Source organism: Panthera onca, chromosome F1 (genome assembly GCF_046562875.1).
Source record: "Panthera onca isolate mPanOnc1 chromosome F1, mPanOnc1 haplotype 2, whole genome shotgun sequence".
Lineage (NCBI taxonomy): Eukaryota > Metazoa > Chordata > Mammalia > Carnivora > Felidae > Panthera > Panthera onca.
Window position 1 is genome coordinate 15586510 of NC_138355.1, and position 71894 is coordinate 15658403.

Consider the following 71894-nt stretch of genomic DNA (forward strand, 5'->3'; position numbering starts at 1 on the left):
TCATATACTTATGAAGATATTGTTGAGTAAAACACTAGGGACAAATTAAGTAGGAGCCAGGATATCAGGTACACGAGAAGTATTGTGATGGGAGCACAACGCCATTTTCAAGGGCAAGTCTACGCGGAATTCTCATATATAAAAATTAAATTCAGCTCCTCTGGCCAATGAGAGGGTAGGGAGGCCAAGGCCCACTTGCTTGCCCATCTCATTGTGCTCGGTCCCTAATCCATAAAGAAGACCCATAACTCCTGATAAGGCAGATCTTTTTCACATTCCAACCCACATTTCTACTTCTTCTTTCAACTTGCCTTCCTACTGAAAGGAGAAAAAAGGGTTGAGAACTGAAATATGAGGACGTCAACCTGAGACTTCATCGTATTTCTGAACTCTTTAAGTATGATCAAGAAAAGAGGTATACTTTTATTTTCTTTTATTAATACTTATCTAATTTTTTTGGTTAAGGAAAATGTGCGAAGATTAATTTGCCTGGATAGTGTTCTTTGCACTTTTACCCATCCAAAGTCCTATTGAAATATTAGATTATGGAAATTATGTGAAATCAAGCTTAATTATATTTTAAAGGAGAGTGTGATAAGAAGTTGAGTGTTTTATAACTTACATTATTATATTTATTATATTATATTTTATTATAATGTTATATATAACATGTTATAAAATATACATGTAATATAATGTATTATATATAATATATTTTAAGAATAGATAATATAATAAATACACAATAATACAATTATATATAATATATAATTTATATGTACTATGTACAATTTATGTGTAATGTTTTATAATTTTATAGTTTATAATTTCATCAACTAACATGAGGGAAATGAGAAAAGTACAAACACACACACATACATGCACATATACACACACCAAACAGATGCTTTAGGCCGGGACATTATTCCCTTCATTAGAGATGTGAATATATATATTTTTAATTTAAATGCTGGGGAATCAAACCCCCTAATGAGAACTAGGCAGCCCAACTGATTTCTCTCCTCCTCAGTAAGACGGGAAGAGGTCCTTCAAGGGCTGCTCCAGCCTTCCCGTCTGTTGAATTGAATGACTTCACCTGAACATTATGGGCTTAAATATTTCTTCAGCTGCAAAGGGTCATTTGCCTCAAGCCCCATTTTCATTTAATAGTGAACGTGAAGTTGAAACCTGACTGCTAACATTGAATCTGATGGCTTTGTATACCTAACACACAGCCTTTCTGTTTTCTATGAGGCTCTACAGTGGGTGAAAGTAGTCATCTAAATCTCCTCTTGGGCCATATATTCCAATCACATATCAGGTAATGGGCTTTATCAATGACTTCTAAGTTATAATCAGGGGTGATTTTGATTGGGTGCCTCTTCCTTAAACAAAACAACATAAAGAAAGAGGCAGATACTCTAAGTACAAGGTAAATTGAGGCCTGGTGATCTGTTTGAGTTGCTCTTTTTTTGCACTATTTTTCATAGCGATGTCTCACCTAGCTTAAAGTCTATTTCCATGCCCATTTTAGCAGAAAGGCACATTGAGTTTATCAAGCAGAATTACTCATTCTGTATTCTCACCACTGATTTTCACTGAAACCTGTATACAAGAATATACATTGATGATTTTATCCTAAATTTAATTTCACTGATTTTGGCTTATCGTTTTAGCCTTAGTTAATTATATATATTATCATGTATATATATGATGATATATATCATATGATTTATGATATATGATAATATATATATAGTTAATCTTTCATTGAATGCCTATGAATGGTAAACTCAATCTTGGCCTGAAAATATCTTTATTTTATCCTCTTTGTTGAATTTTCACTTTAAAGTATAATGGAATCTTAATTTGATAGGTAGTTTACATTGAGTGCATTTTTCCAAGTATTTAACTTATCACACTACTGAATGAATATGTTCTCTATAGATTTTTTTTCCCTGTATCCTTTTTTTACTTCTGAGTCTCTCTTCCTGCTAATTTACTGTTTAACAGTGGTTTATTCCTCACCAAGTGATCCCTTGTGACAAGGCAAACCAATCTGAATAAACTTAAGAGTTCCCACCTTCTGTTGCTACTGTTGTATTTCTCTCCTCTACATTCATTGCTTTCCTTTCCTGCCTGGAAATTAGATGCCTGTGGTAGACTGGAGATCTATATCATAACCTCACTCACTCTGTGTGAATGTAAGTGAGTGCTGTGAGAGGGTAACAAACAGAACGTCTCAGCTGGGAGAGAAAAATTATTCGCATAAGGAAACAAACGCAACGAGCCAGAAACTGGTGCAAGCTATACCCGTATGAGAAATAGTCGCAAAATCTAAGACGACCCACAGAGATAAACAAAAGCTGACAAAAGCATTTTGTATAAACCAGTGAGCCTTTCCTCCCCACTCAGGAATACGGGTCTGCAGTATAGAGATCTGAGAGCATTTAATGATCCTTCTCCAAACATAAGTAATTCATGTCCATTTTAGAGCGAAAGAAATTAGTTCTGTAAAAACCGAGACACCTGCCAGTATCGACTGCCAGAGAATGGGGAGCAGTTGGAGTCAGTGGCTGCCAGTCTGTCTCCTGGGACCAAACATCCTGACTTTTTTCAGCCTAGGAGAGGTTGTCAAAACATTACGGATGTTGAGGTTAAGAATGTGCCTCCTGTTAGATGCATTGACAAATACAGGTAACACAAGAGGATCCTTTCGTTTTCCTCGGCCGCTGCTTAGTTTTCCCTCCAGCAATAGAAAATTCTGAAGGATAGATGAATGAGCTCTAATAGCACAGTTCATTTGGATGTCTTTTCTCTTCAACTTCGCAATGTGTCCAGTGAGAATAATCTCCTGCGTAGGTGGTGAAATTTCATGGGAAGGGACAGCGTCACACTGAAAACAACCCAAGAAGAGCCACAGGTACTAAGTATTTTCAGGACCTGTAATTTATCATCAGCCTTCTTCCAAAGATTGTAACGAGAATACCTACCACTTATTGAACATGGACTGTGTGCCAGGCACGTGGTGTTCTACTTGGAGTATCTTTAGTCCTCACGAAAATTATATGAGACATATACTATTATCATTATCTTCGTATTACAGAAGACGAAAGTGAGGCTCAGAGACCCAGAATTTGTCAAGGTTGCTCAGTATGTAAGTGGTGGAAATGAGTTTCTGACTTCATCAAATCTGTTTAAGTTAAGAGTCTTTCTTCTTGGGGTGCGTGGGTGGCTCAGCTGGTTAGGCCTTCAGCTTTGGCTCGGGTCGTGATCTCCCGGTTTGTGAGTTCAAGCCTCATGTCGGGCTCTGGGCTGACAGCTCAGAGGCTGGAGGCTGCTTCTGATTCTGTGTCTCCCTCTCTGCCCCTGCCCTGCTCACACTCTGTCTTTCTCTCTCAAAAATAAATAAACATGAAAAAGAAATTTGCTTTAAGTCTTTCTTCTTAACACCATGAAATGCTCCCGTGGTTTCCCTGTTCTGTTTGATATCAGCTGCTTTCTCTCCATCCTCATGAAAATTGAGTGTAAATAAAGCAGGATGGTATTTGTGTTAGATGAGACTCCGGGTGGCTAGCACAGAAAACCCAACCCGAGCTGAAATTAACAACAGATTTAGATAAATGTACCGTCTTCCAAATGAAAACTGGACCTGAGAGAACACCGTGTGTTGATTGGCTCAGGGCGGGATGACTTACCCCTTCATGAACCACACGCTGCAGCAAAGGAAATGGTAACCTGGATTACAGTTTGGGCAATTCCTGAAGCCAGGGATGGGGACACTTCCATCAAAATTGAATAGCTGCCCCTTGAGGTAGGGTGAGGAAAATGGGAAAATAGAAGCAGAGGAAAAGGAAGGAAAATAAGTCAGAGTCAAAGAAATAGAACCCTTACTTTCTTGGCCAGTAAGATTAACATGTCAATTAAACATAAAGAAGGATCATGACTAGGAATCTTCCACATCTTAGAAAACTTCCACTGATGATTTGTGAATTAGCTATCTATCGCTGCATTGAGACAAATTATTCCAAAATTTAGGTGCTTAAAAGATGAGACATTTATTTCTGTAGGCTGGTAACTTGGGTAGAGCTTAGCTGGCTCGGGGTCATTTATTAGGTTGGCTGGGGGAAGACCTTCCAAGCTCACTCAGGATTGTTGGTAGAATCTAGCTCCTCCTGTTGGACTCCAGGCCTGTGGCACTGAGACAGTTTCCTTGCCATGTGGGCCTCTCCACAGGACAGCTCACCACAGGCACTGGCTTCCCTCAGAGCAAACAAGCAACGGAGCAAAGGAAAATGTCCAAGACAGTCTTTTTCACAACCTAATCTTGGAAGCGATACCCTCTCGTGTCTGCCATATTTTATTCTTTAGAAGTGAGTCAGTAAGTCTACCCCACTTTCAGGAAAGAGGAAGACACAGATGTGTGACTATCAGGAAGGAGCAGGGGATCTTCGGCGGCCATCTTAGATGCTGCCTACCATAAAGCATAATGTGCGCGTCGGTGCATCTGTGTGTGCGCTTATGTTTGGGGTTGGTGGGTGGTCTGTGGTCCCACATGATATGGGTCCAATGGAGCACTGAGTTCTTATGGACTCTCCTGTTAGGAACATTAGAGGGATCAAAGGGTAGTCATGGTGCCTATAGGAAAGAGACAGCCTTCACAAGTTGAGAGTTTGAGCCGGTTTAATAAAGGGATTATTTATGGGGCTCTGGGGTGGCTCAGTCAGTTAAGCGTCTGACTTTGGCTCAGGACATGATCTCACGGTTGGTCAGTTCGAGCCCCACATCGGGCTCTGCTGTCAGCACAGAACCTGCTTCGCATCCTCTGCCCCCCTCGCTCTCTGCCCCTCCTCCACTTGTGTCCTCTCTCTCTCTCTAAAAAATAAATAATAAACATTAAAATAATTAAAAAGGGGGCACCAGGGTGGCTCAGTTGGTTAAGCATCTGACTTTGGCTCAGGTCATGATCTCTCATTCTTGGGTTTGAGCCCCGTTCCAGGTTCTACACTGACAGCTCGGAGCCTGGAGGCTGCTTTGGATTCTGTGTCTCCCTCTCTCTCTGCCCCTCGCCCGCTTGCGTTCTCTCTCTCTCTCTCTCTCTCTCTCTCTCTCAAAAATAGATAGACATTAACAAAAATTTTTAATTAAAAAATTAAAAAAAAATAAAGGGACTATTTAAAAAGGTAATAGGTAAGCATAGCAAAATTGCAAGGAATAGTGCATCACTCCCGGGCTTGTGACAGGATGGCACGTCACTACCCGGAGGGGTGAGGCAGTAAAGGAGGGAGCAGTTATGAGAAGTAGGACAGGATATCTGTATGAGAAGATGCCAGCCAGGAGCTATGACTTTCCACCAAAGGAAGAAGTCAGCCTATGGCATCTCCACAGGGAAGGTGCCAGGGGAATAAATACATCGGCTTATTCTCCTCCAGTCTCCTGCTGGCACCACCCATTGGCTGGACCCAACTAGAATCCAGAAGGCAAGAGAGTCCGCTGATCTCAATACAGGTCAGCCTCCAGGGTACAAAGTATGTGGGAAGGGTAAAGGGCCTATCAGAGGTACAGAAACTAAGTGAATACTTAGGAGGAAAACCATCCCCACGATAGACAGAGAGGAAGAAACAGGCTAACCTGATGAGGTGTTGTTTAGAGCAATCTAGAAGGAAAGATTTGCTGACAGAGGTGGGTAGCGAACATCAAAACAGGTTTTCATATAACTGCGTCTCTTGGAGAATCCTTAAAAGTGGGAAACCCATATCCGCCTCTACGAAACGATTTGGGCAAACTTGCACTGACTGATGAGAGGAGCCTGGGTGGCGAGGATGACTTTGAAGGGTCCTTGTAACTTGAGGATTCTGTGTTCCAGGGGGAGTGATGGAAATCAGGAAACAGGATCTCCTGCAAAATGTTCCCAGCGCTTTGAAATGGAAATTAGGCTAATTCCAATTTAGGAATCGAATTAGAGCAACCAGTCAGGGTGTTAGTGGGTTGTGCTCGTCCCTGTTTGAAGTTACAGACGGACGCTGCTTTTTCCTGGATGAAGCAGGATCCCACTCAGCCTGTTTTCATCTTTACTTAGCACCTGCTGGCTTGGAGCGGTGTCGCCCAAGCAATCAGACGGAGACATGCGCCAGGAGCTTGACCTCCTGTGTCTGCTGCCCCTCCCCCACGCCCCATGACAGCCTCTCCTGATATGGATGGACAGGGGCCGGTTTAAAATGACAGTCTCAAGTTCGTGTAGGAAGGGAAGGCTAATTCAAAGAAACGGCCAGGCAAGCTTCCTGCCTCTGTAGGAATAATTTTCATCCCCCTTCACCATGGCCCACCTGGGAGCCCATTTTGCCTTTCGATCCCGCTGGCAGAAGACCGACGACGAACTCTGTCGACATAGCATGTCCTTCATCCTTCACAGAGCCATTTGCAATGACTTCTTTCAGAGCTATCTCTACCTGCTGGAAAAAATTCCCCTGGGTAAGTGAGTCAGAGCTACTAGAGAAGGGACCAGAAAGGGGGGAACCGTGGCGAGGTCGCGCAAGAGGAGTTAGAACAAGGACTCTTTTCAGATAAAAAGAACCCATGACCAATGTCAGTGGGCTTAAATGTTTCAATGGCATTCTTTCTTGCAGGGCGCAAAGGCCGGGTGCTGCCTGGCAGGTCAGGCCTCCGCTTTGGGATTTCCACGCACCCTCAGCCACTGTGATTTGCTTCCCAGGGTGTTGGTTTGTTCACAGAAATTCAATTCCTGTGTTTTAGAGGACATTTTTAATATCTGCAAAAATCGAGACGGGGGGCAGGTTAGGTAACACAAAGGTGAGAGTATTAATGCAGTAGTATATCAACTAAGGGTCCAAAAAAAGAAAAAAACCTAAACCATAATAGAGCAAGGTGTGTGTGTGTGTGTGTGTGTGTGTGTGTGTGTGTGTGAGCCCACACTCCACACACAATCCTTTCTGGCTTCCCTGAGTCACAATAATAGAGAGCCGAAAAGGAGCAAAATTTTACTTTAGTCTTTGAATTTTAAGAAAAAAACTGGGGGCAGTGGTCTGTCTCCATTTTCGTTATTTCCTGTAGCTTTCAGGGAATTAGACAATGGGCAATAAAAAGCTTATCGGGTTTGTCTCCACTACTTTTCTCAGCCTCTGTGAAAGTGGTTACTTCAAGGAACTCTTAACAGCACTGAAGAGGAAATAACTGGCGATTAAAGAGTGAAGTGTCCCCCTTTGATTTATATTTTCCCCCAATGAAAGCAGAAACAGTATGTATCAGCCCCAGTCTGTTTTCTTAAGGCTGTCTCAAAGCCTCATTGTGCCCTTGATGTAGCCAGGCTTTCCAGACGTCGCAGGAACTAATAATTCTTTGTATTGCGTTCAAGAAACTAGATACCAGCAGCCCACGAAATTTTCTTTTCATAAATCCATTCCTGAAGGGATATTTAATTCTCGACATACAAATACATTCATCTCATACTTAGACAATGTTTCTTAAAATTTTTCCGTATTTGTAAGTTTATTTGATCCTCACAGCCATATTATGGGATAGAAAGGAAAGTAGCATTATTTTTTTCCTCCCACCTGTGCACCTCCGCTCCCCCTCTCCCCCCATCTTGTTTCTTCAAGCAGGGAAAAGAAAATCAGAGATGATGAGATCTAATCTAGACAGATCTCATCTAGATACCAAAGCAAGAACCCAAGACCAGGGTTCTTTCTGGTAGATCACACCGCCCACAAGTAATTCTTGTAGGATGTGTCATGCATCTCATTTGTATCCAACTGGAGAACACTAGAGCAGTCCATTTGGAAGGTGAGGATGTTCTGGTTGCTCCACACACCAGCAGAGCATTGCTTTTCCAGAACTAATTCTTGAGTATCTTGTGTGCACCCCATCTCGATAACGGTAGCCTGGTGGCCTTAGCTATCAAGAGAAAGATATCAGGAGAAAGATATCAATTACAATTACTAGGATACTCACTAAGGGCAGATGGCTGCCAGATTTTAAAAATAATTACTAGAGGGGCGCCTGGGTGGCTCAGTCAGTTGAGTGTCCGACTTCGGCTCAGGTCATGATCTCACTGTCCGTGGGTTCGAGCCCCGCGTCGGCTCTGTGCTCACAGCTCGGAGCCTGGAGCCTGCTTTGGATTCTGTGTCTCCCTCTCTCTCTCTGCCCCTGCCCTGCTCGTGCTCTGTCTCTCAAAAATAAATTAACATTTAAAAAAATTTAACCAAATTACTAGAGAGGAAAAGGAACACACCCCTGAAAGTAGCTGAAGGTGAATCGGAAAGGAATCTTTTCCGTATCATCTGAAAATCAGATGAAAATTGACTGGGACAAGTAGGCTATAATTTATATTTTGCCTATATCCCTTTTTTCACCCAATAGAGTCATTCTGATTTTACCTATTTTTCTCTTCTGTGAATGTGCTGATAGTCTATCAATGATTTCCAATCTCTTAGAAATTATTAATAAAAGACAAACATTTTGACAAAGTCTTCCATGCAAGCCCAAAGTTAAACAGGAAACAGTGTAAATTTTCTGCTTAGGGTTGGGGACAGGGTCTATTCTCTGCTCTATCTGCCTGGCCTCATCAGTGGCTCTAGCTCCCATGACAATAGAGACTCATTTACTTTTCCTCTTCTTTATCTATATAGTTAGCATTTACCATGGTTCTTGGCCCATAGAAAGAACTCGATCAATACCTGCTCGCAACAGATTAAGTGATCCCTTAGTAATAATCAGTTGCACATCGCTAAAGTCTTGAGTGCGACTTCTGGCACTGCTGCTGATAGAACAGTCACCAAAGTTAATGCAAATTCCTGAAGTCTCTGAACATCATTTTCCCTAAAACCACAGGGCAATCGGAAGGATTAAATGCAGTTACATATGTGAAAACAGTCAAGGCTCAATAAGGACTCGTTTTTTTTTTTTGTTTGTTTGTTTTTGTTTTTGTTTTTCCTTTTCCTTCCTCAGAACCAGGCCTCTTTTAATGTCACCATGTAGGTCTTCCTTAGAATAGGCGTCACCAAAGATGTTAAGCTCAGCTCGCTCTATGGGACTTCCCAAGCAGCCGCGGGTGTTAACGCTTTTTAGTCTGAACCCAAAACTAAGCCAGTAGTTCTCCCTCCCCAGCTCCACTCAGGTGTTTTAGAATTGGCTTCCCCTGCCTTTTGATGATTTCAAAACTTCACAGAAATGAAAATAAAGCCCTTAAAAAAAAAAGGTTAAGGAATGGCTACTGCAGGGTATACACAGAGAGTTTGTTGTTTAGGGTAATTATGGGAAGGATGTGGCTAACCAGACTCTTTGATTCCTTCTTTCCTTCCTCCCTCCTGCTAACTGCCTGCATTGGGTAGCCAGTCCCTTACAGCACGCTCTGCAGGGACATTCAGTCATGGGGACCTTTGCTCAAATATCCTCGGCTAGCTTCAGAAATTCATAGAAAAGCAAGAGCGTGCATCCTAAAAATCTCCAGTGAAGGCTCAGCTGTGCCACTGAATACATCCCCTCTTCAGGCAGGAGTTAAGTAACCTGCTGCGGGTCACGTGGCTTTGGGTGGTGGAGCGGGGTTCGACCCGGGCGGTCTGACTCCAAATCTGCCTTTTTTGAACCTCAAAATCCTGCTGCCTCCCAATGAAAATTGTCAAAGGTGGCTGTTTGTGCACAGATAGGAAGTAAACAGGAAAACAATTATATACATCTCCAGTTTATATACCAGGGCTCAAAGGGGCTCATGCAAGGCCTGATGGAGACGTTCGTGTAAGTTAACCAGTCAGTAATTCTTCCAGCACTATCCACGGTGTATTTCCAAGTACGCAGAAGTCAATGAATATTTATTAGTTATATATTGAGCAAGAGTCTAGCACTCCCGGACTTCGTTAAAGTCTTAGTCTAACTTCACCTTTAGAACAATGGTTCCACAGAGTTCAGCAGAATCGGGGTGGGGCGGGACCTGGCCATGACCCTTCGTTTCTGTGTGATATCAAGTTACTAAATCATTCTGCGTCACCCATCACTCATCTGCAAAATGATGCGCATAATCCCAGTTTTGAGTTCTCATGGTGAGGAGTAAAAGAGAAAATGTGAAGAGATGGTAAGAAAGTGTTTAGTACAATGCCCGGTGTACTGTTCCCACAAGTTCTTAGTACCCACCCTTTACTTGACTCTTTCTAGAAGAGTAAGTCTCTGAGGAGGAAATTGATAACAATGGTCACCTTTTTGCCATCACAATTAAAAGCCAGAGTTAATAAAAACACTTCCTGTAAGACACGTGGGACTGCCAAATAAAACTCAGTGTATAACCATTGGCATTTTTCAAATTGATTTCACCCCCGTGGCCGGTGTTGCTGTACAACTCCCTGAACAGTGATGCTTTGTTCAAATGTTTACTGTTCCCTTCGCAAAGCTGCAAGATTATTTTTCTCTTTAAAGAAATGGAGAACCAGATAACTCCCCTTTTTATTTAGCAGACTTTCAGATACACAGCATGAGACGGATGAGATACAGGTTTGGGATTTAAATAGACCTAGGTTTAGGGACGCCTGGGTGGCTTAGGTGGTTAAGCGTCCAACTTGGGCTCGGGTCATGATCTCGTGGTTCGGGAGTTTGAGCCCCGCGTCGTCGTGTTCTTGCTGCCTCGTGTTCTTCCATGGATAATACCATCTCTCACCTATTCAGTTAATATAAATGCTTAGCATAGGTAGGGCGTACATCCATGTGCGATCAATGATATTTACTATTTTCTTATTACATGGGTATGCCTAATTAGGAGGATAGATATCTTACAAACTATATGAAAACTGTAACTTGTGTCACTTATGTCAGCTTTTCCCTATAGCCACTCTCCATTTTGTTGAACCTGTATGTTACTCGAAGAACAAAACGCAAGACAATATTCATTTAGTCAGCGAATAGTCAAAGGACGTCTGCTATGGGTTAAGCATAATGGTAAGTCTTGGGGTGGCACAGACAAGTAAGATATCGCCTTCTCGTGAGGAATTCAGTGTAGGGAGACCCACACTGGCGGTTTTCATGGAAAGTGGAAACAGAGTGACAGAGACCCGCACACGATGCCGCACAGGTGCAGACGAGGCATGGCGACTTGCTGAATCAGCTTCTGACCCTTCCGATGATATTCTCACCAGAAATCTGTCCCCACTATCTCGGCCTGACTTCTGGCCTTCTAAAATTTGATAGTAGGTGAGGTAGGACGCTCAAGTAGAAATAGAGAGTTGGGAAGACGTCAGCCAAATGAGTAGGGGATGTGATGTGTGGTGGGAAAAGTGTGTTGTCCCTCCCGCCCTCCCTTTTGTTACCTCATTGGTGTTAAAGCCTGAAAAGAATTAGGAAACACCGAACTCGTCTTCAGCTGAAAAGGAAACATCCCTCTAAAACTTTTTTAGGGTAGGCAGTGCATTATTTTAGAGACAAGAAACACCAGATGGCTAAGGCATTCAGGGAGCAAATCAAACCTACAGGGCCCCTCAGGGCAATTCTGAGACTTGATAATGATAACTCTAGCATTCTGGCACACCAGACCTTTGGATTCCACCAGAAATATTGATAAAGTTCTACTCCCCAGCCCTGCTGGTGAAAAAAATGGATATGAGTTCAGTTTTTTTAAGATTTCACGTACAAGTGAGATCGTATGGTATTTGTCTTTCTGCGGTGATGGATTTCACTTAGCATGATACCCTCAGGGTCTATCCATGTATCCATGTTGTTTTAAATGGCAGGAATTCCTTCGTTTTTTTGGCTGAATAATATTCTATGGTACCTAGATCTTTCTCCCTCCCTCCCTCCCTCCTTTCCTTCCTTCCATTTTTATCATTAATTATTTAATAGCTAAATTGGGAAGGGCTCATCTGCAAATTTCTCTTATGGAAGGTCTTATCCTTCATAAGGGCATGTCCTAATTGGGCTTTTCTTTTTTAACTTTTCTTTTTTCTTTCTTTCTTTCTTTCTTTCTTTCTTTCTTTCTTTCTTTCGCTTATAAATAAAAGGTTAGCATGATCCAATATCCTATCACAAATCATTTCAAACTAAACGTCTAAACTTAGCCTACCCATCCTCTCAGATAAATTTTCAGTTGACAAACAGTTCTAACGTCTGGAATAAAGTCTAAACTAACTATAACCAACCATTTAGAAAAACAAAAAGGAATAGAAAGGAAATGAAAAGACAAGAAGATATTCAGCAGATGTAAGCACTTAGCTATTTACAACATTTTCCTCAGAGAGTTCATAGGATCTAGATTCTTCAGGGCAAATCAACTAGTATTCTACTTTCTTTTTTGTAACAAATAAACTATTGCAAGGTTCTTGGGAGGTCAGCCCATAAGGTAGGTCAAGAAATAAGCACCATATCATACCAAGAACGAATAGAACTATATCAAGAACTCCGTCTTAGACTACCCCAAGTTTCACAGAGATCTTGCAGTCCTACAAGAATGAGCGACAAGGTGTGTTTCTGTAGTAAAAAGGCACAGGCTGATGACTGATTACCTTATCTGAGTCAACTTGCACCATTGCAGGAGCTATCAGGAGGGGAGAACCTGGGGCTGGCCATGACACCTCATATATCGTTTTAGTGAAATGCTCCTGTCAATTAGGTGAAAATGAGAACTCAAGCCCATAACCATAAAAACCTACCTATTGAGACTGACCCCTGCTGGGCTTGGCATTCACTTGTGGTCTAAACGTTGCTGGCATAATGGACCATTCTCATTTCCAGATTAAGGTTTTTAATGGACTTCACCAACTAGTTGACTTAAGGTGATGATGAGTGTGGCTGCTTTGCTGCTTTGGTTGGATCAAGGAAACTCCTGGGCTGTGGCTCGCTTGTGATCCCGGGGAGCATGGAGCTCGGGGAAGACTATGAACTGTGATTTCCTAGCCTGGTTTTCTGAGACATACTGAAGAATTTGGAGCAGTCAAGCTATGGGGACAGTTATGCTTGATTTTTGTCATCCCTGTTGAATTTATTGAGCCACCTGCTGTTTACACAGCACTTTACCAAGTGCTAGAGAAGGGAGATTGGTGTAGGTGAGTGGTTCCCAATGTTCTCAACATGAAGACTCTCCTTTTAATGTTGTATTTCCCCAGTCGGTTGCTAATATGTGTATAAGATGGCAAAAAGCATCTATATATTTAATACTTTTAGAAGATATTTTAAAAACAATCAATGTATAATAGTATATATGGGAGATATAGTATATAATATTGTTAGTCTCTAGAAATGATGTAGATCGAACTGATTCTTATATCCCTTTCAGTAAGTTCATGACCATTAAAAGATCCAAACAGTGGCTCCAAAGTCTTTGAGTTGGAAAATACTGATGTAACTCCATAGATGGAATGTATTATGATGGAATATTTTAATATAAGTGGTGTTTGTTGGATTTTTAACTTCTAAAATCACAATTTGGGACTATGTCATTGTTATTTAATCCAGAGACAAATAGTACATTAGTCCAATTTCACAATCTTGGTGTTACCTGAAGAAAAATGATTTCTAGTGAACGTTAAATAGACTCTCTTTTCTCTCTTATTGTGTCTTTTCTTTCTACTGGCAATTATGTCTATTTTGGTTTGCTTTACATCCTGATCAGAACATATTGTACTGTTGTGTATTTTGCTTGGAGTTTCCACCTATCTTTTATTTGTGATGGTTGAGATTAAAAATATGTCTTCTTTAGAATATCACTAATGTCTCCTTGCTTCTTATCTACTCTATTGCCCAGAATCCAATTCATTCTACTTCTGGATGAACTTATGTTTCTGAGGCCTATAGTTTCTGTTGTAATAAAAACTTTCTAGATCAGATAAGTATCTGTCATTTGGGAATTTGTTTTCTTTGGATTCTTGGATTACTTTCATTGTCTTTTAACATGTATCTTCTCTTGATTTGAACGCTCATTGGGCTGGAATATTGCTTCAACAAACTTCTGAAGAATGAATCCATGGTAGGTAAATATTCTTTCACAGTTTGATGGGGTATTAAGTTTTAGCTTCAAAATACTTTTCCCTAAGAATGTTGATGGCATTGCTTCTTTGTTTTTAAAGATTTTATTTGTAAGTAATCTCTTCACCCAACATAGGACTTGAACTCGCAATCGTGAGATCAAGAGCCACATGATCTACTGACTGAGCCAGACAGGTGCCCCTGTTTTCTAGTGTTTCTAATGAGACTTGTGTTATAAGCCTGACTCTAGTCCTTTGAGTATAGAGTTACCAGATAAAATATAAAACTCCAAATAAATTTGAATTTCAAGTAATCAAAAAATAATCTTTAGTGTAAGTATGTCTCATGTGATATGCAACATTTCAAGTATATTTATACTATGAAATTGTTTGTTTAACTGAAATTAAAAGCTAATTGTGTGTCTCATATTTTTATTTGCTAAATCTGGCAACCCTTGAGGGTCAACCACCTTTTCCCCTCTAAATAACTTTAGAATCTTCTAATTCTTACTCTTTGCATTTTGAAATTTCCTAAGGATTTGTGTAAATGTGGCATTTATTTAATTATTATTATTTTTCTATATCCATGCTGCTCAGAACTTGTTCGATCCTACAATCACTTTTAGCTCTGGGAAATTTTCTTCTATTATTTCTTTGATAATTTTCTTCCTTCTGTTTCTCTGTTCTTAAAAATCCTAATTGGTTTGATGTTTGAGCCTCCTGAATTAAGTCTTTATGGCTCTAATCTTTTTACTTCTGTTTTCCACATCTGTCTTTTTGTTTCTGTCCTGACAAATTTACTCAAAGTTGTATTCCAAAGTTTTTGGTAATCAAAACTTTAATTTCTAAGAAGTCTTTATTATTCGTTGAATTATCGCTTTCTTGGCATCTTATCATTGATTTATGGATGCACCAGTTCTCATATCTCTCCAAGGATATGTGAATTTTCTGTTTAGTTTTGGTCCAAATTCTCATCCATTTCTTGAGTTAGTTCTATTTCCTTTGGGGTCATTTCTGATTGTTTATCTCTATTTTTTCTTTCAGACTGCCACTTTACCCCCATGTGTTTGGAAATCATTGTTCATCCACAGTTAGGAATAAAGAACAGGGTCAATGATTCTAGGTAATGGAGAATGTTTCTTCTGGTATATATGTCTTTAGTAGATCTTACTAAAGTCTCACCTGTGTGAGCAGATGTGATGCTTAGAGTCCTCTCTATGACAAAATAAGTGGTATTCCAGGATCCTATACTAACTGGTTTAGGTCTCCTTAGGCGATTAATTAAAAAAAATTTTTTTTTAAAGAGAAGATACTTCCCTGCCCAGGATTACAGTTGTGCTATCAGTTGCTTTTGGGAGGGTGCATTTGTCCTTTCACTGGTTTTTTTTTATTAACTCTTATTTCCTTTTGCAACTATCTGAGGCTGCAAATTTCTTAGCTTTGTTCCATCTGCTTTTTTGTCTTCCAGACATTTGTTGAAGTCATGAATCCATCAGTGGCCCCCCCTCTCATTTTCTTCAGTTATGTGTTGAGGTTATTAAAACAATTTGGGGGGAATATGGGGAAGGAGGAAAGACAAATGCATTCAGTTTACATTCTTGAGCGAGAAATTCCTTCCTTTCATTCACTCTCTACCATTTCCTCCTGAATGTCCTCTAATATGGCAACCCTTTTGTATTTTACACCTGAAGAGGTATAAAATGCTATTTTATACCTGAAGAGGTGTATTTTCATCTACAAAGATCACTTAAATGCATGCAAATTTGCCTCTCAGAAGTTGGAACATGTGTTTTTCAAAAAATAAATGTGTTAAAATAATACCTCATGCAGTGTCTAAAATAATGAAGTGACATAGTATATGAGAATGTGCCTAGCACACTGCCTGCTACGGAAGAGTTGCTCAATAAATATACATTTTAAAATAAACATAACATAAATAAATAAAATAATAAATAAAATTAATAAATAAAATAAATAAATAAAAATAAAATAAACATTTTTTAATTATTTTATTTTCAGAAGATAGAGCTTAAGCACATTTTCTGTAATGTTGATACAAAGAGATATTTCAGTGTGAGTTGCTTAAAAAAGAGGTGAAAAATAGCTACCCCAAATGTACTTTGTGATTAGAAGTAAAGATTAACAGTTAAATCCTCATAAAACACTTGGAGCTCAAAGATAAAACTCACTGTGAAACTTGTGACATGCTGTGGTTTTTTTTTAAGTTTATTTTGAGAGAGAGAGCACAGGAGGGGCAGAGAGAGAGGGAGAGTGAGAATCCCAAGCAGTCTCCACACTCCGCAAGGAGCCCATAGTGGGGCTTGAGCCCATGAACCATGACCTGAGATCATGACCTGAGCCAAAAATCAAGACTCGGAAGCTTAACCCACTGAGCCACCCAGGCGTCCTTGTGACATTCTTTATTCTACGATAATAAATACTGCCAAACTTAAAAAAAATATACAGTAATAAGCTACAGTTTCATTAAACTATAGGGTCATTAAGTCATGAAAATGCCACAGTGCATGAGCTACCCAAAGATCAGAGGGGTTAAGAAGTTTTCTCAAGGTTACATATCGAGTAAGTCACTGAGCCAGAACTCAGACCCAGATCTTCTGACTGTGCCCTTTCCTCCACATGACAAATGGGCAGGCTTCTGAGAAACAATTCCATGTGTGATAAGATTGAACTTGTTCTGTCATATACATATTGATAAATATTAATATTTCATTTGCAGTGAAATTGTATGCTTTAACAAGTCAAATCATCAATGGGGAGATGCAGTTCTATGCCAGAGCTAAACTTTTCTATCAAGAAGTACCAGCTACAGAAGAGGGTATGATGGGAAATTTCATTGAACTGTCCATCCCAGATATCCAGGCTTCTCGGGACTTTCTTCGGAAGTTTGTTGGGGTGAGTTATGCAACTGCAGCTTGATGAGGAAGCAAAGTCCTCACAAACATTGAGCTCACATGCTTCTGTGTGGTCATTTAAGTCGTATTAAAGCCATATGGCTCAGCCAAGAGTTGAGCCCGAAAGCCTCTTTTAAAATGTTCAGAAGGGATGGGTCGTATCAAACCACTGGCTTATCCCCCTTGGCCTTTCACCATCCTATAGCCTCAGCTAATCTCTCATGCTTCAGGGGAAAGGGAACTAGCAGTGCTAATACTACGATTGGGGGATTAAGAAGACATCTCTTTTATAGTCTTCCAGATGAAACCGTTCCCACCCAGATGACTGATGAGAGATCATGCCATTTGGGATCTTGGGGCGATTTACTGATTTCCTGCAATACAAATGCAATATAGTAAGGAAGTGCATGCCTATGTTTGGCTTGAAAATGAGAAGTACAGTAGAATCTCTTTATATTATTTAATACGTCGTTCAGACTTCGCCTTGAAAGCATGTGGTCTCTTTGTAGCCCCGGGGTTGGGTGAAACTGCTTCCTCACTTCCCTGTCAGATGGAGACAAGACAGTAGAGGGTAGGGACAATAATCTTCAGCTCTATAGTCATTAGGTTCTTCTATTTAATGTACAAGCAACCTTGGAATGGTTCCTTAAATGCTGTAAGCTTCAGTTTTCTCACCTGTGACTAGGGCATTAACCATCGAACCTACCTCAGAGGATAATACGAAGATCCAATGAGCCAATGTGCAAAGCAATGTGCTTGCTTTGTTGTGCATAATTATTACCCAATAAATCTAATTTATTGCTACTACTAATAATAACAGGCTTTGGGGTGCCTGGGTGGCTTAGTCAGTTAAGCGTCTGACTTCGGCTCAGGTCATGATCTCACGGTCCGTGAGTTCGAGCCCTGCATGGGGCTCTGTGCTGACGGCTCGGAGCCTGGAGACCGTTTCCGATTCTGTGTCTCCCTCTCTCTCTGCCCCTCCCCTGCTCATGCTCTGTCCCTATCTCTGTCTCTCTCTCAAAAAAAAATAAACATTAAAAAATTAAAAAAAGTAATAACAGGCTTTCATAAAATGCATCCATTAGAGTTTCAGGAACTTCATTTAGTTGCTAGAATAGATTTAATAAAGCTGCCGACACCACAAAGCTGTTGTTGGTCCTACTGAAGACAAAGTCCTAACTGGCAACCAGGTTTCGTTCCAATTCATTTGGAAGTCATCTGTTTGAAATTTGGAGCCCATTGTATCCTGATAAGGGAAGCATTATCAATATTATAAATATCTGAGTTAGGTTTTCAAGTGCACTATCAAGAATATCCCTAGTGTTGAGGTGAGGTTCACTTCACATCCAACCTCCGTGGAGCACCAAGTGTCTGAGCAGAGAAGTTAAATCAGGATGGAGCATCCATCGGGGCCGACGTGTCTGAACATCAGCTGTGGCCACGAAGGTCCATGAAGCTGGAGATGACGTCCATGAATGTTTGTAGGTCAGGATAACCCGGAGTATTTCGAAATCAGTATCACTGACTGATTTCACGGAGTGCTTTTCCTGCAATAGTCCCTCTGCTAAGCACTTTAGAAGTATCGTCTTGATTACCTTTCAAAAGGATTCTAGAAGGTAAGTACTATTATCATCCGTATTTTTTACAGTTGTAGAAACCAAGGTTTGGAGACGTTAGCTAAGTCGTCAAGGTTATGCAGCCGGTAAGAGACAGAGCAGGGACTGAAGTCCAGCCAGGCCTGTCTGACACCAGACTCTCTACTCTTAACCGTGACATATTTTTTCCATTTGTCTCATGAAGCAGAAAAATCCTTGGGGTGTGTGTGTGTGTGTGTGTGTGTGTGTGTGTGTGTACCACAGACCTCAATTCTCCTCCGGCCTGGCCGAAAGCTCTCCCTTCTGCCTGCCTCGTGGTGAGGCTGACTTTGATCCCAGTGCATTTCAGAAGCTTAGTTAGTAATCCAGCTGTCTTGTCACTCCATGTGGAGTGCCAAGCTGACCACAGGGATGCTGGGCAGACAGAGCCCATACAACGCCCATGGACCTGGGAAAGGAAACAGCCTTGTGCTCGCATATTTGTGTTGGAAAAGAGGAGCCTGCTCTTTTCAAACAAATATAAGGAGTCCTTCTTAGGAGACAAGGCTCATTGTGAAACCGTGACCTCTAACTGAGTATAAACAGTCTTTTTAAAGAAATGATATTTTTGTACTTTGACCTGAATAATCTGCTAAATTAGTATCCAGGTCAAGATACAAGGAGTTATGGAATATGAGTATCTGACATGATTTATCCTTATGTCAACTGGGAAAAGGCAGATTGTTTAATTTAAAGTTTTGCTTTCCTTTCAACACTTAGTGACACGGGACAGCGAGTTGTTTAAACTTGCTGCGTTTATGTTTACTTTAGCAAATAAACAAATGATACCAAGGTGATGTCAATGGCACAGCTGATAACGGTCCTCATTTTAGCTTTCTAGTGGGGGAAAGTGGCAATTTGTAAAAAGTAATCAGTATTTGATGGTATTTATCTATTGACATTTCTCAGAGATTGGATGATTAAAAACTCTGGGTCTCACTTGTTATATTTCACGGTTTCTATACAGTGGCATTCAGCACTTCCTTTTGAGTTTTAAATCCCACAGGAATGAACTTACAATGATGTCCTTGAAAACAAAACATGTAGGCAGGATCAAAACTAAAACCAAATTCCCAAGAGTATTTTACTATTTTATATGAATCCATAAGTGTGAAGACAATACCATAAATGAGAATGAAATTAACAAAACATCTTGCTTTGAAATCACACCTTGTATATAGGTCCAGTCACATTCATGGAAGGACATCAGATTTCAATACAGGCAGCCTTGGTGTCCAGGAGGCAGGAGATGTCCCTGAGAATGGTCTTAAAAATTTTTTTTTTAATGTCTGTTTATTTCTGAGACAGAGACAGAGCACGAGTGGGGGAGGGGCAGAGAGAGAGGGAGACACAGAATCCAAAGCAGGCTCCAGGCTCTGAGCTGTCAGCACAGAGCCCGACGCGGGGCTCGAACTCACGGACCGTGAGATCATGACCTGAGCCGAAGTCGGACGCTTAACCGACTGAGCCACCCAGGCGCCCCGAGAATGGGCTTTAAATACCCCTTCCCATACGAGCTGCATGTGAAAGAGAGAAAGAATATGGGAGGCAGTGGCAGCCATATGCAGTGAAATATAATAAATACAACTAAGCCACAGTGGTGAGAGGTGAGCAGTACACACAATTTGGGTGAAAGGTACCTTTCTGTATTTGTAAATGACCATTGTTTCGAAAGTAATTATAGTCAAATATCGCACGTCTCCGTTGGTGAAAAATATAAATCAGAGAGTGAGAATTTTCAAGGGAATTCTATTTCAAACATTTCACCTCTCTGAGCCTCAATTTCTTGGTATAAAAAAGTAGGGAAATTAGACAGGAGTGCTTTAAGCACTCTCGGGTTTTGCTGAGATCCTTCAAGGTCCTACTGGGAGAATGACAGGAAGGGCGAGCGGGTGAGGCTCTGCCTCACTTTAACAAGAGCAGCTTCAGGTTTATTTGTTCAATGAGAAAAAGGAGGTCAGCGATTTTAATCTGACATCTCTGGCATAGGTCTCCGAGCCCTCTTTGCTTTATCCTTCTATGGTTCTAATTCTAAGGCCACTTGCTACAATAATGTGAGCAACATGATCTGTACAGACTTTAAGGCCAAGTAATGGTAAGAAAAATTTGTAGTAATCTCTGAGTATACACGTTTCTACTAAGATCATTTCGACAGCTTACAATAACGTTCCTATACTTATCCCACCCATCGTGTTTATGTGGTGGATTTACTTAAGGGATGTTTTCTTTATGGCGCTCACAGCATAAGCCTTTAGCCTAGGTCTTCTTTTTCTCTGAATGAGTTTAGTTTACGTTATAATATCTGAATGAGGGAGGTGGCATCGTGTAAGTGGAAATGGCAAATACATGGTATGGGTACCACCACGTCCCCCTTCCCATACTCAAGGGGGACATCTCTAGTCAATCACAGAGCTCTTTCCTGCTCAGTCTCGGTGAAGCCTTAAAATATTTTTCAACGTAGCAGTGGACAGATACTATCAAGGGAATCGGAGTTGGCGCTTGAGGGGACGGCTCTAAGGTAGAACTGCCTTTGGATTCACACAGTTCCCTGTTCAAGTTCTAGGTCTGCCATTAGCTGTGGAAACCCAAGATTCCTCAGCTTCAAACTGGGGAGTAATCATTATCTTGTGGAGTTGTTTTGATGTTAGTTATTACAGATGCAAAGAGCTTCTATATATAAGCACATGATAAATCATGCTTATTATGATTCCATTTAAAAAGAAGCCAAAATGTCTTCACTTTTTGTTCTTCACTGTGCCTTTATTGCTGTACAGAAGGCCCTTTGAGTGGACTAGAAAGCGGCATTTCTGATGTTTCCTTCTGCTCAAATCTTTTCTTAAATCCTTAGTTCCTGAGAAAACAAGAGTAGGCTTTCTGCTTAAGATCTTGATTGGCAAGATCTTATTATTATAATTTCTAGCACAAAATCTATTTAGCAGTCATCCCAATTATGGACAAATAATTTAGACCAGATAATATAGAGAGGCCAAATAATATATATCTCAGAGTTTCAGCTGGCCATATATATATATATATATATATATATATATATATATATGCATATGTGCAGCTGGCCATATATATATATATGCATATGTGCATATGAATATACTACTTTACAGAAGCAAGTTTGAGAAAGTTTTCATTGGCTGATTTCCTCCTCCACCATCTATCCATCCTTCACCTCTGGTTAATTTAGTGTACAGACCTACTTTATTTTTATTACTTTTTTAAAGTTGATTTTTTATTTTTCTATCTTGAGAAAGAGGGGGGTGGTTAGAGAGAAAGGGAGAGAGAGAATCCCAAGCAGGCTCTGCACCATCAGCACAGAACCCCATGCAGGGCTCGATCTCATGAACCATGAGATCATGACCTGAGCCAAGATAAAAAGTTGGACGCTCGACTGACTGAGCCACCCAGGGTCCCCGAGACCTACTTTATAAAAACAATTTTAGGGGGTTTTGTGCACAGTACATCATACAGTTTCTCTTACAAAGGCAGGAAACAATTTCTAACATTAAAAGAGATAAGGAGACTTTGCCACAAACACCTTCTATCCATGTGAATGTGCTGTGTGCCATAGGGGTGGGTTTGAAGTAGAATTCTGTCTGTAAGGTTTTCTGCCTTCGCTTCATTTCACCTCACCTCTCCTCTCTCCCTTCCCTTCTTTTCCCTTCCCTTCCCTTCCCTTCCCTTCCCTTCCCTTCCCTCCCCTCCCCTCCCCTTCCCTTCCCTCCCCTTCCCTTCCTTCCCCTTTCCTCCCCTCCCTTCCTCTCTCCCCTCTCCTCCCTGTCCTTTCCCCTTTTCTTTCTTTCCTCTTTCTTTCTTTCTTTCTTTCTCTCTTTCACAAAGCAATAAGCTACCATGCACGTCCATTTAGCTGTGGGCTTGACCCAAATTTACAGTTAATAACATTCTACTTTATAGGGCTTTCTGTGACCCATTTCTTAGAGGAAATTACTGAGTTTTTAGACCTAAAACATTATTTTCTAAAATCTTACTTTGTAATTCTTTTCAAGACCTCTATTTGGATAAAACAAAGAAAGTAAAAACTAGCAGTGTTGGCTATTTCTTGAAAGAGGCCATTGGATGTTCTATAACTTGTTCGTGGTAGTCGGTACGTGCCTGGATGCATTGAATGGTACGCTTAAAATGGTACATTTTATTATATGAAAATTGACCTAAATAAAGTTGGTTCAAAGAGGTAACCGGAGTATCCTAACCGGAGACTCAGGGTACGTGTCTGTACTCGAAGCATCCCACAAGGTACCTTTCTGCAGGGCCCCGGGAGAGCTGGGACAGACTGTGCCTTGGATTGTGGCTCTGGAATAGGAAGGGTCAGCAAGCATGTCTTGTTGCCGGTTTTCAAAAGCGTGGAACTGGTGGACATGATGGAATCGTTCCTCGTCGAAGCCCAGAACTACCTGCAGGTCAACGGGGACAAGGTAGAAAGCTACCACTGCTACAGCCTGCAGGAATTTGCACCCCCACTGGGGAGATATGATGTCATCTGGGTTCAGTGGGTCTCTGGTCAGTCCTGCATGGCATGGCGTCTGCCTTTGCCCCCTTCCGAGAGAGAGAGAGAGAGAGAGAGAGAGAGAGAGAGAGGAGACAATACTTGGGGCTAATTTGAGGATTTGCGGAGAGGGAGCAAGGACGTTCGGGGAGATGTAGTTGTAGTTGTGCTAAGGATAGTTAGGCAGCCTTAGGCGTCATGGAAACTCCCCCCGCAGCTCTGGTCCTCCCACCGTCTCCCCCTAACATCCTCTGTCACGAGCCTGAAAATTCCCGTCCTTGGAGATGGAGTGAGTGCCTTTGGACCAACCTAACCCTGCAAAGAAAACCAAATACTTGAAAAACTTGAAAAAGTGGGGTCAAAAAGAGTTTATCCCCATGTAGGGGCAAAACCGGACTTCCTTAGATTTAAATTCCCCGGAAGCGAGACAGCAGTGAGTTAGATATTGGTCTCAGTGTGTGTGTCTAGGGGACAGACCCACAGACAGACAGAGCAGTAATGACAAAGTTGGGTTGTCTGGGGACGATGGCGGGATTCATGGGAAAGGCAATAGTTTATTTCGTGCCTATGAGGTAGATAGAACAGGTGGCACAATATCTAGTTTATAGATGGGACACTGAGCCTCCTCAGAGAGGATACCTATCCTCCTATGAAGCCTCCCACAACCAGAACAATTCAGGCTATTAAATAATTCATGAATGAGTGAACCAATGGTCTCCTGATTCTTAGCCTTGTGATCTTTCCTACCTTCCTACTCCCCTCCCTCCCCACCCCCCACCATTCCATCCTGTTTCCCCATCTACTTGGCCTCACCTGTAGGGTACCTGACCGACAAAGACCTTCTTGTGTTTCTTTCCCGGTGCCGAGCTGGCCTGAAGGAAAACGGTGTCATCATACTGAAGGACAACGTGGCTCGGGAGGGCTGTATCTTCGATCTCTCGGACAGCAGTGTGACTCGGGACATGGACATCCTCCGGAGCCTCATTAGGAAGAGCGGGCTGGTGGTGCTGGGCCAGAAGAAGCAGGATGGCTTTCCAGAACAGTGCATCCCGGTGTGGATGTTTGCACTGCACAGTGATGGACAGTCCTGACCAGCAGGTGGGAATGGGGTTGGACTGCACAGGGGTGCTTTGGGACAGAAGTACGCTCCTCATAATTCATGGCGGGGGGTGGCGGGATGGAGAGAAGGGATCCAATGCATGTCTGGAAATGCTCAATGTAGTATGTACAAGTTTCCACTAATTTTATAAGTATGTGCACACATTCGGTGGATTTCCCGGCAGATAAATGGAGTGAAACATCAGGAAAACTGCTTTAAGAGACTGCCGTATACACCCAAACTGTACATTGTACACAAAACTGCCCTGGTCCCTGATGATTTGCATTATGGAGTATTCCGGGATGGATGGGGTAAAGTCTAGGCCCCCCTTGCTCTGCCCTCATGTTAGATGCATTCTATTCCCTTCCTCTCCGGGACTATTTCTCTTAGAAGTAAAAGCTCCCCCTAATTAAGAAAGGCACGGGTCAAAATAATCTTATGAAAACAAACCCATTGCTTAATCTTGTCTTTAGCTTTTCTCTTCAGAAAAAGTATATATGGTTTCGCTTTCTATTTGGGGTCAGTTTCACCACCCAGTGATGTAATATGGGTGTAATTTGATAAAAGCCTGCATTTCAGTGATGAGGAAGTGTCTCGTTTCAGGAGAAAATGTTGTACCGTTGAAATTTCAGCTGTGAACAGATAAGTAAATGTCATTGATAATCTAATTTTAGCCACTGGCCTCCGACACCGCTTGCCTCATCGCGTCTGGCCCCGTTGCTTTCATTGATGTGAATGTACGTTGGGAAGAGAAGGGAAATGATAAACCTGAAAACTGAACTAATGGGATTAATTTAAGGCATTGGTTTAATTAAAAATAATCTAACACCATTCAAGCACAGCATTTCATTTTTATTAGCAGAATGTTTAAATGTCACTGTTCCTATCTTCGAAGCATTCCAATATCTTCATGTTGAGGCATATATTTGTATATTGACATATATTGTGTTTTGAGACAGTCTTGTGCGAAATGCAACACATCAGTTTAATTAAAGAAGGTCTACCGCATGGATATGCTGTAACCATAAAAATCATGTTTGTAAGTCAGAGTTCTAACTTAGGAGGAAAACAATCATTATGAAGCATTTGCTACCTCATTATAGGATTACCTTGGTGGTTTCATTTATGTCCTGGGAAGTGATTTACTTTGCTTCTGGAACCTTCTAACTGTTGTTACTCACCATGCTAGGGTAACACGACAGAATGTCAGTAGAGCCACTGGAGAACAAGCCTAAGACTAGAACTAAATCAAATGGTGAACCGTTGCCAACCAGACCGCATATGGCTAAACACGGGCATTCACGTTTTAATCCTCTGTGCCTTGGGACAAATTAGCCAAATCATCTTTTTAGGCCCGTTCCAGAAATTTTCTGTTTCTTTTACACCAGCACCCTTAATTCTCTTATCTCTTGGCTTTCTGCTTTGCCAATACTCAAATGGTAGTTGACAAGTTATCAATATTCTCTGCCCCTGGGTTCTTGAGCTTGGGAGGAAATAACATGGAAATAATATGGAAATAATGTGGATGTGGAAATTTGCTCTTTAACTCAGGTGAGTCTTGAAGATTGACCAACAGTCCCTTTCTCTTCCCAAGTCAAGTCACTTTCCAATTCTTTTCAGACAGTTTTTCTTAATGTGTATTTATTTTTGAGAGAGAGAGAGAGGGAGAGAGACACAGAGCATGAGTCAGGGAGGGGAAGAAAGAGAGGGAGACACAGAATCCGAAGCAGGCTTCAGGCTCTGAGCTTTCAGCACAGAGCCTGACGCAGGGCTCGAACTCACCAACCACGAGATCAGGACCTGAGCCGAAGTCAGATGCTCAACCGACTGAGCCTCCCAGGCACCCCTTTTTCAGACAGTTTTCAGATCTTTACTGATTTACACAATTTCTCAACTCCATAACTACCCTTAATTTAATTGACAAAGTAGAAGTTGGGGTGTAAATTGCATCAATATCCACCCCGCCCCCCCCCCGCCGCCCCCCGCCCCCCGCAAATAACAAGTACAAGGTAAAGTAAAGGGAAGGGTGGTCGGAGAGGAGAGATCATTGGAGCCAGACTACGCTGCCTAATGGGTTGTGTTAAGGTTTGGACATGTTATTTAAACAACAAGAGAACGTTCTGGAGGGTTTAAGTAAGGGATTGATTTTCCTAGTCCTGGGAGTAGAGGTGTAGATCATGTAGAAGGAAGCTATTTAGAGTGCCAGCCATCTTTAATCTAACGCAACAAGCCAAACTCACTGTTGATGTTCATCGACATATCTGTGTTGCAGTGCAAGTAGCAGTCTCTGTTAGTCCCCTAATTCTGTCCCTAGTCCAACCGCCTCAGAATCACACGGGAAGATTTTATAAAACAGAGATTGACAGGCTCCGTTCCCATGAGGATCCAGTTCGAAAAAGTGGGCTCAGATTATCTGTATTTCTATAAGCTCTTAAAGTGATTCTGATCATTAGTTTTGTTTGAGAATACTGACGGGAAAAGGGGTGTGGAGCTGAGCTGTTCAGAGCCACAGGAAGATTAGGTAGAGAAGGCGGGCGTAGGGGCCAGTTTCAGGGGAGTAGCTACAGAGCGAAATCTATTCTCCGCTCTGATGCCAGTCTTTCTGAAATATAAACCTGACCGTGTCATGTGTAAGCTTTCGGTGACTCCCCGTCAGTGATAGCATGAATCCTCACCTCCTTAGAATGACATATAAAGCCTTTTGTGATCTAGCCCTGCCTTCCCTCCGCAGCCTCAGATTTGCCACATCGCCTGCACCTGTACTTAACTACTTGCGTTCCCTAAAGTTGGTATGATTCGTAGCTCACAGCATTTATAGATATTACCTCCTTAGTACAGAACATCTCTCATTCTTTTTCATCTGGCACAGACTGCTTAGACGTTGCTGAGTCTAGGAGAGCTTCCCTCGGCCCCTAGGTGCTGGGTTAGGTGCCCTCACTCCGTGCTACCCTCACACTCCCTGCTTAACATATCACAGCTCTAATCATGTGGCATTCTAATCAAGTCTCCTTGCTATTTTCTCTGTTAAATTCTGTGCCCTTTAATGGAGCACTCATGGTTAGAGTCTCAGTCACAGGCGTAAGCCCTAGTACAGCTGAAACCCAAGTTTTTGTTGAACTTATAAAAGGTGACGTTCCGAGCAAAAAGACTCAGGGGAAGTCTACGTCTCTGGCTTCAAACGTAAATCAGAGCAAAGCAGCAGGAAAAAAACCACAAGGGTTTCTGCAGTTGTACGAGCACTGGGATGTGCAAGACTGGTCAAAACCGTGATCCAACAATGCAAGCTCACCAGGACCGGGAAACGCACAGAAACAAGAAGGCAGCGACTTCAGGGATCGAGCATCTGGGAGGAGACTGCAGCAAGAAAATTGAGTTCTGCCTAATTAGGAAATCTCTTCTTTTAAATTTTCTTTTTTTTTTTTAACATTTATTTATTTTTGAGACAGAGAGAGACAAAGCATGAACGGGGGAGGGGCAGAGGGAGAGGGAGACACAGAATCTGAAGCAGGCTCCAGGCTCTGAGCCATCAGCCCAGAGCCCGACGCGGGGCTCGAACTCGCGGACCACGAGATCGTGACCTGAGCTGAAGTCGGACGCCCAACCGACTGAGCCACCCAGGTGCCCCGGAAATTTCTTCTTTTAATAGGAGCCAACCCAAGGGCATGGCCAACCCAAAGCCCATCGTTGCATCAGGTGAGAGGGTGGATTTCGTACGAGAGAAATATTAAAATTATGGGTAGGTCGTAAGAAAGCAACGCCTAAAATCCTCACCCGTTTCCTGCTAAGCAAAAGCCCAAAGAAACAAACTGGATTGTAGATATAGTTAATCCTGTGAACGTCGAAGGCAAGTAGAAAGTGCTCACCTGTGCTTCCCAGATGAATTAATTGCAAACATGCCCGCACTTCTACGTGAACCCTGGAGGACCCTTGGCTCGTAGGATGATTCACGAATGAGTGTGATCTTCACCCACCTCCTCTTCCAAGAACCTGAGCCACCACTGCTAAGCCCCAGCATAGGAGCACGCCGAGTCTTAAAGGGTCAGTAGTCTTATAGATGTGGGACCATCATAAAAATATAAAACAAAATGCATAAGGTCATCCGTGTGAAAGATGATCTGCTTTGTATTATGGACACATTTTGGCCTGATCCTGGTTTTTTTTTTTTTTCTCTCTCTCTCTCTACCGTTTCCTGAAACCGGCCTGTTTTGAGTGATGTGTTAGGGAGAAGACCTGTGTCAGATATATTCGGCTGCCTGTCATGAATAATTAAATCCAGCTGTGTTATGCTTTCCTTCGTTCCAGCTGACTCTTTGATGCTCTGGTGTCCATGCCAGGAAACTACCTCTTAGGATCGTCAGAGGCCAGTGTTTTTGCAGAGGTCAATGCAAGCTAATTAAGCAAATATGTGAAAAAGAGTTTTAAAGGATCTCAATTAGCGGTGTGTGTGTATAGATGTATCGAGAGTGGGGTATGGGGAGAGACCTTTCAAATACTGGCTCGTGGAGTGAGTGACTTGGTGACAGAGAACCACGCATATGTGGCACCTTTGTAGGTTCATTACGTTGGCATGACTGACCTTTTGCTACATGACAGGCAAACAAACATATAGCAAATGTCCAAGAAGATCATGGTGTTGTGATAGGAAAGGCGGTTACCTACATAGTAATGAGTCAGGACAAAAAGGACTATAAGAATAACACGGAAAAAGAATTAAAGTAATATAGAGACTTGAGTGACCCACTACATCTCTGGGATTTGAGGGATGCCACACGGATTCCATTCATCCCACCTTTTGGGAATGCCTCCTATGTGTCATCCATGGCTCTAGGGTCTCAGGATACACCAGGGAATAAAATCCAAAGTTCCCTGGCCTCGTGGAGCTTGTATTCCAGGAAGGTTAGGGATGCAGTAAATGTAAATTAGTAAATTATTATTGTTAGAAAGTGGTAAGTTTGGGGGGGGGGAGGGAAAAATAGAGAAGAGTAAGGGGGCATGAGAGTCACGGAGGAAGGCTATAATTTCAAATAGTGGCCAGCATTGGCCTCCTTGATGAGGGTGACATTTGAGCAGAGAAGTGAAGAGGGTGAGGGCAGGGGCCGTATGGATATCTGGGGGAGGAGGGGACAACCAGTGCTGATGCCCCAAGTCTTGAGTGTGCCTGGCCTATTTGAGGACCAGTGAGGGGATCCGTGCAGCTGCAGCAGGGTGGATTAAGGAGAGAGTGCAACGGGTATGAGATTTAGGGATATGACTGTGGCAGGATCATGTAGGGGCTTGAAGATTATTGAAGATTATGGTTTTTACTCTGATCCAGAAGGAGAACCATTGCAGAGTTTTGAGCAGAGAAGTGACATGATCTGACTTGAGAAAAGATCATAGTGGATGGAAACAAAGAGGCCCGATAGATCAGGAGTTGGTAAACTATGGCTTGGGGTCCAAATTCAGCTCATTGCTTTTTTTTGGAAACAAACTTATGTTGGAACACAGCCATGCCCATTTGCGTTATAACAGCAGAGATGACTGGTTGCCCCAATGACTGTATGGCCTACAAAGCAGAAAATATTTGCTACATGGCCCTTTACAAAATCACTTTGCTGATTCCTAAATGAGAACATTGCAGTAATTCAGGAGAAAAGTAACGGTGGCTCAGGCCAGGGGGATAGCACTGAAGGTAGTGAGAAGTGTTTGGATTCTGGATATGTTTGAAATGAAAGCCAACTGGATTTGCTGAATGGTATGTGTGGGAGTGTAATAAAAGAAGTCAAAGATGAGTCTAAAATTTTTGATCGGAACCACCGGAAGAACATAGTTGCTATCATTTGAGGTATGGAAAGTGGGTGACAACGCAGTTTTCATGGTGAGAGATCAGGAATCAGAAGAGCTTAAACTCAACATTTCTGAGGTTTTAGATGACACCAAGAGATGTTGAGAAGTGGAGTGAATGTGCAAGTCTGAAGTTCAGGAGACAAGTCTGGGCTGGAGATGGAAAATTAGCATGGAGGTGGTAAATCAGCGTTGTGATTCTGGATGAGTTTACTGAAAGAATGAGTGAAAATAGTGAAGAGAACAAAGAGTGAGCCCTAAAGTGTGTAATCATTAAGAACTTAGGAAGAAGAGGGAAAAGGCAGCAAAAGAGACTAAGGAGTGACCAATAAAGTAAACCAAGGGTTGAGTGTTCTGGAAGCCGCGTGAAGAAAATATCAAGGACAGAGGGACTGACTACATCAAACCTTTGTAATAAGTCAAGTAAGAGGAAAACTGCGAACAAACAGCTTTGGTAGAGTAGGTAGGAAAAAAAACCCAGCTTGCAGTGATTATAAGTGACTATGGGAGGAAAGGAATTATAGAGAATGGATATAGACAACTTGTTCAAAGAGTTTTGCCAGGAAGGAATACAAATTTGCAAACAAGGCAGTATCAGGCAAGGGAAGTAAAGGTAAGTGAAGGGTTTTGTTTTTGTTTTTAAGATGGGAGAAATAAATTATGTGTTTGTACATTGATGGGAAGGATTTGGTAGAGAGACGGAGACATTTGTGATTCAGGAAAAGAAATGGGAGGATTTCTAGAGCATTGTCACTGAGTAAAGATGGGATCTCATTTGCAAGTGGGGAGATTGACTTTTGATAGGTGTGTGGTTAAGTCCTCTTCAGCTGCAGGTGGGAGGTAAGGGTTTATGTGTATAGATTCTGGCGGAAAGGTGGTGATGGTTACGGAAATTTATAGAATTTCGGATTCCGACACAGAATCCGAAATTTATAGAATTGGCGTTAACTTTGTCAGTGAAGTGGGAAAGACGACCGTCATCCGAGAATGAAGACTGAGGCGGTGTGCTGTGGGTCTGAGGAGAGATAAGAACGAACAAGGTAGCCATCGCATTTGTGGTAGAGTGAATAGGCCAGAAAAGTAGAATATGATCATCAAGCAACATTTAGGTTCACTGGAGGTTCATGATCAAAAGCGTTGGCCTTCGGCTCATTCTTTGGCAGGAACGAAGGCACAAATTAGGTAAAATTAGCCAGGGTTGTAGTTTTGCCGAGTGAGTACACCTAGGAATTAAGGGTATATACAAAGAGGTTGAGTCTATTGATTAGTCACGGACTTTAAGATGAGTAAGGTGGTGAGAGAGAATTTCATGAAGGTTAGAGATAATGAAAAGATAGATCAATGGGTTGGAGATCCTGGTGAAGTTGGAAATGGGTCACTAGAGGAGATGGAGGGATAGATGGATGTTACGGTCAGAGAATGGAATGAATTAAATTGGTGTTATGGAAGGATTATTGGTAAAGAGAAGGTCTAGGGCTCTGAACATACAGATAAATGGCGGAGGTAGTATGGAGGGTCAGATCGCTGGAAGAGAGGAGTTCTAGGAATGGAGAGTCTACTGAATCATCTACTGTGTACATGGTGATCATCCAGGAATGGAGACGTTAGCAGGACTGGAGACAGTCAAAGTGAACCAGGAAGTAAAACCAGTGGGAAGTGAAGGGGCATAACTGGGGGGTTGGTTGGTGACATCACAATGAGGGATAGTGGGCAGTATGATTTTTTTTTAAAGTTTATTTATTATTGAGAGGCAGAGAGAGACAGAGCGTGAGCAGGGGTGGGGCAGAGAGAGGGAGACACAGAATCCGAAGCAGGCGCCAGGCTCCTAGCTGTCAGCACAGAGTGCGAGCTGGGGCTCGAACTCACAAACCGCGAGATCATGACCTGAGCCGAAGTCGGACACTTAACCAACTGAGCCACCCAGGTGCCCCCAGTATGATTTAATTATAAGAGATTCAATCCTGAGAATGTCTAGGGAAGACAGAGGGGGAAGGGACAATGGTTTGAAAACAGCAATGAGGGGTATGGAGGGTACCTATCTCATATATGATTTAAATTTTATATAAGACTCCAAGGATAAGTGGTTGTTCTTAATGTGGAGAATCTGGGAAAGAATATTCCAGACATAGTGAAATGGTTGGGCATTTGATAGCATGTACCAAGACACAGAATTTAAGAAATGGTGAGTAGATGAATCTGGCCGGGGCATCAGACTGGACCACAGTGGCTGTTTTGCGGAAACCCTGGGCTATGACAGTGATGGAAGAAGACGAAGTTGCTGAAATTTGTGGGTTGGGGCAGATTGTGATAGATCCTCTAGATTAAGGTTTTCCTATTAGCTAAAGGGGCTACTAAAGGTTTTTAGACAGGGCACGAAGTCACCAGGTTTATTTCACAAAGGTGAACTCTGCTACAATGTAGAAAGTGGCTGGGGACAAGGAAGATAACCAGAAAGCTACAGCAGTGGTTAAAACCACAGATCAAAGGGCCTGAACTCAGGCAGTGCCCAAAGGAGCAGGGGAAATTCAGGGGAAGTGAAATCAACAGGGGTGGCAATGGTTTGGGTGTGGTTAGGGAGAGAAAGAGAGGAATCAATGAAGTACTTGAAGATTTTCAACCACAGTCACTGGGAGGAGTAACTTTTAAGTTTTAGAGTTTAGGGAATAAATGAGAATAACTAAGATACCTTGGCAGATGACCCACCTTTTAACAGGCAATCACTCAGCAGAGGCTTAATGAGTACCTTATTCTGTAGTTAGATATTTGTTTCTTTTGCGGAACTCAACATTCCTTAAAGTATCTTCAAGCCTGGTGAGGATGCTCAGGGACCGATCATATTTTTCCCTCTAAATAGTTTAGCCAGTTTAGACATGGACTCAGAGATCAAAGATGAAATGTTAATGTAATTAACTATAAAGCAAGGCCGGAGCCCAAATAAGACTTCTTCCTGTGCCCGTCTCCCCGCTACCCCACAAGTCTAGATCTTGGGGCTTGACTGCCCCCACCCCACCCCCAGCAGGAGAGACTCAGGTCTGAAGGGTTCATATTTGCCGAGACATATTTGCCGAGATCTGCAATCTCTCCTGACCCAGCGAGGATGGAAGGGCGGCGAGAAAAGCTTGTCCGGCATCTATGCTTTCTTTCCCCAGTGAAACTACAGCGAGAAGGAAGATAAAAGAGAAGCGCTCCTTCCTCCTTTCTCCTTTTGATCTCTCCTGGAAGTGGAAAGAAAATCCGTGCCTCTCTCCGGAAACTGAGGAACAGCGTAACGAGCATTTCCCCTACTGATGACAGGGCCTCTGTTAGACGCAGGCAAAGTAGAAATACAAACTCAGGTAAAGCGGCCTAATCATATGGAGGCCCTAAATAGGAAATACGCCTTCTTGTGTACAATGTGCAGGGCCAGGGCGCCGAGGGAAACAGAAGGTAGGGAAATACGCCGGATTACTGGTCTAGCTGGGCCAAAGGGGCAACATTTAGTACATGGAGGCAAGAGTGCCTTATAAAACTCAAGGGCGAGAGTGCAGCTGGGCCTCAGGGTGGGACCAGGGTCAAGGAAGCCATGGGAACCCAGGAAATAGACCCTCTTCATCTCAAGTCTTGGCTTCTCCCGGAGCACCTGCTTCCCTTTTCTCTTTGCCTGAGGGTGACTTTCTTTGTTCCCTCATCTCCTTAACAGAAAACAAAGATGAGCAGGGCTTCCTGGTTTGCCTGTTCTGGATTCAGCCCCAGAGAGTGCCTCACAGAGTGACTGACTCTTTCCCAGTAGCCCTTGATCTTGTTCTCCGTTCTCATTTCGCAGGAAAGGGTCACCAGCTGGCCTGGCCTAAGTCAGAGCCTCATTTCTTGTCCACTCCCCTGTGCTGGGTGGCTGTGTATATCAGATCCCGCCCCCACCCCGCCCCGCTGTGGGCTGCGTCCGACGCGGTTCAAGGAAGTGAGCTGGGAAGATACTCCAAAATTGTCTTCGGCGTCTGAGTGTTTTCGGTGACTGAGATCAGGAAATATTCAGGAAATTTCCAATCACGTAGCATGTTTATGCCATGCAATAAAATGCAATTAAGCAGTCTCTTGGTAGGAACTCTTTAAAATAGTGTCTTGGGGGGGCGCCTGGGTGGCTAAGTTTGTTAAGCGTCTCACTTCGGCTCAGGTCATGATCTCACTGTTCGAGCCCCGCGTCGGGCTCTGGGCTGACAGTTCGGAGCCTGGAGGCTGCTTCGGATTCTGTGTCTCCCTCTCTCTCTGCCCCTCCCCCGCTTGCACTCTGTCTCTGTCTCTCAAAAATAAATAAACACTTAAAAACATTAAAAAAAAAGTGTTTTGGAAAGGCAGCCAACACCTGCCCTTGGGACCTTAGCAAGAATAAGTAGGCTACAATTTTCCCATACCCCTGGATTAAACATGCTTACAGAAAGGATCTGGGTTATTGTAAGAGCAAAAGGATGTCAAGGAAGAATGTCTGGATCTCACCCGCTCTAGGAATATTTGTCAAGAAGGAAAAAGGAATGCGACAGACAGGCCCTCTGTGTCTGCCAGATGTTCTGCGACAATACTTCTTGTTAAACTGAAATTTAAATTATGAGAGCCAGGGCCAACAAACGATGAAATAGCCAGAGGCATTTTGAGTCCCATTCATTCATTAGTCCTTTCTGGGTGTGGTTCTCAGTCAAGCCACCATTTCTTGACGTGAAATGTTAGGGTGTCTCTGGAATAATTAGCCCTTTGACCCTTTCCCTGGCTCCAGAGTTAGAAGGAGGAGTACTTTTTTCTGTTTCCTCCTCACTCCCGCTTTGGGAATTTCCTTTCAAATGTAGGGTATTAATAGTAGTAAGCACTCAGCGAATGCTAAGTTCTTTACATCTATGATGCGATTTAACTTTTTCAATAGCCCCGTGAGATACATGTTTTACATGTTTTTATGTAGATTTCATATTTTTAAGTTTGGAAACTGAGTTTAATTTTTTTTTGAGAGAGAGAGAGTTTGTGTGTGAGTGGGGAGGGGCAGAGAGAGAGGGAGACACAGGATCTGAAGCAGGTTCCAGGCTCTGAGCTATCAGCACAGAGCCCGACAAAGCTATGATATTGTGACCAGAACCCAAGTTGGACACTTAATCGACTGAGCCACCCAGGCGCCCCTGGTTTTAAGAGTTTAAGAGAATAGCCCAAGATCAGTGGCTGGTTAAAGGACCAAACACAATTGGGAACCCAGGCCTGCCTGATAGCTAAGTCTGTGCTCTTGATATAATCTGTAGGGATGATGTCTGGGAACATAAAAGTATTATGTTTATAATAAGTATACATTTATGTCCTTATTCCTCTAAAGTAGATAGATCTAGATATTGTGTTCTACATGAGGAAAACTTGTAAGTAAGGTAGCGAGTAGAGTTTCCTAAACTTGATTTAATAATTTTCCCACCTATGCCTGGGTGAGAGTAACAACTTTTTCTTCCCAGCCTCCAGAAAATCCTTGTCCCACTCACATATGATGTCAGAAGATTCTTCAGATTATTTTTGAAAAAGTTGTTTCAATATTTATTTTTGAGGGAGACAGAGCAGGAGTGGGGGAGGGGCAGAGAGAGACGGAGACACAGAATCCGAAGCAGGCTCCAGGCTCCGAGCTGTCAGCACAGCGCCTGACGCGGGGCTTGAACCCACAAACCATGAGATCATGACCCGAAGTTGGACGCTTAACCCACTGAGCCCGCCAGGTGCCTGCCCCCCTCCTCCCCCTCCCCTTCAGATTATTTTTAAGAGGCGTGGCCACTCTGGAGAGGACTGGCCTTGGAGCTTGCTCCCAAGATGCTCCCACTGCCATTGGTTCCTGGTTTGGAGAAATGGATCTATAGAGAAAAGGATAATCCAGAGTGGCCCCGCCCCACGCCTTCTAGAAGAGGCCGCAGGCAGACATTCACTACATCAGATGACTGTCCAAAAAGAACTGCTAACCCTCCACTGGTCAAACTCTAGACTTGTCCTTGGGCTTTGGCTCTCTCTGCTTGTTTTCATGAGATTTTTCATCTCTTCTTTATTATTACAGTGTATTATTAGATCAGTGCTCCAAATCTACAGCAAGGAGGCCCTGGGCAAGCTTTTATTGCTTTATCATGATTTACAATCCATTTAACCAACTTCAGCATGTTTTAGAAATGTTTCCAATGTAATTCCCTTATTTTTTGTTTGTTGACATATAGAAAACACACAGGGTAATTAACCACACAAGTAACTTGCATTTCAGATTATTCTGATTTATACAGTGTGTTTCAGTAAACCAAATTTTTGAAGTTTGAAATTTGATAACAGTTATGAGCCCTTTTTCTGTATGTATGCACCCATATGCAAAGAATTTTACACATCGCTTCAAGAGAAGTGCTATAGTAAAAATTATAATAGTGGTTAAACTATCTCCATTTAGATTGAGTCTCTTCTCCAGGCTTAAGATTCATCTCAACAGATTCCTTCATTTTTTTAAATACGTGTGTGTCTGAAGAAGGAGCCCTTGTATACTGGAATCTTAGAGGTGGAACTGACTTTGGAAGTTTCCAATCCAACATCTCATTCATACTTTTGATGTTAAATAATAATAGCAAGTATTTGATGCTATTTCCTAAGCATTCCTATAAACACTTTAGATGTATTAATTCACTTGGCCCTCATAATGTTCCTAGGTAGTCAGTACCATATTTATTCCCATTTAACAGAACAGTGTATAAGGCATATGAGGCATAAAGGATATAAGTAAGTTACCTGAGGTTACACAGCTAGAGTTGAGCTCTGAGCTCTTCAGTACCATACAATAGTGTAGAATAACTATCAAAGATGATCTAGAAGAGGTTACCTCTGCCCTTACCAACCCCAAAGCCTGTGTGATCTCTGGATTCTTTCTGATGTTCCCATATTCTGCCTTGGATAACCCCTTCCTCCTCTACCCTCAAACGCCACCGTATGACATTCTGGCAATAAATGAGCACAAGCTATAAAACGGTAAATTGTTAAAGAATCAATCCTTTCTAGACCCTGCTCTTTTATTTTCGCTCTGGGAAAGAGTGTCAGCTCTGCTCTCTAGAACCTAAGCGCATCCCCCTTTCTCTACCCTGGGAGGCTTCCTCGGTTCATGCCAAATGTGGGCAGAGATGTCAAGCTGTGAAGGAAGGACTCCTTTGCACACTTTCTGGAGTGATGGGCGATCGCTCGGCAGTGAGAACACAGTAATGGCTTCTTTCAGTCAATGTGCTGTGCCTGGGAGAGGTGAGAAGTTGGAGACAACGGGTCTCAGAGAAACAACATGGGTCAGGCTGTTCATTTCTCATTACAGGGATTGCATTTCAGTGGCTGCTAATCTGAGGACAGGGTCCAGACAGAGATTAATGAGAAACCCTAACCCTCTCTGGAATGTGGGCAGATCCTGGGGCCTCAAGGCCTGGCCACAGAAGAAGCAGTTTTGGGTGCCAGGAGCCCAGATTGTCTAGAGTGGAACATTAGAATCTTGGTAAAGGACAGATGAGCTCTCATCACACAGTCCTTGGTCTGGGGTCTGGTGTGTGATACTCAAGTCAGGTTTAACCCATGGTGATGCGGAAGGATGGTGAGGCCAGGAGACTAGGTGTACAAAGGGGCATATTTAAATTTTCATTTCCGACAGAAATTATGATGGATTGCTTTTAATCTGGAATGTGATGACCATGATCCCTCTTGCAGAGAAATATATAAAAGATAAGTTTTAATCTTTCGTGTTAACTCCAAATTCTTCCAATGAATAAGAAGGGCTTGGTTCATTTGCCCAACCCTTCACTCATTCGCCGAGCTGACAAGTATCTATTTGGCACCTAATACACTCCAAACACCGTGCCGGGCACTGGGGACACAATGGGGAGGGAAATAGACTTAAATAACTTTCAATTTGGTCAAGGGCAGATGTGAAATGAGCATGTACTCAAATAAACTGTAATCTTCATTGTAATAAAAGCCATGAAGCAAATATACAAGAAAGAGAATAATGGGGGTGGGATGTCTACTCTCTATTTGAGGATCTAGGAAGATTTTTCCTGGTTCATACATCCTGGATTCTTTGGGGTTTCACTCACCGGTGATTTAAGAAATGAGGGCTGTGACAAGATTCTCTCAATGGGGTCCCCATAAAAATCAGGAGATAAAGGTGGATTTCATAGGGGAAGAAACTTCCATCTTTTCTGTACATTCTCCCACAGCTTATGGAAGTCAGATCTGTGTGGTTCACAGCCTCATTTCCAGCACAATGACTAGCTTGTAATAGGTGTTCAACGAATGTCCATTGAGTAAATGAATAACTGAAACGCTGACATTTCTCTGCTTCTCTCTTTCTGTTTGAGTGGATTAGCACCAAGCTGGAAGTAAGAGGCAGGCCAAACTTTGGGAGTTGGAGTCAGCTCGTAAATCCCACACTGGGCCTTTATGCCCGAGAGAATATATGAACAACTGGTAGACAATACCAGAAAAAGGTCCTGAAGGCAGATGTCAAAGACCAGTAGGAAGGAAAGAGAACCATCATTCGAGGCCTAAAGTTTGCGATGAGGCAGTAGGTCTCTGCCAGTCCAGCCTTTTCTTTCAGCCTTACTAACACTGGTCCAGGCCTTCTCAGGGGGCTGGGACCCGCTCTCCGCCTGCCATCACTGCCTTTGAAAGTGAGGTGAGACCTGACCAGCTCTGGAGAGACAATGAGTCAGGTTCGGGTGGGTGGAGGGAGGAGGAGTAGAGGGAACACTGAATAAAATACTTTGTCCCTTTTGTGTCCTTTATTAAAGGGGACTTCCCCAATTCTCCTCTTTCTACCCTTCCCTCCTCACTTTCTGAGTTTTTCTCCAAAACGTTATGAGTATCTGATGTTACGTCAGCAACACATCATATATATATATATTATATATATATATATAATATATATTATATACATATATAATATATATTATATATATATAATAATATTATATAATATTATTATTATTTATATATATAATATATATTATATATATTATATATATATATATATATATATATTTATCTCTCTTCTCTGGAATATAAGCTCTGGAAGGCATTGCCTTTACCTTTTTGTTATCATATTCCCAGCCTTCAGTCGAGTGCTATCACATGGTGGATGCTGGGTAAATATATACTGAATGAGTAATACAACACAAATACAACCATCAGGGTGGTTAAAAACATCCAAAACAAAAGAAAACAAAAGAAAAAACAGAAACCTTACCTGTGACCACAAAGATATTAGCATCGAGATTGAACCCATTTCCCGTTTGTTTACTTGTATTTTATTTCCCAGTTATCAAGCCTCCTGGTAGATTCCTTTATTCTCACGGTTCTACAGCTCCCCCAGCCTCTCTGTGTTTTCCACATACACTCCCAACCCCTGAAAGTCTTCCCTATTTTTACAATGCCAGGAAGGACTGACATAACAATTACATCTGGTGACCCACTTACAATGGGCCACACTTAAAGCCATCCTCTTTAAAGGGGACTGTTTTAAATGGACCACCCTGTAGGCTACGTTAGGTTGTGCCTTTGTGCCAATAAGCTCAGAAGTGTTTCATAAATAAAAAGATGATGTTAGGGAAAAGAGTTCTCTCTTTCTTTTTGTCTTCTAATTCACACGGAAAATTTTAGTGTAGAAATCTTCTGCTCAGCTGTGCAATGACAAAGCAATTCAGCCCAGAGAGATGATGCTTTGGGTTTGGAATCGATTATGATAGGCCGATACTGGAGAGCAGGCTTCCATTTGGGGGGAAACTGAAGAAGACTACATTCTACAGGAAAGATCCTTCTAGATAATGGATCCTCTAAGCTTCACTTCCTGCTTCCTAAAGGGCTTCTGTTGGGTCCCCGAAAGGAGCCTCAAGGTCAAGAGGGAAAAGGGAAGGCAAGCTAATTTATAGCTGCTCCAAGAATGCAGTTGCTGGATATATCCTGACAGGGGGTTCTGTTGTTCTTTGAAGAATTACGGGAAAATTCAAGCTCAGAATGAGCTTCTGTAATATGAAAATTAAAACTCCACCCCAAGCCTTCACCCGCATCTGAAGCCAAGTCCATTTAGATGTGCAGGAGGGATCTGTTTACTTTGTATGGAAAATCACTTTCTTTTTATTAGCAAGCTCCAGGGTTTCCTGATGATCTGAAGGGCTGTTGCCTCTCAGAGGGCAGTCATGGGGCATTCTTGGCACCCGCAGGGGCCAGAAGGACTGGAAATCTTATTTTGCAACATTTTCTGCCTGCGTTTTAAAGTCAAGGAAGACAAATGGTTCTGATAAGTTCAGCGATACCTTTGGATTTGAATTGACTTTTTGTCCTGAGCTGACCTGGAGAGGTGGAGAACCAAACCAAATGGAAACAAACAAAAAATAAAAACGAACCCCAAACCAACATAACATGAGCAACTTTTGTCTTTCTCTGCAAGCCCATCGGTTCCAGGAGGAACAGCTCTCTTATTCCTACTGTCATCAAGAAACCAAACACAAGACTTGGGGTGGGCGTAGGGGAGGGTGAGGGGGTAGGGGATGGTCTTTAGACACATTTTCAGTTCAATCTTTTCCTTGCTGTTACCCTGCCCGCTCTTGTCTTCCTGATATTGTTCAGTTGTTCACCTCTAACCAGCTGGTCATCCAGATTTCTCCTCATCTCCCCACATCCTATCAAGAGACCTTCCTTAGCAGGTGTGCCTTAAACATTCCAGTTCACAGCGATCTCCCTGCCGCTCGACTGTGAAGATTTTCCAAGGTCCCAAATGCTCTACCGCTAGAATTGGGTTTTTTTTTTTTTCCTTCTATCCCTTTACCCTGCCATTAAGTCAAATGAATTCTTCCTTGCAACCTTCTGACTCTCCTAAGCTGAAAGATCACCTCTGGATTCCCTACCCAGGAGCCCAGATCCTTCAGTTTCAGTAGCCTGTAGGCTCCCTGGCTCAACCAAGGAACGACTCCCCCAGTGGCTCCTCTGCCAGCCCCCTCTGCCTTTTCATGCCATCTAACCCACTTGTCCTTATTCTCTTTCCTTTACCATCCATTCTCTGACACCAGATCCGTTCTTCGTTCATGTTTCCTGGCCCCGAGCCCTCCCGGTGCCAACGTGGTCCACTTGTTGAGTGATCCTGTCAGTCAACTCTGGCTCATTACAAACCGTGTAGGCCCTAACCTCACGCTTCCATATGGCCTCACGATATATTATTGTAATTATATTCTCTGCAGTGGGCAAAATGAAACACATGCTGTGGCAGTGGCTGTGTTTTAAGCTGATTGCCGAGGCAGACTAATAAAAAGTGAGCGAGGTCTCCTGTAGGACTGTTTCCACCTATTGGCTGCTTCCGGGAGTAGGATTTCCTGACAGTTACTACTTCGCAGTCAGATAACATCAAATGCCTGCTTCTGGACCTTGCTCTTAGGTCTTTAGACTGCATAGGTGATGATTTTAAGTGGGGACTGTAAGAAAACTTCAGCAGTGTGTACCAGGAAGTTGGAGGGAAATTGAGGATAAGGGCAGGGGGATAAGTGGAGACGGTTTCACGTAATAATTAGAGCTATCATTTATTGAGGAACTACGTTGGGCCAAGTACTAACTAGTTATTTTGTATATGTTCTCTTAATTAAACATCGCTGGAGACTTTCAATTCAGAGCTATTACTAGATCCTACCTTCCAGAGTTTATTTCCTAGTCTGTTGTTCCTCTGCATGTGATCTAGGAGCTGACAAATCTGGCTTCACGTCTTTCCTTTTTTTTTAACGTGGGTGCAAATCTTTTTAAGTTTTTTTTCAAGTTTATTTATATCAGAGAGAGACGGAGAGAAAGAGAGAGGGAGAGAATGAGTGGGGGAAGGGCAGACAGAGAGGGAGACACAGAATCGGAAGCAGGCTCCGGGCTCCCAGCTGTCAGCACAGCGCCCGACGCGGGGCTTGAACCCACAGACCGTGAGATCACGACCTGAGCCACGGTGGAGGCTTAACCGACTGAGCCACCCAGGCGCGCCCCTGTGTGGGCACAAATCTTAATGCTTTAAAATGAGAGGATCAAGTAAAATGTAGGAATGATAATACCTGGTTAATGGGATTGATGTGACAAGTTGCAGGAGTGCTGATAACACTGACTCCATCTTTGGCCCTCCATCGTTTCCATGTCAGATCAATGGCCTCTTTGGGAGCTACGTGTTCTGGGCCCCTTGGAGATTAACATATATGCCTTACAAATGCCTGCCAAAGCTTGGGGGGCCTCCCAAAGCTCGCTTTGGCCTCCCACGAATCTTTTAGAGATAACTTAGTCTTTCCCCTTTCTGTCGTACAGGTAGTACAAGACCTAGCTGTCAACTAGGCACATGCGAGCCTTTTGATCTCACCACGGCGCCCCTCTGCGTGTCCCTTTGCTCTATAAAATCTGCGGACTGATGTCCGGACTTGGGGACAGTAACTGTGCAGCTGCCATGGACCCCTGCCCCACCACCAGTAAGCTACCCCGGCTACAACTCTGTAAACCGTATGGAGTCCCCTGCTTCGTTTCCCACTCTCAAGATGCCTTCTCAGTTTGGGGGCTACTTCACTGTCCCTCCTTCACCTTCTGAGGCAAGTAGAGTAGATGTTAGGTTTCGGGTGGGATGATAGTGGCTATCCTACAGCAGGTGCTCAAGACACGAGAGCAGCGGTTCCAATTTTACCTAAGTAACGTGTATAGCACAAAAACCACCCGTTACAAAATAGGCAAAGGAGAGGAGTAGGCGTTTCTCCAAAGAAGATATATGAAAGGCCAACAGGTACAGGAATAGCTGCTCAACATCACTGGGCGTTAGGGAAATGCAAATTGAAACCACCGTGAGACATCACCTCATGCCCGTTCGTTACCAGTCATCAAAAAACCAAAGATAACAAACGCCGGCATGGACGTGGAGAAAAGGGAACCCCTGTGCACTGTTGGTGGGAATGTAAATTGGTTCCTGCACTGCTGTTGAGACTGCAAATTGGTGCAGCCCCTATGGAAGACAGTGTGGAGAATCCTCAAAAAATAATTAAAAACAGAACTACTCTACGACCCAGCCACTCCACTTCTGGGAATATATCCAAAGGAAATAAAAACACTGACTTGGAAACCCCTTGTCCATCGCATTATTCACAATAGCCAAGACAGGGAAATAATCTGTGTCCATCGATGAATAAATGGGTAAAGTAAAGGAGTTGTACTGTGTGTATATATATATATATATATATATACACATATATATACACCCATGTGTATATATATATATATATACACACGTATATATATATATATATATATATATATATATACACACATATATATATATATATACACCTATGTATATATATACATACACACACGTGTATATATATATTGTGTATAACACTGCTCTGCAATATGTAGGAAAGTTTAGACGGGATCCTAAGAGTTTTCACCACAAGGAGAATTTTTTTCCTTCTTTTCTTCTTTCTTTTCTTTTTATTGTGTCTATATGAGAAGACAGATGTCACCTGGGCCTCCTGTGGTAATCATTTCACAGTATCCATAAACCGAACCATCATGCCTTGCTCTTTAAGCTTTGCAGTGACGTACGTCAATTGTTCCTTGATGAAGCTGGAAAACATAATAAAGTTCTTTATTTAAGGTTTTGCGAATGCAAAGTTATCACCTGGATTCATAAAGGTTCCGAGCCCTTTAAAGCAACGGAGCCGCGGGTGCTCACAGAGCTAGTGGGGAAAAATGGAAGGAAAAGTCGGTAACACACAGACGCACAGCCACGCGGACACACACACCCAATCAGGCCCACGGATGGGGTCTTTAACAGTAAACCGAGGTTCACTTACAGAGCTCCCATAACAAATGAGCATATGGTGAGCATTTGAGAGAGAGAACGCATCCTTCCTCGAAGGGAATTTAGGAAGAAAAGGGAAAGAATGTCTTGAAAAGGAGAAGAAATGAGAAAATTAGGGAAGCTCTCTGTGGTTTACCCTTTGTTAAAAATTGCAACATAGGAGCTGATGTCTGCGTTTGGACCTCCGAACTAAGATGCCCTCCTCCGCTCGACAACTGGAGAACAACGGGTCTGCGTGCCCTTTAATCCATGACCCCTGGAGATCAAGTTACGCCTTTGAAAGCACTTTTCTTTCTCCGGGCAACTAAATGAATTGAAATTGATGTCCTTAATTGTTTTCTAAATTGCAATTTTTCTCCCCCAGATGTTTTTTATCAGTGTTGAGCCCAATGGGCTCTGTCAGTCACACGGGGAGATGAAGTCATGTGGTAATAAAAGACAAGGGGCTGGGGGAGGAAGGGACATGCCATGCAGTATATTGTCTAATTGAAAAATGCGCCACGTCAATGCCGAGCTTGAAATCTCGGCCTCCCTGAGGGCTACTCTCAACAAACAATGCACACATCTTCTGCACTGGAAAGATTAGGCTTCTCCCCTTTCTCCGTTATTAATTCAGGCCAATGCCAGAGTTTCCTTCCTTTGCCTTTCTCGGGTGACGTCACCCTACTGGAACTGTGGTCGGAGGTAACAAGTTCTCGAGTGAAAACTTCAGCGTGGGAGGGAAGGCGTCAGGGCCAGAGGGTGGGGGTTAGGCTGACAGCCTTGAGGGACAGCACTGGACCAAGCTCGAACCTTGTAGCGGGGAGAAGAGAGCCGGGGCTTCTAGCCGTGGATGGTGGGAGAAATCGTTGCTGACGATAACACAACCTGAAACGGAGAGGGATCTTGTGGGAATGCAGCACTAGGGAAAGTCACAGAGGCTCGGGCTCAGAAAGCAGACCACTGAAAGCCGGAAGCACAGACAAAATGGGAAGGGTGCACGTGCTTCTCATCGCAGGAAGGACAGGGCTGTAGACACGGGGCCCATGGCAGCCCTTGAGGGAGACTGGAAGGCAAGGAGAGAGCTGATACAGACAAACCTAAGGAAGTGATGGGGAGACCCCTCCCCCAATTCTCCATTATGGAAAACAGAGAAGCACGGGCCGATCCACAGAAGTGTGGGTCTAGAAGGTCCTTAGAGATTTTTTCTAGTCTTTTACCTATCCTCATTCTGTGTTCCACTTGACCCCAGTGGCATGAAATCAGTCCAGTGTTTGTAGACTCTCTGTAAGAAATAACTTGTAACCAATGGGGCTTTTACCAGCCCTCACCGTCAGGAAGACCCCCCCCCCCCCCCCCCCCCGCCTTGTATCAGAAAAAAAAAAAGCCTCTTTTCTCTTGTCCTGTCATCACGGAAGAAGGAGGACACCTGGTCATTACAGAAGAAGCCCAATGAATCGCTCATTTAATTTTTTGCTGGTTTAATTGAGCCGTACCTCGCATTTGCTGGAAACAGACTCCAGGGACTTCTCCAAGTTCTTTGATTGCACTGGAATCTTGATGAATCAACCTCTTCTTTGAAATACGAGGACTATTGCCCAAGGTTTGTAATCCTTTGTAATTTTCTTTGTAGTGATGTTTGGAGTAACTAGATTCGAACTGCATGAGAGTCAGTCACACATAAATACCAAAGCTCTAGGGGGAAAAGTTGCACTGTAGGAAGGTGTAGATGGTCAGGGCTTTGTCTGGGTTCTAACATTTAACCTTAGCCTTAACCTGTTTCTCAGAGTTCTTCTCTGGGCTCAAACCATCGCCATCATCAGCACCCTACCTCTCATCTTCTTGTCCTTCTTCCTTGTCTTTTCCTCCTATTCTCCTCTTTTCCTTTCTTTCTGACTTCAACTTCCTTTTTCCCTTTTTCTTTTTCTTGCCTCTTTCCTCTCTTCCTCTTTTTTCCCTTTCTTCGGTTCCTCTTCCTTCCTCTTCCCTTCTTTTTCTTCTTCTCTTGATATCTTCCTTTTCCTCTTCATTTTCTTTTATGTTTCCCCCTTCACTTTCTTCTTCCCCATCCCTGATCCCTCCTTTTCTTTTTTTCTCCACATTTTGTTTTGACTTTTCAGTCTGTGCCAAGACTTAGGGAAGTGTTTTTCTTATGCCATCTTGTTTCACCTTGGTTTCAGCCCTAGATATTTGTTAAAAAAGTTTTTTTGAAACAGAGCACAAGCAGGGGAGAGGGGCATTGGCATAGAGAAAGAGAGAGGGAGAGAGAGAGAGAGAGAGAGAGCAGGCTTCATGTTCAGTTCAGAGCCTGACAAGGGGCTAGATCCCATGACTGTGAGATCATGACCTGAGCCCAAATCAAAAGTTGGACACTCAACCAACTGAGCCACCCATGTGCCCCCTCAATATTTTTAGGATGTTTAGTATCAGAAAAAATAAGTAATTTATCCATTCACATGGCTGGGTCTCTGATTCCAAATCCATGCTTTTAATAAAAGCCTCTCTAGGAAGACAATAATAAATATAGGGGGCAGAAAGAGTCAAATAAAATTATAATTATTTAAACGCGGAGCTTGAGAGAAGGAAATGATTTTGTACTTGTGAAAATTTGGAATTAATTGGGGTGAGATAACTATAACATCATGTTATAAGCAATCATTTTTAATGGAAAAATCTATAAAGAAAAATAATAGAGGCAAGACAATAATTTGAAATATAGAAAGATCTTTGTGAGAATAAATACTTATTTATTAGATCTCCCTGAAGATCGTCAAGGAGGAATGAATGTGCCGTTGCAAAGGACTCAACATTCCTCGTGAAATGCATATTGGTATTAGTTAGGATCAGCTATCAAGTAACAGAGGACCAAATTACAGTTGCTTTACATTTTACTAAAAGAAGTCTGGAGGGGCGCCTAGGTGGCTCAGTCGGTTAGGCGTCCAGCTGTGACTCAGGTCAGGATCTCACAGTTCGTGGTTTGGAGCCCTGCGTTGGGCTCTGAGCTGACAGCTCAGAGCCTGGAGCCTGCTTGGATTCTATGTCTCCCGCTCTCTGCCCCTCCTGCACTTGTGCTCTCTCTCATTCTCTCTCTCTCTCTCAAAAATAAGTAAACATTAAAATAATTAAAAAAGTTAAAAAGAAGTCTGGAGATCACAGTGGTTCATTTCATTCTCTTTTTTTACTCTACCATAGTCAGCATATTGGCTTTTGTCCTTACACTTGTACCTCATTATGCTGAAATAGCTGCCGCAGCACCATATTTTCACCTCGTTACGTTTAGGGATGGAGGAAAACAACTTTTTCTGTGTGGGATGGTTTTTTCTTTTTTTAAAGCAATAACATAGTTACAAGCTTGTCCCACCCGGCTCCCCCAGCAGACTCTCTCTTCTGTTTTATTAGCCAGATCTGGGTCATATGCCAACCTCTGACTGCTGGCTAAGGGAATGTAATGGCAGGTGGGGCCGGAGAAGGGGCTAAACTTCCCCAAAAGTAGGAAGCCTGGGCTTGCTACCGAAATACATTTGGAGGTTTATTAGTAAGTAAGAGGGGCAGATGGCTGTTGGGTAGATGATGAACAGCGTCTGCTACACCAGTTTATTCATTTCACAGGGGAAAATGCCTTCCTCGGTTTCCCTCAACTGAAGGCAGACACATCTGGGATATTTTGCTTTCAGGCAAAAAAGATGGTGAGGAAACCAGAATCCCATGAAATATTATCATTAGTTTGACTGCTCCTTTCAAACTTTTCGATATTCTGTTAGCATTCTAATCTAAATACTAGAACTTTGAGCAGGAAAGTGGAGGAGAATGGTTCAAAAATAAAGAGCAAGACAAGCTTTGTGTTTTTGAGAGGGAATGGACAAGTGAGGGGTAGGTATGTAAGTAAGTAAACACGTGTCGCTTAAGATGGATGAGGCTTTCCATGTGGCGCATGAAGAAACAGGGCGAACTCTAGTCATGACGAAGGGATGAAGTGGTCAGGGGCTCTGGAAAGGGCTGAAAGATTCAGAAATAGCATTCTTACTTTTTTGGGTGAGCCTGGCCCAGTGTGTCAAGGTCCGCAAGGACACTCTAATATCCTAGAGAGCTAATAATAAGAATGATGATAACAATAATATAGGGGCACCTGGGTGGCTCGGTCGGTTAAGCATCAGACTTTGGCTCAGGTCACGATCTTGTGGCTCGTGGGTTCGAGCCCCGCATTGGGCCCTGTGCCGACAGCTTGGAGCCTGGAGCCTGCTTCCGATTCTGTGTCTCCCTCTCTCTCTGCCCCTCCCCCACCCATGCTCTCTCTCTCTCTCTCTCTCTCTCTCTCTCTCTCTCTCAGAAATAAATAAACATTAAAAAAATTTTTTTGATATATAGTTCCTATGGTCAGGCATCTTTCTTAGCACTGTACCTATGTTAAGTCCTTTAGCTGTCACCTGCATTAGAGCAATGATTTATAAGTGGCAGAATGTTGTATGTGTCCCATGGCTCCTTAACTGCAGTATCACAGGCTTTTTGACATTTAAGGCAGCTGCATGGAGAGCTAGATCCAATGGACGTTTGCCCATTGGCTCATTTCTTCTCTAACTCTCATTTCTTCTTCTTCTTCTTTTTTTTCAGTGTTTTTTTAAGTTTATTTATTTATTTTGAGAGAGAGAGGGAGAGTGCATGTGCATGTGCGTGAGCCCGGGCGGGGGTGGGCAGAGAGAGAGAGAGAGAGAGAGAGAGAGAGAGAATCCCAAGCAGTCTCCGAGCTGTCAGCACAGAGCCTGATATGGGGCTCGAACCCACAAACCATGAGATCATGACCTGAGCTGAAACCAAGAGTCAGAAGCTTAACAGACTGAACCACCCAGGTGCCCCTCTTTCTCTCATCTCTTGACAATTCTTTTCCAGTTTATAGTTTACCAAGGCCACTGTGATCTCCGGTTAGTGTGGTGCAATGCAGCCTCCTTGGGAGGAAGGTACAGTTCCTTGGGAATGTCTATGCTTTTGATTGGTATAGATTCTTCAACTATTTTCCTGTAACTTATTCAATGGCTAATGAACTTGGGTCATTTTCAGAACCACAGCCAAATATCTTAAAGCTGGCAGCCATAAGTTTGCCTTTTTCCTCCCCTGGAATCCATAATTTCATTACATTATTACCAGCTAGAGCATTCACCAGTCTAGCTCAAACATTTTTGGATGTCTTGTCACAAACTGTTCATTGTTAGATTTTTCTAAAGGACCAGCAGCCCTTTTGTGAGGGGCAGGGCCCAGTCCTCCATGACAAGCAGGTTGAAAGTCACTGATGGTCCATCTGGCTGCTGCTATCTTGTCAAGGCCAAGGCTAGAATTTAAACCAGGCATTCTAGCTCCAGAGTTCATGTTCTTAACCCTTAGCCTCTGTTATCCGTTTAGAATCTGTGTTTCTCACCACTATATTAGAGTACAGAAGTTGTGGCAAGGTTATAAATTCAAGAGCACAACTAATGGGAAAGACCAATCAAGACTGTGTTATAGGGGTGAGGAGAATAGGTCTCATGGGGCAAGGATGAATTGGAATATTTGGGGAAAGAAATGAGGAATAGTTCTATTTGGAAAGGGAGCAACGTGGGGGGAGGAGAAATTTGTAGAGAACGAATTAGATGCGTTTTAGGTTGGCTGGTAACTGAGCTCTTTATTTTTTTAAAATTTTTGAATTAAAATTTCTTTTTAATGTTTATTTATTTTTGAGAGAGAGGGAAAGATAGATCGTGAGCTGGGGAGGGGCAGACAGAGAGGGAGACAGAGAATCCAAAGCAGGCTCCAGGCTCTGAGCTGTCAGCTCAGAGCCCCACGCGGGGCTCAAACTCACGAACCGCGAGATCACGACCTGAGCTGAAGTCCGACGCCTGACCGACTGAACCACCCAGGTGTTGCCTTAACCGAGTTCTTTTAAGTTTCCCATCTGAGGTTAGAGCAGAGGGGGCCGCTGGGGGCTGCCGTCCGAAGGGTTCTTTTACTCCTTTCTCACCGTCCCTCGACCTCTCTGCCTCCTGGGGACCGTGACAGCGGTACCAGGCTGCTGTACCAGAGTTCCTCGTCCTGACATGGAGAAAGTACTTTCCAATATCCCAGACCAGCCGCAGTGGATGGAGATTGGGAAGAGGGGCCTTCATCTAGGGAGCAAGTCTTGTCTATCCAGGGATGGAGGCCTCAGTGGCCACTTGCGATTATCAGATGATTGACGTGGCCGGCAGTGGGCCAGCCATCCAAAGTCTTGAGGCCTTACTTCACAATGTAGTAGTTTCTTCTGTCACGTGGAAGGACGGAATGGACTTCCAGAACCTTGTTTTCCTGGTCTGGTGGTGGACACCATCTTTTTTTTTTTTTTTTTAGTTTTACTTATTTATTTTTGAGAGAGCGAGGTAAAGAGAGAGAGTGAGCACAAGTGGGGGAGGAGCAGAGAGACAGAGAGGGAGAGGGAGAATCCCAGGCAGGCTCCACGCTGTCAGCACGGAGCCCGATGCGGGGCTCGAACTCCCAAACCGTGAGATCGTGACCCAAGCCAAAACCAAGAGTCCAACGCTTAACCAACTGAGCCACTCAGGTGCCCCAGTGGACAGAATCTTTGGGACAGCAATTTCATGATCTCTAGTTAGCAAAGAAGCACGTCAGAAGATACTTTCCTGCATGTCTGAAGGTCAGATGGAGGTGTGGACCCCCGTGACAGGCTTGCCGTGTGTCCCAGCCACCAGCTTCCAGCAGCTTGACAACTGTATTTTCAAGGAGTGAGGAACCTGTAGCACTTAGGGCATCTTAAGGTACTGCATCTCATGCAAATATTTCTCTTTAAATGTTTTTTAATGCTTATTTATTTTTGAGAGAGAGAGAGAGACAGAGACGGAGACAGAGTGTGAGTGGGGGAGGGGCAGAGAGAGAGAGAGAGAGAGAGACACAGAATGCAGAGCAGCTCCAGGCTCTGAGATGTCAGCACCGAGTCCGATGCGGGGCTTGAACTCACGAACCAGAAGATCGTGACCTGAGCCGAAGTCGGCCGCTTAATCGAGTGAGCCACCCAAGGGCCTTTCAAATCTTTCTCTTCGCAGATAAGAAAACTGAAGCCCAGAGAGATGAGAAGATTTACCAAGCTACGCCCGAGACCTAGGATCCAAGGCTCTTTGCCATACACACTCCTGCCTTGGATGAATGACATTCTGGAAATGCAACGGATAACTATTACTGTGGCAAGTAGTATAGAGAAGGGACATTAGAAACTGTGACAAGGGCAAGCCAGTTTGACTCGGCACGTTGCTTGAACCTGAGGCTTCCTGGATGCTAAATTGCAGGAGATTACATGCATGGAGTGAGCCCTGTTTTGGGGGATTAATCTCCTCGCCCACAAGAAAGTGAAGAACTCCGCCGTGCACATTTAAGTACTACTATTCAGGGAACTTGGAGAGGTCATTTACCAAATAGCTCCTTTACCCTTCCCACCAAGAATTCACTACTTTAATTGAGGGGAGTGGTTTTTTTGGAGAATTGGCCGGCCCGACATAAAGTGGCATTGTAAATTTCAATCCTTTGCTTGCCGTTCTCTGGGGTTTTACTCTTTTTTTTTTTTTTTTTTTTTTAAATAAAAACTTGTTCTGTAAAGGTAATATGAGTTCCTGGTTAAAAAGTTTTTGTGAAATCCAAAAGAATATGTAAGCGAGAAGAGAATCTCCACCTGAATTTTGACTCTGAGGCTTCTAGATCTCTTTTCTAAAGACAAAACCCCCCAGAAGCTTCTTCGGGTTTCCTGTAAGTGTATATTAATAGAAAATGGACTCTTTGTATACGCATGTTGGCATACCTATCTCACTGTATTGTACCTCTGCTTGTCTCGCTTCATGTTTTTCAAAGATTATTACCGATCAGCATGTAGAGATTTATCTCATTCCCATCAATTGCTTTAAAAGGTCGATGAATTCTAGGCCACCCTATTACGGTTCCTGTCTTTCTAGAGCCTGCCACGTGGCCAAACCCTAAGCGGTGAGTTTAACCCAGCAGATCGCATGGACTGGTCCCAGAGGGCCTGATGCTTCTAGGCCCCAGAATCCAGGAGCCCCCTCTCCACCACGTAAACATCCGGGACGACTGTCCCGTAATGGGATCATCTGTCCTGCTCTGATTCTCAGATGACCTTCCTGGTGCGGCTTGGAGAAGGGGGTGGGTGGGGTCTTGAGAAGCTGGCTTGCCCTGCATTTGTCTTCTTGGCTGCTCCGGCCGCGCGGGAGTATGGAGACCGTACTGGGAGATCTCTCCGAGGAGACATTGGGTTTTGCTGGCAGGCAGGCCTCCAGGCCGCTCAGCGGAATGTCTTTGTGTCTGTAGCTACAGGAGGAGCCAGGAGGCTGTGCTTCCGGGCCAAGGGAAACACCACTCCAGACTCAAGACCACGACTTGGCAGAGACTCTGGGGCCGGCTGAATTTAGGAGAGGGCCCTCTCCTACCTCTTCCATGCCCGAACCACTCTTTCCCACTAACCCTGAGAGGATGGGCTGGCTCAAGGTATCTGGTCTATTCACTTGCCTGGGTGAGATGGATTCCCACCTCATTCTGGTACAGCAGGAAAGGCGAGTGCCTCTTTCCCTTGCTGGGAAGGAAGGAGAAGGCAGCCAGAGTCGAATCAGACCTCTCGAGAGTCAGCAAGAGGCTTGGTCTCTGCTTAGACAAATAATCTCGAGGAGATCTAAATCCCCTGTTCATTGTGAAAACAGACAGTGCCAGAGTAAAACAGAATTAAATTGTTTCTCTTTCATGGCAGCTGAAGTGTAAAAACCATTCTATTCTGACCTTGTGGCAGGAATATCCTGACACCTCATAAATTATCCTAAGGGCTCAGGGCCTGGGGGGTGGGGGTGGGGCTTGGGAAGGCTGCAGGTTCAGGCTGCTGTCAGCCCTGAGCACAGGCCTGCCTTCTGGCCTTTCTGACAGGCAGGCACCCGTGTTAGGATGTGGAGGAAAGTAGTTTCCTCAAAGTCAGTTTCTTCTGAGTTAGGACAAGTATTTCCCCCTCCTTTTATGTATTTAGAGTTTGTATGGCCACAGGGCCTATTCCACGGGTAGTTTGTGAAGGAGGCAGGAAAAGCATGGTGACGTCTCCCGAGGCTGACAGAACCTCTGAAGTAGTTTTAGAAGCCTCCCATTTTCTAAGGAAGAAAGAAAAGGGGAAGGAAGGAGAGGACAGAGTGAGAAGGACACAAAAGACGCAGAAATGAATTAAAGGGGAAGGAAAAGGAAGGAGGGAGAAGGAAGGGTGGGTGAGAGAAATGGTTTCCATTCAGATAGGGCCTCCCACCGCCACCCCCACACCCAGTTGGTTATGGGAACCGAGGCCACCTCCTCACAGGATGGAAGTCACAGTCACTTCCTGGCCCCCTGGCGAGTCTTTTCTAGCTCCTACATCCATCTGTGCCCTACACACAGTAGGTGCTCTGTAAATGTTTGTGGAGTGGAAAGATCCACAGATTGGTCTCCAGAGAGGGAAACGGATGTATTTTGGGAAACTCCAAGTATGTAGAACAAAGTCATTTGGGGCAAACAATATTCCTGTAGACTGAATCACCATAAGGTTTAAAGAATCTGGGTATTTGTGGGTGTGTCTGGACATATTGTGTGTGGGAGCGTGGGTGGGTGGTCTGGACGGGTGGGTAATAAGTGACAGGAGGGCCCTTGGAAATATAAAGGGCTCCATAACTACTGTAAAAATAAAACTGGGAACAGCATGCCCAGACCTCCAGCCATGCAGTGACCAAACTTGACCTTGGCAGAGATGAATAATATTGTGGAAATGGATTCAAGAATTATTAGTCAATGTTTTCAGTCCCTATGGGCTTTTTTTTTTTTTTTTTTTCCCAGAGAACTGCTGGGTGGTTTTTGGCAAATGACTGCACAGCCTGTAGGATTCCAGAGCCTTTCGAAGCTCTTTCTAGACTCTGCTATACTGATGTTTTTTTTTCAAAAATTTCTGGTTCTTTTCTTTCCTAATGGGATGTCTTTTCTGGATCCCCCTTTGGGAAAGGAGTGTGATTTCTCATTTGCTTCTGCTTTTAATTCCTTCCTTGCTTTGAAATTATGTCTTAAGCGTTCCTCATAAACAGAAAATAGATCCTCTTCCTGATTCCTCTGGCCTGGAGAAGAACAGCTCGTTAAAAACCTGTTTACACCCAGCTGCAAAATAGGTCATAATATATTCTCTTCTTCAGCTGCCCCAGGGCCCAGATACATACTCACTGGGATGCACAGTGTGTTGGTGAAGAGAAGCAGGGCCAAAGAAGTGTTTTGGGGGCTGCGATCGCAGATAACCTGCCAAGAGAATATTCTACACTATCCACGCCCCCACTGTGGGTGCCTGACAAGGTTGAGTTGCTGATACGTATCTTCATACATGTATCTGCGATCACCCTATAGCAAGCTCTCATATTTAATTTCGGTGTTGTTGTTAGAGGAATAGTAATTTGGAGGGTTGGTAACAGATCCTTAAACCCTGCAGGTATTTTGGGTATTGGGTAGTAAACAAGTCCTAGAAATAAAGTCTCTTAGATGCTGGGGATTCCATGCTACAGGTACAGAGTTAAGGAATACCATGTACCTTGATAACCACCTTGAATACTGCATGCCTATTTTCTTTACGTATATTTTTGAGGTTTACCTAATCATCCCCCAACTAATCAGCCTAATTCTTGATTCCACATGACCACCTCACTCTTAAAATTGCCGTGCACATCTGCCTGTATTTATGTTAATTTTATGTATTTTATTTCCCTCCCATTAGACCTTAATCTCCTTGAGGATAGGAATCAGCGCAATCTTTATTCCATATACACAAGTGCCTGGGATTGTTTCGTGAATCCTATGTGTAGTCAATCAATGCACTCTCCGAGGAACGTTTTAATGTGAGGTTGGCTTGTTTTCCTAACTTCTTCTTCCATCCCTTTACTAGTCAGCACATGCTCAAGAAATGCCAATGTCAGCCGTGGGATGGCATAATTATGAAAAAAAAAATATAATTCTAAAATTATACAATACACTTCAAAGTCAAGAGTAAATTACCTATGGATGTTCCATGGCTTTGTAGGTAGCAAGATGGCATTTAAGTTGTAGGTATACATTTCTGACCATAAGCAATCATCCATTTGTTAATATAAAGTATCTATTCAGTTACTAAATATTTGGATGCTTTCCCTGAGCTGTTCCCTTTTTTCTCCCTGGGGCATTCTATCGGATCCTTCACCATCAACACCTCTTGAATTTGGAGTCTGGTCCCAAAGTCAAGGGAACTGCACATAGATAATCAAATAAATTTGCTCTGTTTCTAAACAAGGTTCTACACCCCCTGGCACCATTTTCCCCAAAGTACTGACTCTTGAGGTCCCAGGGCTTAGATAATGCAAAGTCATCGCTCTAGCTTGTTACTCCAATCTTCTCTCCAGACCTTCTTCCTGGATTGCAGACATCAGGTGTTTTACTCCCATTGTAATATTGGGCTATGTTAATCCTGGACGCATTCATGAAATGCATTTCTACAACTTTCCTCCTCTTTCCTCTGCCTCGTGGCCATGCTTTGAATCCTGGACACCCAGCATGCCTCTCCTGATGTACCGACAGCGGCCTCTCAATGTTCTTCTGCATTAATACCAACCCATCCTAAGATTATTTCCCTCAGAAGCTTCCCCTTATGCAGCTGTCTTCATGAAAAAGGCAAAAAACCTATTGAATAAATTAAGAGATTGATTGCAATGACATAATACTTTGGAAATATACACTCCTTATTTGACCTCTTAGAGTGTAAGATCTTCATTTTAGGGCTCCAAATGCATTCATCCATCCCTCAACCTAGGGAAAGATTATGATTTGTTGCACAAAGAATTCAATGAAGGAAGATAGGAAAGAGTCAGCTTCTAGGACACAAAATAGGTTTTGAACAACGGTCTGGAGAGCCAAGCAGGCATTAATAGGAAAGTTTTCCCGAACTCCCTCACTGCTGTCTTTAACGTTTGAACAACTCAGCCTGGCGGGCTTGTGCTCTGGGACTCCTCCAGGGTTGATAAGACAGCTCTTCTCCTTTGAGGTCTAGGCAGCTCCCAGGCAGCTGGGGGATAATGGATGGGTAGTTAAAAAAAAAAAAAGAAGCCAATCCTCTTTTTTTGGCTCTGGAGATTGGAGGAGGAGAGTAGGGGAGAGAGTAAAGCAGTGAAGGCATCAGACATTTCTCACTTCGTTTGCCTGTAGGTAAGTCAGAGAGAACTCCAAGAAACAGGTTGACACGGGCGGAGGCCAGCTTAGTAGCTGCCCTTAAACCAAGCTGGGTCACAGTCACACCGACCTGATCATGCAGAAAACTCAGGCAGAGAAAGGGTCTGCAGTTGATATTTTCATGAGCCATGGTTGCATAGACAGATTTCAGAAGGAGCTGAGAATCTCCCTATGGAACCTGGCAGAGGGGGTGTCACTGCCCTGGGGGAGGGGTTGAAGTGGTTCCACAGGGAGGATTGCAAGGCACATGTATGTCAAACCAAGGCCTAATGAATGGGACCTCCGTGGGGTCTCTGCCACCAACAGACGTGGAGGTGAGGCAGCATCAGCCAAAGGTTACTGCTGAGCGGAGACCAACTAGATGGCAAATGACCCTGACCACAGACCTTAGCTGTGGAATGCCAGCAAGGTACACAGCACCTTGTTGACAAAGACGGTATCCCAGAGCTGGAAGGAGGGGGCAATGCTTCTGAAGACCCTGCTTTTCCCTATGGCCCTCGAGGTCCCACAGTCACCTCCCTCCTCTTCAACCTCCTCATTCATTTGTGCATCACTACCTTTAAGCAGGGGGAAGGAAGGCTTTCAAAGAGGTTTGAGATTAAAAAAAGGTTTTTTAAATTAATGTATTTTTATTTTTTGAGAGAGAGAGAGAGACAGAGAGAGAGAGGGAGCGAGCTGAGGAGAGGGGCAGAGGGAGAGAGAAAGAATCCTAAGCAGGCTCCACACTCAGAATGGAGCCCAGCACAGGACTCGATCCCATGACCCTGGGATCATGACCTGAGTCAAAATCAAGAGTTGGACGCTCAACTGGCTGAGCCACCCACGTGGTCTGAGATTGGGAGTTTTTAACAACAACAAAAAAAGACATTACATACTTCTTAAATAGACGATTTAAATTATAGGATCAAACTGAATTTTAAGTGTGACTGGATTATTAGCATCATTAGTTGTTCTCACCTACCCTTTGAGGCAGACTAGATTGTTTACCAATGAAGTGCTAAACCTTCTATGACTCTGCTTTTTCTTATTTGCAGTGTGCGAGATAAATATTGTGATTCCCGTCACATAATGGCTGACAGTAACTGAATAATTTGCCTTTTCTGGGATATGAATATATTTTTAAAATTTATTTATTTATTTTGAGAGAGAGAGAAGAAAATGCAAGTTGGGGGGAGGGGTAGAGAAAGAGGGAGAAAGAGAATCCCAAGCGTTGATAGTGAGAAACCTGGCATGGGGCTTGACCTCATGAACCATGAAATCATGACCTGAGCTGAAATCAAGAGTTGGACACTTAACTGAGCTACCCGTGTCCCTGGGATATGAATATTTTTAGTGTTTATTTATTTTTAAGAAAGAGAGAGAGAGAGAGACAGAGCATGAATGGGGAAGGGGCAGAGAGAGAGGGAGACACAGAATCCAGAGCAGGCTCCAGGCTCCGAGCTGTCAGCACAGAGCCCGACGCGGGCCCGAACTCACAAACCGCGAGATCATGACCTGAGCCAAAGTTGGACGCTTAACTGACTGAGGCACCCATGTGGCTGAATATTCAGGTGCCCCTGAATATTTTAATAGGTGAGTCTAAGAGGTCTAGCTTAGTAAATTGGAAGACTCATTTTGGCTTTTCTTTTACGTAGTCTTCGTGCCCAACATGGAGCCTGAACTCATGACTCAGAGATCAAGACCCGAGCTGAGATCACGAGTTAGCTACTTAACCATCTGAGCCACCCAGGCACCTCTTAAAAGACTTAACGTTTAAAGTTTAGAACAAGAGTTGACAAACTACAGGCTGAAGACCAAATCCGGCCCACTGTTTGTTTTTGTAAATAAAGTTTTATCAGAACGCAGCCATGTTCATTTGTGTATACATTGTGTCTGCAGCTGCTTTCATATTATGACCAGAGAGTTGAGTGGTTGCCACAGAGCCCACGTGGCCCGCAAAGCCAAACGTGTTTATTATTTGGTGCTTTACAGAAAAGAGTTGCTGACCCCTGGTGTAGAATGATATGGTTTTGTTGAGCATCTTGTCCAGTCCCCTTTCCACACAGACGAACCCACTGAGATCCTGAGAGGTTAACTGACGTGTCCCACACGAGGCAACAAGTAAGGGGAGGGGTCAAAGTAACAAAGCGGGGCATTTTAAACACGGTGAAAGGAGAGTGGGGACACCTCTACAGGGCCGGGCTCCTTTGAATATTTTTGTCGTAAATAACACCCCCGAGATGACATGATCATTATGAACGAAACTTACTTAATAAACCCTAGAGGAAAATAAAAATGCTCAGCGAAAAGTCCTTTAAGCCTGTGAAATTACCTGGGCTTGGTGACAAGAGACAGACTCCGTCCAGGCAGCGTGCCCTGTGGCACACCGAAAGGCCCTGCATTCGGAGACGGTCACACAATTCTCATTATATTTTAGGCGACTGGGTCTCAAAGGAGCGTCTAGTGTCTCATGTTGCACGGCTGAGGGATTTGGAAAATGGCCCTAAAACTTGAGGGCTGGACTCCCACGTGAAATTGCAGCTGGGAAGGTGTCTGCAGCCCCGATCTGGTCTACGAGGCTGACAGGGAGGCAAGGGCGGTGTCGTCCCCAGGCTCTCGAAGACACCAGGCGACCGAGAAGCAGAACGTAGGATGGCTGTTAACTTGCTGTCTCTGCTCTCCTTCCTCAGAAGCCTCTCCACCTGTTCTCTCCTTTCATTTCCTAACCTCGCAGTCACTTTCCACCTCCTGCTGTTAGGAGCTGGCCCTGTCACTCCATGGACGTAGGAAGGGTTTCTCAGCCCTCACCTCATTTGACCCCCTCTGAGACATCTGACATTTTTGCCCACGCCCTTTTCAGTAACGCTCCCTCCTCCCTTGGCTTATGCCCTGAGCATGTGATTTCCCCTGACTCGTTGCCTCTCCCCACGCCCATTCTTCGTCTGTCCACCGCCCTCAAATGTGGACCGTAGGGTTCCAGTCTCTGTCCTCTGCCTCTTTGTATATATTCACCTGCAAGATGTCATTTACTCTCCTGGTTTCAATTGCCAGAGAACTGGGGGGCGGTGGGGGCGGGAAGGGTGTCATGTCTCAAATCTGTTTCCTGCCCGTATCTCTCTTCTAAACTGTCCCCTTCGTGTCCATTTGTCCACAGAACACAGCCGCTCACGTTGACTTTCTCGATCCCAGAAAGTCCAAAGCTGACACCATGCTCGTTCCCCTAAACCTAATACTTTCTCTGATATTCTAAACTTATCACCCATCTGCTCCAAACCCTGCAGCGGATTCCTGGAGCTACACAGAATAAGGTTACTTAATTCCATGAAGCCCTGCGTGACCTGGCTTCTGGCAGCCTCCTCTTGTACTTGACCTCTACTCTCCCCGTTCTTGCTAGTCCTTTGCTCGTCCCTTCTGGGTGATTTCTCTCTTTCTTTGCTCTAGTTGAAATCCCTTTTCCTTTGTCAAGTCGATGAGCATCTACTGAACTTCCAAGATTCAGTTCAAGTACTGCCTTCTCTATAACCCTCCCCCAAGGCAGTGGACACTAGAAAAGGAAGGCCCTGGAATGTGTCATGCAGACATAGCAACTCTGTGATGGCAACTTGCTCCTTGCTGGGCAAGACTTTAGCTGGCTGTAGTCCATTGTGGAATTTTCCAGTTCCCCCACCCATCTGGGATTATCTTAGCAGCCTCACTGAAATAGCTGTGGGGCCAAGTGGTAATTCTTGGAGTAATTTAGTCAGATGACTGTCAGTGAAAATACCTCTCGAGAAAACAATGCAATAACCAGAATGAGGATAATCTTAATAGGGGTAGAATATAGCCCTTCACTCAGCATTTAGACTGTTACAGAGATGCAGCACCATGGGATTCAGGAGCAGGGACCCTGGAGTCGAGGTGCCAAAGTTTGAATTCCGGCTCAGCTATTTACTAGTTTTGTGACTCTGGGCAAGTTTCTTAGATTCTAAGTGCCTCAGTTTCCTCACCTGTAAAATGGAGGTGGCGATGACAGGATCTTCTAGACAGGATTGTGGCGAGAGGCGAATTTATACCGATACGTATGCATGCGTACGTGTGTATATTTATTCACACACACACGTTACTTAGAACAGTGCTTTGTAGTTAATAAGTGTGCCTATTGCTCTTTTTAGCTTACTAGATGACTAAGGGAGAAACCAAGGTTCAGGAGTCCTGAGGAAGATCCAGCTGGGCAGCTCCCTCTTTCACACCAGTAAATTCAACCAACGAGCTCCCAGATCTTCAATTAAACCACACACTGAACGACACTCGTATATGTCTTGTGTTTGCGTAGGCCGTTATACTAGGCAAATAACTTTCACTTACTGTTATATTAGGTCGCAGTAAAAACCAGAAAAGAATGAACAGGCTTTTGAACATGCAACCCTTTATTTTATGTGCAAATACTTTGATGAATGCCTCCTTCCAGAGTCTGAGCGAGCAATTACAGAAACTTCAAACACCAGGGAACCCCATTAACACGAACCACTGTGTGCCCCGGTACATGCGATTTCCATGGCATTTGACTCCCACAACATCCAGAGCTTAAGGAGTAGGAGGTATAGGTACTATCGTCCCCGTTTTATGTATCAGAAAACAATCAAACAGAGATAAGAGTCCTCTGTTTTCTGATTCCTGTCCTATGCTCATTCTCGGTGTCTGTTTTTATTTTTTTTTATTTTATTTTTTTTTTAACGTTTATTTATTTTTGAGACAGAGAGAGACAAAGCATGAACGGGGGAGGGGCAGAGAGAGAGGGAGACACAGAATCGGAAGCAGGCTCCAGGCTCTGAGCCATCAGCCCAGAGCCCGATGCGGGGCTCGAACTCACGGACCGTGAGATCGTGACCTGAGCCGAAGTCGGACGCTCAACCGACTGAGCCACCCAGGCGCCCCTTGGTGTCTGTTTTTAAAAACATTTTTCAATCGCTTCTCGGCCTTTTGGCTAAGATCAAGTGTAGTATCTGTTCTTATCAGTTTAAAAACATTTTTCACGCCTGGTATTTAAAACAAAACAACAACAACAAAAGGCCAGGCTGTGCTGAACCAATTTGCACCCTAGGGACTCTGTCCTGAGGTTCCGTAAAGCCCTTTTGATAGGTCTGTCCAAATTCGAGGAATCCCTTCTGATGATTCTTATACCTCCGCTGTTACTGATGCTGATCAAGGAGCCTAGTGGTACAAAAGGAGAGGCAGGGGATAACAGGAAGTAGAAAATCGTTAAGCAAAGACAACAGGCTTATTACATATTTGCCTGTTGTTCCCTAGCCACTGCTTTGTCGCCTGGTGCTGTCGCGTCTGTCTCCTGTTCCCTGTTTCTAGCACCACCAATGACTCCATTCCATGCTGTCGTGATTTCTGGCCTAGAACACCCTCCTCAAAGATATGATCTCCCTACAGCCGTTCTGACAGCCTTCCGATCTGTTCTCCACTTTGTCGCCAGAGTCATCTCTTGGAAATACATATCTGATCACCGCACTCCTTTTTGCTTAAATCCCCTCGATGGATTTGCATCGGCCTTGAGACAAAACTAAAATTCCGCATCATCTGGCTCTACCTGCTTCTGGCAGACACTGCAGGCCGTTAATAATACCCATTCCCCTTCCTCCTGCGACATAGATGATTTATATATCCCAGCATCCCTTACTCCCTTACTGTCAGGCGTGAGCACGTGACCGAGTTTCGCTAATGGAATGTGAGCAAAGGTGGTAATTGTGCTTTTCGGGCCCAGGCTCCAAGAACCTCTGGGAGGCATCTTCATGACCCTAACCAGGTGGCTGGGATGGCGATATTCATGCTGACTTTGAAAGATGACAGAGTCTCTGCCAGTGGATTCCCCAAGATCCCTCATCACAACCTTTAACCTGGAATTGCCTTGGAATGTTATAGGAGAGACAAATAAACACTTATTGTCTTGAGCCATGGTGGGGTTAGGTCTATTTGTTGCCGTGGACTGGTCTTCTGTAACCAGTACGTTACATTTCCTGCCCCATCTACCCCCAATATTGCCCACGCCCCACGTTTCCACACCAGCTGAAGAGATATTCTGTCATTTCCTCATATTTTCCATGCTCCCTTCTTCTGTGGCACTTTGAATATGCTATTAATCGTTCCATTGACGCTTTTTGGTCAAATCTTGTTCATTCTTCAGATCTTAGCTCAGGTAATCAGGGCATCTTCCTACTTCATGGAAAACTTTTCTGGACTCCAGCGCCCCTCTTCTAGGCTCATCTCTCCATGTACTCCTCTTTCATAGATCTTGTGATGACTGCAACTTTGCATTTGTTTTTGTGCTTACTTAGTTACCTAACGTCTCTTCACTAAAGTGTATATTTCGTGAAGCCCGGGACAGTGTCTGTTTTTTTTTCCTTCAGCATCTGCACGGTAACTTGACATAAAGACCATAATTTTTATTGAATGAGTGAATCAGATTATGAACCCATACCATTAAAGGAAAAAAAAAGCCATGTTAGGTGTCATATGTAGTTGCAAATTATGATGCAAAAAATATTTTTTCTCAATATAAAATGTTATTTTGCCACTTTGTTTTTAAGTGCTTTCAGTAACTGCGGATGTGCTTTGAGATCATCGTCTCGAGGACACGGGGCTTGACGCACCAGCTTTATACTCTGTACCTGCCTCAGCTTCTTCGTCTTGAACATTTCACTTTTCCTCGTAGTTGGTAAGCACACGCAATTCCTGGATTGTTTTTTTTTAATCTAAGAACCCTCTGGTTGGGGGAAAATGCTAGAGAATAAAACACGCAAGGCATAAGTGACATTCTAGATAGAACCTTTTGTGTGACGGGGAACAAAAAGGTACGAGCTTGATAAAATCGATCTGGGGGCTTGAGTTCTAGTTAGGGTGGCCACACCCATGCGCATGTCTCATGCGGTGTTTGGGACACACTCATTCTAAAAAATTACTTCCTGTTTATCTGAAATCAAATTTAGCTGAGTATCCTATAGTTGTGTTTACTATTTATAGTTGTATGTACTCTATCCTATAGTTGTATAGCTCTATTTTCAGTTCTGCCGCTTAACAGAAACTTCACCTAAAATTAGAACTTTACCTGGAGACGACTGTGTGAAGCACCATACTTGAAATGCTTAGCATGGCGTCGGGCACTATGTGTTGACAGTTAGTGGTCAGGAACTATTTATTCTTGTCATTAATGTATGTCATAATAAAAGCTTCTGTTTATTGCAATAAGATTCTGTTACATCTAATAATATGAGCTACCGTTTATTGTGTGTCCCACTCTAGGCAAGGTGTCGTTCTAAGCCCGTCACAGGAAGCGTTCTATTCATTTCTTCCAACGATCCCGTAAAACAGGCATCACGCGATCTCTACCGTACAGCTGAGACCCAAAGAATATGGATCACCGCTCCCGGGTGATACCGGGTGATAGCGGTGGAGGCAGCCCCAGATGCAGCTGACTCCAGGACCTGCTTTCTTAACCTCCACGCCACAATTTCTGCAAGCCGCAAATGAGGCTGGGTCCCTTTATGAATGAGCGTTCTTTCATATTTAATAGGACTGCCTTCTCTCAGCCCCTATGGAACCCTGGGGAATTGACTCAGCTGCCCACCTGGTAAATCAAGCAGCCATTTTGCATCCAGAGCTGATTTTATAGAAATCTAAATACAGTTTACTAGGTTTACATGTTAGCACTAAAAGGAAAAAGTTCTCTGCTTACCTTTTAGTTGGGGCAACCCTTTGGTTTTATAGGCTTGTTTGAGTAAGTAATTATTCTGGTAATGCCAAGGCCTCCTTTATTGAGTCATAAATGCATCCTGGACAACTCAGAATAACTAGCAATCCCTTTCCTTTGAGCCTAGCAGGCAAACACGGGTTAGCTAGATGTGAGTTGGCTTGCCTGCCCTTGCAGGTTTCTCTTTTTCTCTGGAAACCTCCTACGAAACCATGTGAAAGGGGGAAAGAGGATCAGATAATTGGGATCTTTAAGATGGTTATTATGAAAAATGTTCTGGAACCAATTCAAATACCAATCAGAAACCACATTGTTCAACTAAATCACTTTCAGATGCCACATAAGATACAAAATACAATGATTTCCAGTTTAAAAATATAATGTTCCTTTAAAAAAACACAGTATTTTATTTTATTATTTAGAAAAAAACCCTGCCTTGGCTGGAATTCAGGCCCGTCACAGATGATGTACAGACAGGCTTTGTGCAGTTCCCTTCGGATCCGGGGCCTATGGACCTCACTGTAATGTATTTAAAAGTTCCTTAAAATGGATGTGACGGCTGTTTTCTTTGTGTATTACAGAAATATACAGAGTTCAGAGGCTCCGTGGCTACACTTCAGGCATGTATGTCATTGAAGGAATGAAAAAAATATGATGGCCAAATGCTGTATTAAAATCCCATTAGAAACGCTGGGAAGAATTATGGCTCCAGTCTCTTTTATCTGACAGGCGTCAGTTTGGTGACACAATATTCCTTCTTGCCATTTTCTCCCTCCTTTCTTCCTTCTCGTTCTTTCTTCCTTTCTTCCTTCCTTCCCTTTCTCTCTTTTTCTTTCTCTCTTTCTTTCTTTTCCTTCCTTCCTTCCTTCCTTCCTTCCTTCCTTCCTTCCTTCTCTCCTTCCTTCCTCTTTTCCCCCCTCCCCTCTCGAACCCTCCCCTCCCCTTCTCTCCCTTTTCTTTCCTTGCCTTCCCTGTCCTCCCTTCCCTCCTGTATCCTCCCCTTCCCCACTTCCCTCCCCTCCCTTCCTTGTTTACTTCTCCCCTCTTCCTACTTGGTCACAGGATATCTGTGTGTCATCTTTACCACTGGGAAAGCAAATATCATCAGGTTTCTGTCACTGTTTGATCTTCTGTGCTGTATCCTGCATCAGGCAGCCTTGGGGGAGACCACTCACCCTTTTCCCGGATAAACTTGTCTATCTGAGGATTCATTAAATCCAGGATTGTTTATCTGAGCCGTCATCACTGTGTCGGGGAGCACGGGGGTTAACGCACCGTGTGACCTCAGGAATGATTTCTGTTATAGCAGCTCCCATATGATCTATCAGGCTCTAAGCATGAATTTTAATGGGCTTAGAACCACTTCTCCAGCCTGCAGGCCAGAGGTCGCTGGCTTTCACAGCGAATCTTCCACAAACTGACATGGAATCTGAAGAATTTGTTTGTTCCATCCAGAGTGGTGTGAATTTTTGCCCCTGTTCAGATCTGCAGGCCTTGCTGTGGAACTGGAGGGAAATACCAACCCGTTATGTCACCGAGGATGGGGTTATTTACAGATTCACAGGGAAAATTCAGCCCCGAAAGAGCTGCTATGAGGCTCGACAGCAGGAGCAGCGGGCGCGGGGAGGTCTGGTTCTGGCCCAGCTTCGCCCCCTATAAACCTCGCGGCCACGGGCCACTTGCTTTCCCTCTCTCGGTTCAGGTCACTTATCTGTGAAAGGAGAGTTGGCTCTGAAATCCCCTGATTTTGTGAAAGCAGCCCAGTCGGTGACAGAGGGAAAGACAATTCCTGCTCGGAGATATTGTAACCACAGATACACAACAGCCTTTTCTCCCCCAAAGACTTTGAGGGAAAGTTAAATAATTCCATACTTCAGGGAACTCAGAGTCACTGATAACATATTAGTTCACTATCTAATGTCTTGTTCATGTCTGCATAGAAGCCTAAAAGCCTCTTGAGGACAAAGACGGTGCTGTTCATCTCTCTATCTCCCCTTCTGTGCCTGTTTGTTGAGTGTGAGAATGAAGGTTCAAAAGTTAGGGAATACTCGTGAGGATGGATAGCTCTCTGGAAGGGACCTATCCCTTGGTACAAGGGAGGTAGCAAACTGAGAGCACACTGACAGGCAAATCAAAGAGCAAGGCACCGCCAGTGTCCAATGTCACAAGTAGGCAAAGAGTCTGAACCAAAAGCCCTTCACTGGGAGCCATCGATGGTCAGTCACTTTTACGTAATGAAGTTACAGTTCTTTACTTGCCTATGATGTCTAGAGAAGAGGACACTGCACTATCACAGAAGACTGAATCCACTGAATTTTGAAGAAGTCCGTCTTTTACTAAATGCTACACAATAGTAGACAGGTGTCAGATCTATACTTTGCCCTTTTAGTTCCCATGCCCTCGGGTCCATATTGTACATGTTGACTCCTACTAATAGTGGACAGAGTAGTCTAGGAGCCGGCAGAGCGTAGTTTGGGGACTGATGTACGTGCCTCCATAGGCATACTTCTCATTACATCCTTAAATCAAATGAAAGGAAGAAATTGAACTGAAATTTACTTGCTTTGCAAGTAAAGAATTACTTGCAAAACCAGTGGAAGATTAGAATCAGCAGTAGGTGACAAATGGAAACTGTAGACATTTGATGGTCATTATGTTCCAATGACTGTCACAGCAGAGCATTCTTTTCTAAGGAATTTTTTAATGTTTAACTTTTGAGAGAGCAGGGGAGGGGCAGAGAGAGAGGAAGCTGAGCTGTCAACACAGAGCCTGACGCGGGGCTGGAACTCACGAACTGTGAGATCGCGACCTGAGCCGAAGTTGGACGCTCAACCAACTGAGCCACCCAGGCGCCCCTCAGTAGAGCATTCTATATCTAGAAGAAGGACTGTCTCTATTCGGTAGGACTTAATACTAACCTCAGTTACATATCCAACTCCAAAATAGAGAAAGAAAGTGCTGGTAGTCAGGACCATTTAGATCATTTAATGTCAGTTTCAAAGACTCACAAATTACATTCTGAGAAGAGAGATTGGGAAAGAGTAGGGAAATCATGAGCCATAAAGAGTATGGATTTCTGTAGGAAAAATTGTACCAAGAAGATTAGATTACTTTTTTGGGAGAATAAATTTATATTAGCGAGAAAAAGGAAAAGTACATGTTATTCATTAGAGTTTTTATAGAATGTTTGGTTCAGAAATTGCAAAATTATACTTTTAATTTATTTTGATAGTTTCAATTGGCATAGATTATGTTCCAAAGGCAGCTTGTAGAAGAATCAAGAAAGAAAAACGTCAAGGTGTCGGAGCTTGGGAAGCAATATGGTTTACATCTCTTTCATATAAATATTTTTATTGCTTCTCTGGAAGAAAAAGAAAATAGAACATTAATGAAATTGGCACTTAAATCCTTGGTTTTAGAGTGTGAGTGAGCAGTAAAAAAAATGGCAGAATTAAGAGACAAATTATTTCTTTCCCTTCTCTGGGTCCACAAAAGGTCAGAGGAGGAAATGTATTCATTCATTGATTCATTCAAACATTTATTTCTCTGTGATCACATTGACACAGGAATAAATAAATGTAGCAGGATATGGATAAAATAGCTATTTTTTAATTATTATTTAGGTTTTCTGACTTTTAATTTCCTTATCTGTGAACTGACGACCAAAACAGCTAATTCTGAGGGGTATTATTTATGAGCATTAAATATGATGATTTATTTAAACAGCGCTTAACATATGGAAATGATATTAATAACAAACATTATCGAGTACTTCCTCAGTGCTACATACTCTGTTAGGTTTTTTGTATATATATTAATGTATTTGAGAGTCACCACTGCCTTATGATAGATGCAGACATCATAGTCCCATTTTATGGATGAAAAGACTGTATAGTTTTAAGAGTGTGAGTAATTTGCTTGAGCTTGTAAGTCGCATAGCTGAGACCTCAAATCCAGACAGCCTGACTCCATTGCTGGTACCTGGCAGCTATTATGGTTATTGCTACAACTATGAGACTCAGCTGAAATTACAGAAATAAGACCTTAAATTTAGACGTGAAGTTCTGGACTAGAGGGATTATTAAAAGAAGTGGAATGAAAAATTTTAAAGCATAAAAATCCTTGGAGAAGTTTAGGGGTATTCGGACTGTCAGCTGAGGTTCTACTCTCCCTTGCAGACTTAGAACAACTTGGCTTAAGATTCCAACTGATGCCTGTGCAGGTTTGGAACTATGCTTGTAATTTCTGTCAATTCCTGATGGTTTCCTTCTTCTTAGTTTTCTCTTCCTTGTTTTGCATTCATCCTGTGTTATCCAAACATAAAGCCTGCTTTTCCTAAATCCGTTATTAGTTTAGCAGTTTTACTGAAGACCTTTGCGGTTATGGGGGAAGTCACATCACATATAACATCACTGACTTCCTGACTTCAGCTCCAGTCCTCCTCATTTTACACAACAGCAAACATGCCTGGCAAACACACCGTTTCCAACCATTTAGTAAATGGTAGAGCCAAGACTCCAGGCAAGATCCTGTTGGTAGATGGTCTGATCAAGCCAGTGCAAGTGAGGAAAGAAACGTCTTCATCCATCGACGCATTCCTCTTAAGCTCTGCATTTTCTCCCCACTATAAAAGAAAAATAAGACAGGAATCTTCTAAACTAATGTAAACTAATCCTGCAAATGCGTTTCTCTTAAAAATGCAAAAGACCAAATTAAAAATAATCAGATTACACTAACAGTTAGAAGTGTTTCTTTTCTTTTTTTTTGGGGGGGGGGGTTTATTTATTTATTTTGAGAGAGAGAAAGAGAATAAAAAAGCATGAGCAGGAGAGGGACAGACAGAGAGGAAGAGAGAACCCCAAGCAGGCTCCATGGTGTCAGTGCAGAGCCCAACTCAGGGCTTGATCCCACAAACTGTGAGATCATGATCTGAGCTGAAATCAAGAGTCGCTCAACCAACTGAGCCACCCAGGTGCCCCAGGAATGTTTCTAAAGCATCGATTTATGTTGATTATTTCAAAAGGATTCCCTGCTCTCTGGCTTCTGGTTGGGTTGGCCCAGCAGGAGCCCTGGTAGAAGATTGGAAAGAGGGAGGAGAATGAAGTCAGGACATCAATCCCTCGGCTCCCTCTCTCATGGATCATCCAAAGTGGGCTCTGTTGCTCAACCAAAATTCACTGCTTTTCCTGAGGCAGCTTCTATACACAACTTTCTCCTCCCTCTTCTAGTATCCGTGTCCTTCCTTTACCCTTTGAGGCCCAGAGGCAGAAACAGTCCTGTCTTGCACACTGCAACTCTCCCACATCCCATCTACACTGTGTGTTGTGAGTTGAATCATGTCCTTCCCCAAAGAGGATTCAGTCTCTACCTTCAGTGCTTCTAACCATGACCTTATTTGAAAACATGACCTTTATAGATGATCAAGTTACCATAAAGTTGTTAGGGTGGGCCCTAATCCAGCATGACTGTGTTTTTAGAAAAAAAGGAGAGGAGTGTCTGGGTGGCTCAGTCATTTAAATGGCCGACTCTTGGCTTTGGTTCAAGTCATGATCTCATGGTTCCACTGGTGTGTGCAAGCCCAGAGCCGGGTTCTGCGTTGACAGAGCAGAGCCTGCTTGGGATTCTCCCTCTCCCTCTCTTTGCCCCTCCTCTGTGTGCTCTCTCTCTCTCTCTCTCTTAAAATAAAAATAAATAATTTAAAAAAAAAGAAAAAAGGGGGAATTTGGACACACACACACACACACACACACACACACACACATGAGATGCCATGTAAAAGTGAAGGTAGAGATTGGGGGCAAAGCATCTACAAGTCAAGGGATGTCAAAGATTGCCAGGAAATCATCAGAAGCTAAGAGAGAAGGCAGGAACAGATTCTCCTTCACAGGCCTCAAAAAGAAGCAACCCCACTGGCATCTTGATCTTAGACTTTTGGCCTCTGGAACGGCGAGGCAATAAATTTCTTCTGTTTAAGCCCTGCTAATTTGTTGTGCAGTGGCCCTAGGAAATTAATACACCATGTAAATAGTGCCTCACTTAACATTCCTAGAGTTTTCTTAGTTTGAGTCCCATCAGCTGATGCCTATCGGGAACGTGAGTGGTCTAAATGCCTCTATAAAAGGAAATAAATTATTGAGATAATGTCCAGCTAACAGAAGAGTTTGACAAGGTGTAACCAGCTAAAATCTAGCTGGAGCTTCAGATTAGAAGCTGGCATTTGTGTGACACATTTGTAGAGCAAAGTTACTTTCCGTGTTCCTTTTCAGCTATGCAACGATTAAGTTCCATCTCCCAATGCTTATTAGCTCTTAAGGACTTTTAGAGAACTGAAAATCTGTGACACGCTCAGAAGAAAAATAAAGCAAGCTAACGCGACAAAGAATTACGGGGTAGGGGCTCTCAGAGAAGGTGACATTTGAACAGATATCTAAATCCAGTAAAGGAGGAAGCCCTGTAGAATCTAGCAGAGAGTAGAATCTAGGCAGAGGGAACAGTTAATTCAAAGGCTTTGAGACTGGAGTGTGCGAGGCGTATTTCAAAAACAGAGCAACAGCCAGGATGGCTGGAACTAACTGAGGCAGACGTAGATAAAAGATGACATCAGAGAAGTAAACTTTTCTATCCCGTTAGGACATGTTTACTTTCTCTACTGGACTGTTGTGGGCACTTAAAGTTTGGGATGAGTGTTTGCAAAGTGACTAAGAGGATGTTTCTCACATAAAGAAGTATTGAAGGGACCAATGTGGGCAGAGAGTCACAAACTATTTCCACATTTTCTCCAGAATCCCCTTCCAAAGTGCCATAGCCCTAGAAAAAATTCATATTATTCAAAAAGACTAAGAAATATTTTATGTTTAAATTACAACCTGATTTCTAATCGAGTGACTTTTCTTGGCTCTGTTTGAGGTGATTTTTTTTTTAGCCCCAAATTACTTTCCAGCCTCTCTTGTTTATTCCGTTTTGATTTGTGTGGCCATGCATCCTCTCCCTAACCTTCCATTATTTCTCTGGATCCACGTTTTGGTTTGAGTAGTCCTAACCACTCTAACATAAAGAACTCTTATAGATTTTTAAGGAAGTTTTTCACTTATAAAGAGTAATAAAAGTATTAATTTCCTTTTCAGATTATTTAAATGGATCATAAAACAGCCTCATTTACTGCGCTTAACTTTCCTTGTGTCCTGAATAATCAAGAGAGGGTGTATGGTCTGGGGCACTAAAGCATTTATGCACACTGGTGGTCTGAAAGCTTTAATGTCTCTTCCTGGAGTGATTAATTTAAAGCAGGGCAAGACTGGCCCAACATTATTATTTCATTTTAAGTGCATCTGGAAATCCAGAGAGTAAGCCCTTGTTTCACTCTGTTGAAGAAAAAGAAATGCATGTTAATAACTCCTACCTATTCTTAGGGCAATTGTACGATCGCTCCTCAAGCGCAGGAGGCGAAGCTCATGATGTCATTTGGAACAGAGACAAGAGGAGGCACGTTCACTTACCTCTATCCATGAGGCATGGATTCAGGAGCAGAGCAAATGGGGTTTCGTGAAGCCTGAAGATTCTGCAATTTAAGGACGTAGGCAGAAACAAGAATTTAGGAAGAGAAAAGAGATTCCCAAAAATAACTTGAACAAATTTAAAGGGGCGCCTGGGTGGCTCCGTCGTTAAGCCATGAACTCATGGTTCGCCAGTTCGAATCCTACATCAGGTGAGCTGGAGACCCGCTTCTGGTGAACCCTGCTTCTCTCTCTTTTGCTCTCTCTCTGTGCCCCTCCCTCACTTGCACCCTCTCTTTCTCTCTCTCAAAAAATTTTTTTTGACCCATACTGCGAACATCACAAAACCAAGAAAATAACATAATATTTTTACTAATTGACCGCCTGACCTATGGCGATGTTGTCTTCCTACATTTTTTGACTGCGTACTTTTTGATTGCCTTTTCACATTAAAACATTTTTGTAATATTTTCTACAGAGAGACTACAAAGATAGCCGAGTCTCTCCTTTAGCACAGTCGATTGAAATTTGTCGTTTTACTCCTTTTGGGTTAGATGAACACAATTGTGGCTTCAAACGCAGTCGCGCTCACTGTTTGTACCACTGCTCCCAGTGTGTGCTCTAGAAACATAGGCACTCTGATAATTCTAACATTCTATTTCTCACAACTCCCATCACAA

At 43.3% G+C, this 71894-nt stretch overlaps 1 protein-coding gene, 2 long non-coding RNA genes and 1 pseudogene across 3 annotated transcripts; all 4 read left to right on the forward strand.

The window, feature by feature from the left end:
* The first annotated feature begins 6255 nt into the window (after nt 1-6255).
* On the forward strand, nt 6256-24891 carry NTMT2 (N-terminal Xaa-Pro-Lys N-methyltransferase 2). Its single transcript, XM_060644936.3, has 4 exons — nt 6256-6471; nt 16690-16865; nt 22779-23028; nt 23834-24891. Exons 1-4 carry the CDS (start codon nt 6318-6320, stop codon nt 24103-24105), a joined length of 852 nt encoding a protein of 283 aa, XP_060500919.3. The 5' UTR covers nt 6256-6317; the 3' UTR covers nt 24106-24891.
* Nucleotides 24892-31699: 6808 nt separating this feature from the next.
* Nucleotides 31700-34005, forward strand: LOC132686945 (uncharacterized). Its single transcript, XR_009613901.2, has 2 exons — nt 31700-31860; nt 33086-34005. It is a non-coding gene; the product is annotated as an uncharacterized LOC132686945 (long non-coding RNA).
* A 10531-nt stretch (nt 34006-44536) lies between these two features.
* On the forward strand, nt 44537-51290 carry LOC132686946 (uncharacterized). The gene is made up of 2 exons (XR_009613902.3): nt 44537-45361; nt 50820-51290. It is a non-coding gene; the product is annotated as an uncharacterized LOC132686946 (long non-coding RNA).
* A 9642-nt stretch (nt 51291-60932) lies between these two features.
* LOC132686992 (U2 spliceosomal RNA) lies at nt 60933-61058 on the forward strand (annotated as a pseudogene).
* Nucleotides 61059-71894: the final 10836 nt, after the last annotated feature.

Bases quoted from the DNA above. Each gene is read 5' to 3' on its own strand.
- NTMT2 (XM_060644936.3), top strand. From the start codon at position 6,318: ATGGCCCACCTGGGAGCCCATTTTGCCTTTCGATCCCGCTGGCAGAAG. The intron at 6,472-16,689 runs GTAAGTGAGTCA...TTTCATTTGCAG, and splicing joins GCTGGAAAAAATTCCCCTGG to TGAAATTGTATGCTTTAACA. The intron at 23,029-23,833 runs GTCAGTCCTGCA...CCTCACCTGTAG, and splicing joins CTGGGTTCAGTGGGTCTCTG to GGTACCTGACCGACAAAGAC.